Genomic DNA, 71,379 nt, shown 5'->3' on the forward strand with positions numbered 1-71,379 from the left:
AAATTCATCAGAATTCACTTTGGCAACTCTGGAAAACTTGCTAGTGCTGATATTGAGACATGTAAGTGACAGTTAAAGAGAATTTCCAATCTGAAACATAGGCAACTGTTTGATTACCACTAAAAACTTAATTTCTTGACCAGACCTGCTGGAGAAGTCTAGAGTGACATTCCAGCTTTCAGATGAGAGAGGCTACCACATCTTCTACCAGATGATGACCAACCACAAGCCTGAGCTGATTGGTAGGTCATTCAGAACTTTAAAATGGTAGATAATGTTGTAAAATACTCAACAATGCACTTTGTATGTTACAGAAATGACGCTCCTCACCACCAACCCCTATGACTTCCCCATGTGCAGTCAGGGTCACATCACTGTGGCAAGCATTGATGATAAAGAGGAGCTGGTTGCCACTGATGTGAGTCATTATTATTTGATAATGGGAATGAAATTCTACATATATATGGCAGGTGCTATGGCTTATACCTATTTGTTATTTCCAGACTGCTATTGACATTCTGGGCTTTACTCATGAGGAGAAGATGAGCATCTACAAGTTCACAGGAGCAGTGCTGCATCATGGTAACATGAAGTTCAAGCAGAAGCAGCGTGAGGAACAGGCTGAGCCTGATGGCAATGAGGGTGAGACTTTGTGATTCTATTTGCATGTTGAAAAATGGTCATGGGACTAGATATAATACATTTGAGATTTCAACCACAAAATTCCAGATGCTGACAAAGTTGCATACCTTTTGGGCTTGAACTCCGCTGATATGCTGAAGGCTTTGTGCTACCCAAGAGTGAAGGTTGGAAATGAGTATGTGACCAAAGGTCAGACCGTACCACAGGTATGTAGTAACATATGCAAACAACAACATTTTAAACATGACAATTATAAATCTGTCTAATAATTACAAAAGCATAGCTTCAAATTAAATGTACACTGTATTATATCTACAGGTCTACAACTCTGTTAGCGCTCTGGCCAAATCTATCTATGAGAGGATGTTCTTGTGGATGGTTGTTCGTATCAACCAGCAGCTGGACACAAAACAAGCCAGATCATCCTACATTGGTGTGCTGGATATCGCTGGTTTTGAGATCTTTGATGTAAGAATTATTATCTTTTCTCCATTCTGATTCACATCAAAGTCCATTTACGGAAGTCGTGCCACTCGACGGCCATGTTTGCGATGGCTCTGAGCAGCAATTTGAGTCATAGCAATATATTCATTTTTAAATCTATCTATTTAAATGGGGGAAGGCAGATATTTCTAAAATCACTGGCAAAAATCCTGATTAACAGCATATTTCAGATCAATGATTAAAAAGGACATGAACTGTATCATTACTTTGGTTTGAAAAGAATATCTTGTGGCAAAAAATAAGCTTTTTCTATGTCGCCTTGTCTACTTTCTCTTAGCGCAGGCTGACAAGGGCCTCATAAGAGCCCCGCCACAGAATTTTTTTTTTGTAATATTAAAATCTGTGTTCATATCCAGTTTTCAGAAAATGTTTCTTTATCTCTCTCTCCAGTATAACAGTATGGAGCAGCTGTGCATCAACTTCACTAACGAGAAACTGCAACAGTTTTTCAACCACACCATGTTTGTGCTGGAACAAGAGGAGTACAAGAAGGAGGGCATTGTTTGGGCATTCATTGACTTTGGCATGGACTTGGCTGCTTGCATCGAGCTCATTGAGAAGGTTTTGACTGGTTTATAAAACTCTTCATGTAAATAATTTTCGATTTTCAATCTCTGTGACACAAGTATAACTCCCCTTTTTTAAAAACAGCCCATGGGTATCTTCTCCATCCTTGAAGAAGAGTGCATGTTCCCCAAGGCCTCAGACGTTACATTCAAGAACAAGCTGTTTGATCAGCATCTTGGCAAGTGTAATGCTTTCCAGAAACCAAAGCCTGTCAAAGGCAAGCCCGAGGCTCACTTCTCCCTGGTTCACTATGCTGGAACTGTGGACTACAACGTTACTGGCTGGCTGGACAAGAACAAGGATCCACTGAATGAGTCTGTTATACAGCTGTACCAGAAGTCTTCTTTCAAACTGCTGAGTACTTTCTACCCACCTGTTATTGAAGGTAATTAAAAAACCCACTTTGTTAATGTAATGATTTACCAGTTACTCTAACTCTAAATTAGTATTGCATATTATTATATTATATTATATGTGTTCATCTTTATCCTTCTTAAACAGAGAAGGGAGGAAAGGGAGGCAAGAAGAAGGGTGGTTCCATGCAGACTGTGTCTTCTCAGTTCAGAGTATGTCATTGTCCAAAATTATAAAACTAAATAATGATTGAATTAATGGTGAATGATAACACTGAAACTGTGAGCGATGTTACAGGAGAATCTGGGCAAGCTAATGACCAACTTGAGGAGCACTCACCCCCACTTTGTACGTTGTCTAATTCCCAATGAGTCCAAGACTCCAGGTAAAATAATAAAGCGCTGACATTAATTCTGATATAGAAAGGATATTAAAGTTATGTTAATGAGACATAACATTTGGTTCATCTACCAAACTAATGCCATCCACTGTTTTTCATAGGTCTCATGGAGAACTTCCTGGTTATCCACCAGCTGAGGTGTAACGGTGTCCTGGAAGGTATCAGAATCTGCAGAAAGGGCTTCCCCAGCAGAATCCCCTATGCTGACTTCAAACAGAGGTAAATGGGACCATGAAAATGTTGATTCTTGTTTGAGGCTAATCTTCATAAAATCAAAGATCTAAAGCAGTTTGATTCATCCACAGATACAAGGTACTGAATGCCAGTGTTATCCCTGAGGGAACTTTCATGGACAACAAGAAAGCTTCTGAGAAACTCCTGGGATCCATCGATGTTGATCATGAAGAGTACAGATTTGGACACACAAAGGTTCACATTCTGCTTTACAATTATATTTTTTTCAGAAATAATGTTTAGTATAAACTCCAAGTGGCGGTTTTCAGGACAGGGAATCTTTCTAGTCCTAGACTAAAATACATGTCAGAGCTGTCCAAACTTGCACTGACATCTTTTGTCACACAAAGGAGAGAGAAACACAGGTCAAATATTATACGGACTATAAATTCCTAAATAATATTAATAAATACAAAAACTTTACATTCTAAAGCTGATGTCATCAGCTCCCCTGGTCAGAAAAACAGTGCAAACCAGTATACAAGCGATGTCTAGGAACCCAAAACTCCAATGGACAAAAGAAAATCTTCAGGGGAAGCAGTTCCCATCTGGCAAAAAGTGCAGCATCTCTACAAGCTCGTCAATGTTTCACAACTAGGCTAAATAAAAAGAAATTAAACAAAGTAAAAAGGTAGATAAAGGTTTAATATGATCATTAATATACTTAAAGCAGTTGAGATTTTGTAATGAAGACTTGTCGGGTTACCGCTTTTTGTCTCAGCTCTACCATCTGGTCTGGGCATAGACTGCGTCCTGCTCGCTGTGGTAACCTCGGAAAAATGAGAAAAGACAGCTGAGAGTAGAGCACTGTTCTCCCTTTGTTGCAACAAGTACATGTAGTACTAATGCAGCCTAAACTCTTAGAGGATTTGTAGTATAGAAGCATATGAGGTAGATTGGATATATTCTTAAAATGGACACCACATTATTTGTTGCTACAAATTGAAAAGGTCGGATAAGTAAGATTTAAACCATTTTAAAGCTATTCCATTAAAGCAGACGTAAAGTCTTTGTAAGAGAGTAATGTGGTCATTGGTTTCGAATGCAGCACAAAAATCTTCAAGGCACCAATAACGAGATACAGTCACGGTCAGACGCCAAAAGCAGATCATTTGTAGCTCTGATCCACGCAGTCTCTGTAATGTGATGTCATTTAAATCCAGAGTTCTTAAATGATGTCATTCCTTTGGAGGAAGGAACAAAATTGAGATGAAGCTACTTTTTTAAGTACTCTAGAAATGAAAGGTAGATTCGATATAGGCCTGTAGTTACCTACAGTATTTCCTAGGGGCTGTGTTTTTTTTTACAATAGGCCTTATAAGAGCCACCTTAAATGCTTTAGGCACGCATCCTAGTGTCAGAGATCAGTTAAAAAAGGAGGAGGATCTATAATTTCTGGGAACATATCCGATCTAGTGTATTATGCCCTATTCACCATGTAGGACATACTAAATGTAAAAACAAGTGACTGATTTGAGGCGCTGCTTCTGCAGATCTCCTAGTGAAGGGGGCAGGACTCTTCAGATTCTAAAGCAGATTTGATTGGACAAGAACTTTGAAGAGAGGCTGAACTGTAGTGTGATGTCATGGAATTTCTAGATTTTTTTGTGCGTAAGATAAGGCTGTCAGTTTTAAACAATTATTTCTTCTAAATTGGAATTTTGTCACCGCGTAGGAGCATATCAGTTTATTGACGACCTTAAGGCTAATATACTTTTAATTAAAGCGAAAAAAAACCTTTAATTTTGATTTTACTTGGGCTTTGAAGCATATTAAAAACCTCACATATTATAAACAACATTAAAAACTTGATTTTCACCACAGGGGGTGGTCAGTGTCATTGTGTTGTTAGGCATGTTTGTAAAAACTACTGAATGTCCTAATTAAGCAAAAGCCTAGTCCTGGATTAAGATGATCCCTGTCTGGGAAACTGCCCCAAAATTCTGTCTATTATTTTGCCTAAATGCAGGTGTTCTTCAAAGCTGGTCTTCTGGGTACTCTTGAGGAGATGCGTGATGAGAAACTGGCTAATCTGGTCACAATGACTCAGGCTCTCTTCCGTGGTTTCCTCATGAGGAGAGAGTTTGTGAAGATGATGCAGAGGAGGTGAGCATAATGAAAGAAATAACTCTAATACTCATAGTAGTCCTGATATGAATTACATTTAATGACTATTCACAGGGAGTCCATTTACACCATTCAATACAACATCCGCTCATTCATGAATGTCAAACACTGGCCATGGATGAAGGTTTACTACAAGATTAAACCTCTGCTGAAGAGTGCTGAGACTGAGAAGGAGCTGTCAGGTATGAAAGAGGAATTTACAAAATGCAAAGAAGACCTTGTCAAGGCTGAAGCTAAAAAGAAGGAGCTTGAAGAAAAGATGGTTGCTCTGCTGCAAGAGAAAAATGATCTGCAGTTGCAAGTGGCCTCTGTAAGTATACTTTATTGAATGCCAATTAATTAGAAATTGAGGTTTTCTTGCTTTTAAAAAGGAGCTTTTTTTTCTTCAGGAATCTGATAATCTCTCAGATGCTGAGGAGAGGTGTGAGGGTTTGATCAAGAGCAAAATCCAGTTTGAAGCTAAACTGAAAGAGACGACTGAGAGACTGGAAGATGAAGAAGAAATCAATGCTGAACTTACAGCCAAGAAGAGGAAACTGGAAGATGAGTGTTCTGAACTGAAGAAAGACATTGATGACCTGGAGCTCACCTTGGCTAAAGTTGAGAAGGAGAAACATGCCACTGAGAATAAGGTTTTTGTTTTTTATTTGCCATTACACATTTGTTATAAAATTTGAATCGGAAAAAAACAAGATCCTATGTTATCACATATCAGGTCAAGAACCTGACTGAGGAAATGGCATCTCAGGATGAGAGCGTTGCCAAGCTGACAAAGGAGAAGAAAGCTCTTCAAGAGGCACATCAGCAGACTCTGGACGATCTCCAGGCAGAGGAGGACAAAGTCAATACCCTGACCAAATCCAAGACAAAGCTTGAGCAACAAGTTGATGATGTGAGTATTTTCTCTATTACTCAAAAATATTTTTTGCCTACATTTATTTTAAAACATGCTCTATGTTGTCTCATAGCTTGAAGGTTCCCTGGAGCAAGAGAAGAAGCTCCGTATGGACCTTGAGAGAGCCAAGAGAAAGCTTGAAGGAGATCTTAAACTATCCCAGGAGACCACCATGGACCTGGAGAATGAGAAGCAGCAATCTGATGAGAAGCTGAAAAAGTTATTAAAAACATGCTTCAATTAATACTGTACTGTTGTCTTGTGACGTTTCATACATGGTTTTGTTAAATGCCTACAGGAAAGATTTTGAAACAAGCCAGCTGCTCAGTAAGATTGAAGATGAACAATCTCTTGGAGCTCAACTTCAAAAGAAGATCAAGGAGCTTCAGGTATTTTTAGAATGTTTGTGGCATTCTTCAAAAAGGTTAATTTAAGAATATTAAAGCAGATTTCAATATTTGCTCTTGTAGGCACGCATTGAGGAGCTGGAGGAAGAGATTGAGGCTGAGCGTGCTGCTCGTGCAAAGGTTGAGAAGCAGCGAGCTGATCTTTCCAGGGAACTTGAGGAGATCAGCGAGAGACTTGAGGAAGCTGGAGGAGCAACTTCTGCTCAGATCGAGATGAACAAGAAGCGTGAAGCTGAATTTCAGAAGCTGCGTCGTGATCTGGAAGAGTCCACCCTTCAGCATGAAGCTACCGCTTCTGCCCTCCGCAAGAAACAGGCAGACAGTGTGGCCGAGCTGGGAGAGCAAATCGACAACCTCCAGCGTGTCAAGCAGAAGCTTGAGAAAGAAAAGAGTGAATACAAAATGGAAATTGATGATCTCTCCAGCAACATGGAGGCTGTTGCCAAAGCAAAGGTTGAGAATTGTTTCTTTAGAGAAATATGTAAAACATGGTTTAGATGGTCAAACATCCATGGTGTTTTGTTTTCAGGGAAATCTTGAGAAGATGTGCCGCACACTGGAGGACCAACTCAGTGAAATCAAGACCAAGTATGATGAGAATGTTCGCCAAATAAATGACATGAGTGCTCAAAGAGCAAGACTTCAAACTGAAAATGGTAACAAAAAAATTGAGTGTTAAGCAATACATGAATATATTCAAAGGAAAATTATTTTTAAAGAGTAATTGCAACAAACATACTTCATAGAGTTTAATAACTGACTGAAACAGATAAAGCACAATGTGACATAGTGAATCTAAATCTCACAAGGTGAGTTTGGCCGTCAGCTGGAGGAGAAGGAAGCTCTTGTTTCTCAGCTCACCAGAGGCAAACAAGCTTTCACTCAGCAAATTGAGGAGCTTAAGAGACATACTGAAGAGGAGGTTAAGGTGATACAACAGAATCATTGCTCCCTCACATTTGTCATTAACTACAAAACAAAGATAGTAGCATCTGACTTGTTCTTCTAGGCTAAGAATGCTTTGGCACATGCAGTGCAGTCAGCCCGTCATGACTGTGACCTGCTCCGTGAGCAGTTTGAGGAAGAGCAGGAGGCAAAGGCTGAGCTCCAGAGGGGAATGTCTAAGGCAAACAGTGAGGTTGCTCAGTGGAGAAGCAAATATGAAACCGATGCCGTTCAGCGCACAGAGGAACTTGAAGAGGCCAAGTATGAATTTCTGAAAAAAATATTTTATAATGTTTTTTTTAATTACATGTTACGTCGCTACCAATGGTCTTGTGGTTAGTGTGCCAAAATGAAGTGCGAGTGCACTTGCGGTCGACCCAAGTTCTATTCCTAATTCTAGTGTCGTTTCCCATTCCCACCCCCCGTCTCTATACAAATATGTTCCTGTCTGTTCTCCACTGTCCTATTTTTGAAAAAAAAAAACATTTGTAAAAAAATTACATATTTCAGTATGTATTGACCAATGTTTACAATATGCACAACAGGAAGAAGCTGGCTCAGCGTCTGCAAGAGGCAGAAGAACAAATTGAGGCTGTAAACTCCAAATGTGCCTCTCTGGAGAAGACTAAGCAGAGACTTCAGGGTGAAGTGGAGGACCTTATGATAGATGTGGAGAGAGCAAATTCATTGGCTGCTAACCTTGACAAGAAACAGAGGAACTTCGACAAGGTAATTTGGTCATAAGGTTTTTAGAAATAGAACTACCTTTTCAGCACTCTACAAACTAATAATATTTACTCTGACCCAAAGGTTCTGGCAGATTGGAAGCAGAAGTACGAAGAGGGTCAGGCAGAGCTGGAAGGTGCCCAGAAAGAGACTCGCTCGCTCAGCACTGAACTGTTCAAGTTAAAGAATTCCTATGAGGAGTCTTTGGATCATCTGGAGACACTCAAGAGAGAAAACAAGAATCTGCAGCGTAAGAATGAAATTGTTCAATGCAATATTAACCTGAATGTGTCTTAATGTGTGTCTGGATTGCTAAATTTCAGTGAGTATTGTACTTTTCAGTATGGGCTGATCATATTTATGTCTATTCTGTAGAGGAGATCTCAGATCTGACTGAGCAGTTGGGTGAGACTGGTAAGAGCATTCATGAGCTGGAAAAGTCCAAGAAAACCGTAGAGACTGAGAAGGCTGAGATTCAAACCGCCCTGGAGGAGGCTGAAGTGAGTATCTGGAGATGAAGGAAGAAAGTAGACTTTAGATTAATATGCTATCTCAGGGTCCGGCAACCGTTTTTATTACATTGCGTACCGTTACATTTTTCTTGATACTCACTGTGCCATATAAACATTATTGTTTAAAATTACGTTCAAATAATATCTCAATATAATTGTCCATTATACGTTATCTGTTTGCACATACTGTAACATTATAATCATTTGAGAAGAACAATTTTATTTTTACGGAAAAAGCATAATGCATTGATTAAATTAATTTGATAACAATTGTATTAATTTAACTAAAATAAATAAATGTTGTACAAGTAGGCTACTTTGGTCTGGCTAGTAATGTAGTTAACTAATGTTAAAGACTGGGTTAGTATTTTTTCAAAGCTTTAGAAAACGAAGTAGGGCCGAGTACCATAAGAAACTTATGTTGAGGAGAGAAAAGAGCAAGCGGAAATTAGAAAGACCGTAGAAAGAGCCATGTGATATTTATTATGTAAAAGTAAAGGGTCTGTGGATTTTAAGTATAAAAGAATATATCTAGAACCAGTGTGCTGGTTGTATTTACTCATGTTGTCTTGTTTTCCTCATTTAACAGGGCACCCTGGAGCATGAGGAGTCAAAGATTCTCCGTGTCCAGCTTGAGCTGAATCAGGTGAAGGGTGAGATTGACAGGAAGCTTGCAGAGAAGGATGAGGAGATGGAGCAGATCAAGAGAAACAGCCAGAGAATCATCGAATCCATGCAGAGCACTCTGGACTCTGAAGTCAGGAGCAGAAATGATGCTCTAAGAATCAAGAAGAAGATGGAGGGAGACCTTAATGAGATGGAGATTCAGCTGAGCCATGCCAATCGCCAGGCTGCTGAGGCCCAGAAACAGCTGAGGAATGTTCAGGGACAACTCAAGGTATGTGACTTCCCTTTCACTTTAGCGTAAATGAAGAGCATACAGTATGCCTTGAATAATATTACTGAGGTATCTTTAGTAAAAGTTTAGACACAGGCTTGTAGAAAATCTAATGATATGTTCAGGATGCCCAACTTCATCTTGATGATGCCGTGAGAGGACATGAAGACATGAAGGAGCAGGCGGCCATGGTGGAGCGCAGAAATACTTTGATGCAAGCTGAGATTGAAGAGCTGAGAGTTGCTCTGGAGCAGACAGAGAGAGGTCGCAAAGTGGCTGAACAAGAGCTGGTGGATATCAGTGAGCGTGTTGGACTGCTTCACTCTCAGGTAACAACATTATCTTGTTATATTGTCTTCTATTTTATTTATTTTATTTGAACACTGCTTTCTATTCTAATGTTTTTCATCCAATGTGTAGAACACAAGTCTCCTGAACACCAAGAAGAAGCTTGAGTCTGACCTTGTTCAGGTCCAGGGTGAAGTCGATGACACTGTACAGGAAGCAAGAAATGCAGAAGAGAAGGCCAAGAAGGCCATCACTGATGTGAGTAATGAAGAGCTACAGATTTAAAATATAGTTATGGTCCTAATTATTTGAAATGTAATGGTTTTGCAATCAATTTGAAACAAGAGGATGTTCTTTTGAATTACAGGCTGCCATGATGGCTGAAGAGCTTAAGAAGGAGCAGGACACCAGCTCTCATCTGGAGAGGATGAAAAAGAATCTTGAGGTCACAGTAAAGGACCTGCAGCACCGTCTGGATGAGGCTGAGAATTTGGCCATGAAGGGAGGAAAGAAACAACTCCAGAAACTGGAAAGCAGAGTGAGTATTTTCAGAACCACATAAGACATAATTTTATTTACTGTCAAAATAATGTCTCTGCAAATTGTTGTTGAGGTTGTTGCCACTTTTGACATTGACAGTTAGTCAAATATTATACTGTTCCAAAATGACTAAGAGGCACTAACCAAGTTGTACATTTCTGTATTACCCTATATGTTCTTCTGTAGGTTCGTGAGCTTGAGACTGAAGTTGAGGCTGAACAGAGACGTGGAGCTGATGCTGTTAAAGGTGTCCGCAAATATGAGAGGAGAGTAAAGGAGCTCACCTACCAGGTATCTTTTTAACCATGTTTATAGACCCAAGTGTAAAAGTTAAACATGATTTATATTAAAACATTTAAAATGGTTTGTAGACAGATGAGGATAAGAAGAATGTCTCAAGACTTCAGGATCTAGTTGACAAGCTTCAAATGAAAGTTAAAGGATATAAGAGGCAGGCTGAAGAGGCGGTATGTAAAACATCTGCATGTTTTAATTCACATATACAGTTGCATACTTATTTACGAAGCGTAGTTTCTAACATGTCTAACATTTCTTTTTAAGGAGGAACAAGCCAACTCTACCCTGTCCAAGTTAAGGAAGGTGCAGCATGAGCTGGAGGAGGCTGAGGAGCGTGCTGACATTTCTGAGTCTCAGGTCAACAAACTCAGAGCCAAGAGCCGAGATGTTGGAAAGGTCAGTTGAATAACATTCTTCACGGTCTGTGAATGTTTTGTTGCATTTACAAAGTTCAAATAAGTTAGCTTTTTCATTTAAATAAAAACACGAATACATTCCGAAAAGCATGGAGACTGCATTCAGCTTATTATTAAAAATGGTTTACTGGCAGTTTGTCTAATTTAAATATTTTATCCTTAGGCAAAAGAAGAGTGACACCTACAACCTGAACCTAAAGGGAAAATCTACTTAAATCATATAATATGATATTTTGTGGAAAGTCCTTTTACAATAAAAATCATGATGAAGAATGTATATCCTTGGTTTATTTCATTTTCAAAAGAAATTATGTTAAGACCACCATACAACTACTGGGACACATAACAATATCACTTTAGCACTCAGCTTAGTTGGCATTGTGTTAATGAGTTTTAAATGACATATTTACATTTATTTTGTGGTTTAAAGAAGTATATCAAAACTTAAACCTTTATGGTTCAGAGTTTCAAGGTCTTCGGATGGCAGAATTTGTGTAATAAACTTAAATCGCATGTTCTAGGAGGCTGAATTAAACTCTGTGATCAACTTATCTATTTACATTTCATTGTCACACAATTTAAATTAGTTAATTCACTGGTGTGCTTGCCTTTTATGAAGAGCAAGCTAATGTTCACCTATGTGCAAACTAAAGAGAACAAGTTAAAGGAAAGTAAAAAGCGTGCTGATATTAGTGAGTCTCAGATAAACAAGCTCAAATAATTTATTATTATAATTTTTACAGAATAACCAACACCAGTTATTATGTAAATGTTTATGTTTTATGTTCAACTGCTAAACTATAACATATCTACAACATCTTGTGATTGTTTTTAAGATATTTGGACACTGTTACTAGTTTTATTAGGTACAGAAGACAGTTCAGGCATCTGTTACAGTATACCACATAATAATAATATTTTGTACACTGTAACATTTAAAGTCCCCCATGCAGAGTCTGGAAAATGCTGATAATTGTTGGAGGAACTGTTACAAGTGTACAGTGAATATGAGCATATTTTTTGAAAGAAAAGCAACACAGCCGCAGCAGTAAAAGAAAGAGAGTCGGCGTGGGAGACAATTGCTTCACGTGTCAATGCGTAAGTGAAATTTTCATTCACTTTTATATTCATTTTGTTGAAACTGTCAAAATGTGAAATATATCTCTCTCTCTCTCTCTCTCTCTCTCTCTATATACTGTTTATATATACACACCTAAGTTTTTTTTCATGTAAGTGCAATCTTTCTGCAATAAAAAGAACATGGCAGCAGCTGAAAGTGAACATGATTCATGCATGTGAGTTTAAAGAAATAAAATGCTTTTTCTTGTAGGATGCCTGACTGGGAAATGTTTGATATATTAATTAAACTGGCCTTGAAACTTATGAGGATATGAGAAACCGAACACTATGGCCGTAGAAGACAGAAAACTGGCCATGCTCTCACCTGCTCCCAAGAAAATCATGGCTGGTTTTTCTAAATCCTGTCTGTAGACATCTGGATTGTATAGTCCTAGAAACCACAACCAATGAAAGTCATCATCGGTTGCAATGGCCACAGAGAAAATCCTCTGTGCTTTTCTTAATTAGGGTAATGACATTACTTTGACCATTTCATTTCTAATCAGCCAACAGAAATTGCAGAGGAATGTTAAACCGGAGGAGGACATGCACCACCACCTCTGAACGATGCAGAGGAGATGGCCCTGAGCCTCAACACTGGCGACCAATGTCTGAGGGAGGGAGTTCATCAGAACCTGTCACTCCCCAGGATACAAGTGCTGATATAATATTTAAGAGTCCTACATATCTTGATTTCTACAGGCTCTTTCTGATAGTTACAATTATCTCACTTTTGCTTTTTTCTTTGTCCCAGCGTATTCTGATGGTAATATTTGCCTTGTCACAACAGAACCCCAGGCAGTTGTAAGTGGCCTAACCAATGCCTAAGAATTTAAGGGCATTCTTAAAAAGTGTATACTACACCAAATGCTCATCTTCACCGGATGAAGGGGATGAAGAAACCTTGTCTGCTGACACAGAGAGGCATACAGTGATAATGTTCATATGATGCATCTCCAAATCACACACTCTGTAGTAGGCCTCTAGAGTGCTACTTGGTACGTATGAACAAACTGACATGCTTCTCCTTTTTTGAACAGAGCATGACAGAACAGAAGGAGGAACCATCAAATTCTGACACACAAATTAACTCAGGTCAGTAATGTTCAGTAAATGCCATGGTTTAGGTCTGCAGATTTCAGCGTCTAACCTCAGTCTTGTGTTTTTAAGTTGCAAGTTAAGGAGCTATGTGAGCTGTAGGTTGGGCACAGGTAATCCCTATCACCCTGCAGAAGGCCATCGGTCTCTCCTGCAAGGTCACAATGGTTCAGTGCTTTTCCACAGACAGACAGACATGACCATGTGTTCAGTTTATATATTTACTTATCTTGGCCCATTCTGTTGCACAGGGATGACTCGCGATACATTATGAACCGAGCCGGGCCACTTAGACACTACATTTGTAATTATGTGTACAGCATCACATATAATCTTCACAGTGACAAACAAAGATGTGTATGCTTAAGGCCAAGTTCTACTGGGTAGAATCAAATGTTACGTCATCATTCTACCTAGGGTCCTAGCCAATTATCACTTAACCCTAGGAGTATATAAGTACGGTACTCACCCCTTTCTCATTCGCAGACATCGAAGTAAGCGTCTGTTCTTGGACACAGTCTTTGACATTAGGAAACATTAGTCAGTATAACCTGCACATTAATGCTGTGGATGGACTTCAGATTGACATAATCGACCGCATTTTGGGAAGGACCGATGATGGGAATATGAGTGCCATCAATGCACCCAATCACATTGGGAAACATTTATTTAATAAGCCTAGTTTACAAAGATGTACACCATTTTCCTGGAATCCTGTGAAACTCCTCTTTGTTGGCTCTCACAGGTTCGTGGCCAGAGAAACTTAACAAAAATGTGCAAAAAGTTGCTAACGTGTTCTGCATCACTGGTGTTGTAAAAAAAAGCTACCATTAGCAAAGAAACATAAGGCCATACAAAGAATCTTCTCAGATGTAAGAGCACGGCCACGACGACTGAGGTTTGTGATGTAAAGATGAAGCAGAGTGTGGATAATGGACTGTAAAGAAAATAAGCATCGCTTAAATAAAAAATCCTCCGTTACATGATTAAACATCCAAACTCTACCGACGTAAATTTAACTCTCTAGGAATTGATGCAACATCCTCATATACGGGTTCCTGAATAAACGGACATGCCATTTTAATGTCTTTGTGACGAAATTGTGCGCGATTAGGGAAAACAAATAAATAAACAAATGGCGTAGGCAATTTCAAAACCGCTTGTGCTTCGAAAAGGGGCAGAGATTGTAACAAACTCCGGGTTTGTGGAATAAAACCAGCTTGCGGCCAGGTTAGGTAGAAAGAGTAGGTTATATGGTTACTCACTCTGAGTATGAGACACCTCAATTTCTGAAGAGGAAAAGCCTGATTATTCCGTTTTCCAGGGTCAACCTACTCTGAGTTTGGACTTACCCTGCTTTCTGAAACAGGCCCCAGGTCAAAAGTTTACATCCGCCTGATTATAATACTACGATGTTAACTGCACAATCAATGATTTTTAATTTTGTCATTGTTGTTTAAGGGTTTCTTGTTTGTTCTGAGTCATTAAACTGTCCACTGACCTTCTAAAAAATTACCCAGGCCCTCAAGAATCTTTGCTTTTTCAGCATTTTTGTATATATGACCCATTTCCAGCAGTAACAGTATGATGTTGAGATTCATCTGTTTACATTGAGGACAATCAATGAGACTCATACACAGCTATTTAAATAAACAGAAAGATCCAGTGATGCTCATAAAAGCAATACGATTAATTTAAAGTCAGGTGGGTGTAAACCACTGTAAATGTTTTTTGGTGTAAATTGTTATTGTTTTGCTTACATATTTGTTTCATTTAGATATATCTTTCAGAAGCTACAAAACACTAATATTCTTCTCAGGAAATAAAATATAAAAATGTTAGACCAGAAAAATCTGATATTATTCTTCGTGAACTTTATGTTCACATTTCTGTCATAAAATAACTTTTTCAGAGCAGGACTATATTTAAAATAAACCTTAATTTTCAAAATTCCAATATTTTCAACATTTTCTAGATTCTGCAATAGGTGATGTGAACTTTTGACCTCAACTAGATGCCTTAAATATATTATAATGAACCGGTTATCTCCTGTACACCTGTACGATTCATTATCCATTTAGACTATGAGGTCATCCAGCCAGAGTCTATTAGATGTTCCTTGTGCCAAAATTAAAGTGAGAGTAGATTGAGCCTTTTCATGTAAGATATGCGGTAACAATGCATTTACATTACATTTAGTCATTTGGCAGACGCTTTTATCCAAAGCGACTTACAGTGCACTTATTACAGGGACAATCCCCCTGGAGCAGCATGGAGTAAAGTGTCTTGCTCAAGGACACACTGGTGGTGGCTGCTGGGATCGAACCAGCAACCTTTGATTTATCAGTTCAGTGGTTTAACCCACTAGACCAACATCTCCAGGTATGCATGCATTTAAATCAAAGCTCAAGATGCACCTTTTCTCTCTGGCATTTAATTGCAATTGACTGTGCTATTTGGTCTTCTCTGAGCTGTTCTTTAATTTAATTCATGCTGTCAAGAGTGTTCTATGAATATTTGGATAGTTCTGTACTGTATACAAGTCTCTTAACTGTCCTCGCTGTGCAAAAGTGAAGATCAATCTCAACATTACACAGTCACTGCAGGACAGGGGTCAAATATGCAAAAGATGATGCAAAAGTGAAGACCTGATAGACGTTTCCTGATGGTCAGTGGATAGTTTAATGTCTCGGGACCAGTGTTGGGTGTAACTAGTTACTAAATAATTAGTTACTGTATTTTAATTACTTTTCCCTTGAAAAAGTAAAGTAAGGGATTACTCATATGTTTTCTGTAATTTAATTACAGTTACTTCTGATGTACTTAAACTAAATACTTTGTGAAATATATGAGTGTGCAATAGTGTAATTGACATCAAAATTCAAAGTCTTACTTTAAAATCTGTGCTCACATTTGTAATACTTTGGTCAGTTAATAATATTATTTATTTGAATTAATTAAATAAGCTGTTTCATGTCTATCCTTGAATCACTTAACTAATCAAGGTCGGTGTAGGATATAGAAAGTAATTAGTAATGAGTAACTACATACTTTTTGGACAGAGTAATTTGGACAGTAATCTTATTACACTATTGAATATATAATGAGTAACTAGTAATTAATTACTTTATCAGAGTAACTTACCCAACACTGCTCGGGACAAACAAGATACTCATAAACAACTACCACAAAACCTTAACAGTCGTAAATTCGAGTAACATTACACCCCATTACGAATCAAGAACGTTTTTGAACTTTTGAAAATTAAAGTAATTTATTGGCCGCCATTGCCAAGTAATACACTGTATTTAAAAATACAGTAAGTTACTTGTCAATGGCTGCCAGTTAGTTACTGTGTTTTTTTACAGATAATGTAGATGATTTGGAAACAGCCCCTTAAAAATTAATTATTAACGTGGTTTTAGTTTACTTAATTTCTTAGGAATATTGCTTAAAAGTGAACCTAGAGCCAAAACGGAAATGAATCAAAGATCACTTAGTCTGGTTTGGTATCTTTACCGTTTCTGACTGTAAGAATTCAAGCACTTTATGCTTTGACTTATTCAACTGGATCACACTGTTTGACAAATACTTTGTGTCTATTTTAACGTAAAACACAATTTGAAAACATAATAATAATTCACAGCTGAACGGGTTGTTCCACATGAAGATTTCTGAAAAACAAAAAATAAATAGTAAATTATAAAATATAAAATATACATTTAAAAAATATTTAGATTAAATAAATATTGACCTCAATCTAGTTATTTTGCCAGTCAAACTCTGTGAAGTCCCTGATGAAGGAAATGACACTTGGGTTCATGTATGACCTCTTTTGGTGTACTGACTTTCTAGTTTTCTGGCTTCTCTGAACCTTGGCACTAGACTTGCTGGACTCTGGATTAATCCTGACAAGGAACCTGTCTGAAATGCAGCAGGACATTCTGCATGCCCACACTGAAATCTGATATTTGCAAGATTTCTGTGAATTTTAATATGCAGATAAATCAATGCAGAAATCGAAGCTGCATTGAACTCAGACTCTTTACACGTATAAACCACGATGACACCCTAACGTTAAAACTACCTGCACTGTCAACGACTTACTACTTTTTTGTTACTGTTATGAAGTGACAAAGTTTAGTCCAAAGAAAGCGTAAGAAATGTACCGCTACTACGCAATATGTGCAGCTACACTCCAATCACAGGCTGCTTGCAGGTCGGAATACTTGGTCGCGTCAAAAGGTGCTGCGGCGCCAAAGAGTATAGATACCAAGAGGCAAAACTCTGGTGTTTTTGGCAAACAGTGCCGCCACCATTTTGGGGTAAAATGATTTTTAACTTAAATGGTTTCTGGCGAGCTAATGTTTTTGTCATCATGTATTATCATCATACAGGTTGGATTTCAGCTTCAATGTTTTACAAAGCAGCTCATATTGCTATCGAGAAAGAAAAAAAAGAGTCACTTTCGCCCCGAAACGGCGGAAATCACAGGGCGCTGGTGTTGCAATGGAACGTTGTATTGAGTTTTGGCTCTTGCTATCTATAGTCTTTGGCCGTCCGCGACAGCGGCGCTGCACCCGGACGGCGTGTGACATCAAAGTACCCCGAGAGCGATTGTAATAGTTACGGAATAAGATCCAATCAGATTCCCCTGTCACGGTATTTTGATGTAGTTTCTGTGATCGGATTTGCGCAGCGCTGCATGACGTTTAAGTCATTACTGGGGAGTTACAAACAGGTGAGTTTGATCATGGTTAAGGCTGCAGGAAGTTGACGTCGCGGGCCAAAGAGTTTAGAACCACCGGTAGCCTACATCATAAGCCTGTGTCAATGCCATGCATTTTTGCTGCTTGTAAACGAAACCTCATCACAAATCAATCAATTATTTATTTTAGAAACGTCTATTTTCACAAAAATATTTAATTATCAATTCACAGAAGATTATAAAACAGTTCAATGTTTAAAGTCTTTTTGTGCTAGACTCAAAAGAGAAAAAAAAGCTTTTAAAAGCTTGTGCAAGACATTTGTATTCTTTAAATAATGATCATACTTTGTTTTGGATTATGTCCCATTTCAGAGGTGCCCTGAATATCAAACAAAAGTTTCTCAATTCCAAGATTAACTGTAATACCTGTGAACTGGGAAAATATTTATTTTAATTATTTAAACCCTTTATAATAAAGAACTATGAACATTCATGCTTGATTGTTGTGATTTACCAGAGGCCAGTGTTGGTTACCTTAACAAAGTCGTTTTTTCTAGCACTTTCCTCTAATGTGATATTCACAATATTTGATCAGTATTCTAATTTCTCACTGAATATACTTTAATGCTCTGTGACCCCCAATACGTTATTTCCAGTGCATGAACACAGGGAATTACTGTAAATTTCACATAGTGCTTGTTTGTTGTGACTTTCTACAGGACAATACTGATTACTGTGATTTTGTACAGCACATTCTCTTTAATGTGATTTTCACAGTATTTTGACCAGTATTGTAATTCCTCATTGAAACTACAGTAATTCACTGTGACCCCTAAGTTATTTCATGTGCATGAACACAGTGAATTACTGTAGATTTCACATGTTTTTTTACAGTGCAATGATCATTTAACTTCATTTAAGATCATAAAGTTTCCAATGTTCCCCTCCTATTTTTAGATCGTTCCCACTCCTCTGGCGCCACCTTTTGCAGGAACAACTTTCCAGCTCGTCCTTGGATAGGTAAGTTGTCATCCTAGACAACGTAGCGGTACCTGTTGGCTGATTTAAAATGTGCATATGGAATTCAGATACTGCATATATAGAATAATGTTTTTGACACAATTTGATGAAAACAACAACGACACGGTTCTGGATTTCGGGCGAAAATTTCGTGCTGTTCACTGGTGATAACAAAAGCTGATGCTGTGTGTGGGATTTTAATGTAACCTTTTAATGGTCTAACAAGGGTTCATAAAGATAATGCCCCCTTGTCATACATAGCTAACGTTTGATGATCTAACTAAATACTTCAAATCAAATTGTGAGAATCTGGATTTCGTCCTGTCCTCCACAAATACTGCATCTGTGTTTATTCCAATATTCATCATATGTATTCTTATTATTCACTTCTATTCATAATATTTGCTCCTTACTTTCATGTTGTTTAACCTCGTTGAAAGTTGTATCGGATCTTATGCTGTCTTATTGATATAAGCATCTGTTGTTCTCCATATCAAGGTTCCTAATGATGCCTATGGAAAATTGTGTTATTATTGTAATATTGAATATGAAATCATATCTGATTGTTCAGGAGGAAAGACTAAACAGAAAGTCTGGTGATTTTCCACTGTTTTGGTGGTTTTATATGACGCTTTCTGATGCAAACTTATAAGTATTAGTCCTAAAATAATAAACTTTGGACTCTGATTGAACAAGCACTTGTGTCTGTGTCAAACTTTGTCTCCTGGATCCAGAAACTCTGTGTGTTCCGTCGACTAGACTCTTCAACCGTAGAATATTGTTAGACAAGGGGACATAAGAAGTTTACATTCTTTCACAAATGCACTGAATGTTATAAGAGGTTTTTTCAATAACATCGTTGGCCTGTCTTTTATGTTGGGACTTTAGCGGGTATCCATATTTTCGAGAAATATGATAGCCTTCTTTAGGTAAAAAGGTTGGTTGGTTTAGTTGCTCTAACAATTATTTTTTACAAAATATTATCGATAGAGAAAAGAATAACTTTTGTCTGTTGATCCTATTCACAACGTTTGGTTATTCTCTAACTAGGATTTTTTGCTAAAATAAATAGAAATGGAAATAAATTAATAAGTCGTTAATAAATACCCCTAGCGGAAGAATACATTGCATATCATAGCACATGAACATTTTTAATTACGTGGTAAGTATTTTTTGGTCTTTTTTATGGTCACTTTTATGGACAATATCATATTTCCATGGTGGATTGTCCATGAAAGTTACCATAAAAGTGACTTAAATGAACACCACCACAGGATACTGAACCCCATATGGCGTGTGCCCACATATAACGCTAGTTGCGCGGGACGAAAATAGAAATGGTATGAAAGAAATTCACTGCAATGTAGTCTACATTGATCAGCTAATCCAAAATGTATGCTAACTGATATGTAGGCTATATGTATTAATGAAAATAATGAAAATGGGAATCATTTTATGTCTAAAGTAGTGGTGGGCATAGAATAATTTTTTTAATCTAGATTAATCTAGATTAATTCCAAAATTAATCTAGATTAATCTAGATTAAAATGGCTCATTTGAATTCTTCCGAAGGCATTCAGAATATGTGTGCTACCCAAATAATGACTAAAAGTAAGTCTTTGAGAACGTGTTTCTCAAGCCAGGTGGCGCATTAGAGCAGGGGCTCATCTCCTGTTTCCAAAATGCATCACAAACTGCTTGAGAAAGCTGTTCTACTATGATAATTGGTGATGAAAATTAAATTATGTTCAATAAGATGAACTTGTGTTTACTTCCGCATTAGCTAAGGGATGATTTGCGTTAAGGTGGTACTTGAGACTGGAAGAGCTCCTACAGTACATTTACATTTACATTTAGCAGACGCTTTTATCCAAAGCAACTTACAAAGAGTGAGGAAGCAACAAGCGATATGTCATACAGGAGCCATAATACATTAGATCTCAATACAAAGTTACTGGTTTCAACTAAAGCTAGACCACTACCTGTTGAGAGAAAGAGTTTATTTAAACCAATTCCGCATTGCACAAGGTGCAAACAACCTAGTCTTGTCGATGTTTCTATTGGGAAGCTTCTTAAAAATTAATATTCCCTGAAGCAAACCCGGTGGCTTCAAAGCTGCATCCATGTTAGCACGTCACGTTTGATGCGGTAATTTCACAGTAACGTTATGTTGTGTTCAGAACAAACGCGAATGGCGTGTCAAGCGCGAGTGATTTATATGTTAATGCAAAGAGCCAATAGACCTACTTGCTGCGCGAATCGCGCGAATGAAGCCCTGGTTATTAGATGATGAGGCTGCGCTAAGGACGCGAATGAAGCCCTGGTTATGAGATGATGAGGCGGCGCTAAGGACGCGAATGAAGCCCTGGTTATGAGATGATGAGGCGGCTTCTGCTTCTGCTTCCGCGAATGACGCGAAACACGCGAGTTGAAAAATCTCGTTCTCGCCCCGTACAGTGCAGTTAAGGTGGTATACATCCGTGCTAAAATATCAAGGTGAAAGTCATCATAGCTTGCGTAGTATAGTCCCAGCTGCCAACCCAACTTTGAGAATAGATTAACGGCGACATTTTTTTTATCGCGCGATAAGAGTCTCACTGCGTTAACGCCGTTGACGGCCCACCACTATTCTAAAGGTTTCGGTTTACATCTCTTACATATTTTATGAAGCAAATTACTAAAAAATCCCTCACCATAATAAAAACCACCAACATTTCTCCATAGTAGGCTACTGTACGTTAAACAATTGTGATATTTTGTGATGCAGTTAATAAATAAAAACTTTTCCAAAAAACAATCCATTGTTCTTTTTCTTATTTATTAATCAAGCCAATACATATTTGTAGACATTTTAATAATCCAAAAACATCCGCACCGACATCCCTGATAGATTGTTTGAATGAATATTCATTTAAATGACGTATTGCTTTCTCCTGGAACTGTTTTTTATAGACGGTTACATACTTTCTTTACTGTGAATGGACAGCTTCTATATACAGAAATTAAACCCTCAATGCCAAGCCATATTTAGCATCTGCTTGGTGTGCAAGTTCATCTCAATATAAGAGAGGAGGGGATGATAAGGCCTGAGACTGGAGGGAGTTGAACCAACTGCTGGTAAGCGTCTGTTGACTTTGCAATGACAGCAATTGATATTGACCTCAAATTGACATATTATGACACAATAAAATCAAAATCATTGTTTAATCATAGAAATTTAAATGTAATGTTTTACAGGGCATTGGGAAATAAGTCTGGTCACAAGGAGAAGGAAGGTAGGTGGTTTTCACAATAGGATACTGTCTTGGAATATATGTTTTTATCTGTGTTGCCTGTCTATGCAGCCACTCAAGGCCTTGTTTTTGTATACCTAAGACATGTACTCATATATTGGTAATCAAAGGATTTAGAATCACTAAATAGAAGATAACTATTGTACACAGTCTCAAGGGAATTAGTGAAGGGAATCACCCAGCACGAATTTAAACAAATTGAATTTAAATAAGTGGTATCTTTCATAGTATAAATATCAATGCAATCTGATGGGAATTTATAGCAATTTTACCAGGTGGCTTATTCATGTGAATTAGTATTTCCTATGTTCTCATTCATATGTTTTGTTGTGAATTGACTTTGTCTCAGTGACATTATGTTTGTTCGTGGGGCTAGAGAAACTATTTTTCAGATTAGCTATTTTTCAGGGTTTGCCCTCTCGTAAAGCTCAACTTTTTAGCAAAATTAGCCATTATTGTTATATATATGTATATAAATATATATGTGCATGTGTGATGCATTTAAATGTTAATATTGTGTTTATTAATACATTTTTTGTATTATATTTATTATCGATTTATTTCCATCAAATGTTTTCCAGCAACCTGCCACCATGAGTACTGACGCAGAGATGGCCGTTTATGGCAAACAATCAAGAGCAAAGATGGTGCCAAAGTCACTGTTATTGTGAATGATACTAAGCAGGTAAAATATCCATATTTCTCAAAGATCATCATCAAAAAATTCTAATTCAATGTCATCTGAATCGCTTTAAAGGCTGAGTAGGCAATCCTCTCCAGAAACGTTTTTGTCATGCTGGTTGAAAGTCTCATAACATCCTGATAGCAATCAATAAGTAAAGCAACACATTGGTATTTTAATAATTATATACCTTCTGTGAAAGGTGTAGGGGCAAAAATATTGGAATAATTACAGCCCTCGGTCCAAGGGCAATGATACATCATATGTACATTTTCAGTCAGCGTTTTATGCATCCAACTGTGCACCATATGCACGCAAACATCATACGTCATCAGCGCGCTCATGTGCGATGTGCAGGCAGCGGGACAATGGGGGACAGAGAGCAGGTACCTGAAGATGTTCGCTACTGTAGATGTAATTCACTTTGTACTCTAATGTTTTCTCACCAGTGAATGCGAAATGATCTCACTGGAACTGATGCAACAGCTTCTGGTCTGTGCGCATGCTCATGTGTTTTGGAGGAGGTGTGACTTTGGATGGTGATTCAGGATGGGGATTGCATGATTTCACTGCTAGCAGGCAAACATTAGCATTTTCCAAATGATCTACTCTGCCTTTAATAGGAGAAAACTGTTAAGGAGGAGGATGTTTGCCCAATGAATCCTCCCAAGTATGACAAGATTGAGGACATGGCCATGATGACCCATCTCAATGAACCCTCTGTGCTGTATAACCTCAAAGAGCGTTACGCAGCATGGATGATCTATGTAAGTAAAGCAGAAAGTAAAACATCATTCAAGTTCATTATGACTGTGATGCTGCAATCGGATGGTTTCTCTGTTCGTTTCAGACCTACTCAGGACTCTTCTGTGCTACTGTGAACCCCTACAAGTGGCTCCCAGTGTATGATGCAGAAGTGGTGTCTGCCTACAGAGGCAAAAAGCGTATGGAGGCCCCACCCCACATCTTCTCTGTCTCTGACAATGCCTATCAGTTCATGCTCACTGGTAAGAGCTTCATTTTGAATGGCAAGATGATTTGGGTTTCTGAAAATAGGGTTTTTCGGATTTAATGAAACTTATCTAAACAAAATTACCATTAAATTTACAGACAGAGCGAATCAGTCTGTCCTGATCACGTATGTATTTACTTTTATTAGATGTTTAAATAGTTACTGTTATACATTCCTTTCATGAAATTTTTACATGTCTTATCATATTCTGTCTGATGATCATCTCTTATAAACCAGTGGAGAATCTGGTGCTGGAAAGACTGTAAACACTAAACGTGTCATTCAGTACTTTGCCACAGTTGCAGTGCATACTGACAAGAAGAAAGAAGGTGTCAGCCAAATGAAGGTGTGATACAAAAAGCAATGTTCTTAATACATAAAAATAGAACTTTCTATTAATATTATTATTATTAATTTAAGTTAATACATTAACTGCTTAACTTCACAGGGATCTCTTGAGGACCAGATCATTGCTGCTAACCCTTTGCTTGAGGCTTATGGTAATGCCAAGACAGTGAGAAATGACAACTCCTCTCGTTTCGTAAGTTTTCAATTCCATGCAGTACAATTAGTTGTATTTTATATTTTTATATAAATATTTATCGTGAAAGGCTTATTGCCACAATAACAAGTACAACTTAATTTTATCTAAACAGGGTAAATTCATCAGAATTCACTTTGGCACATCTGGAAAACTCGCTAGTGCTGATATTGAAACATGTAAGAGACCGTAAAAAATATTTCCTAACCGACATTTGTTTGAATACTATTAAGTACTTAATTTCTTGACCAGACCTGCTGGAGAAGTCTAGAGTGACATTCCAGCTTTCAGATGAGAGAGGCTACCACATCTTCTACCAGATGATGACCAACCACAAGTCTGAGCTGATTGGTAGGTGCACACGTGTCATTCAAACCTTTAAAGAGTACATAACTAGGGATTTTTAAGGTCCAACTTTGGTTTATATAGTTTCCAACAACAGGTTTATGTACATAGAAGGTGTAAAAACCCTATTTCGTAATAATAGCCAGTTTTTCTTACCTTACTTCTTGACTGACTTTCCACTGGCCTAGTCTGATGAGATTTGTCAGATGGTCTAGTCTACTGTGATTGGTCTACTGCGAATGAGGTTAACGAGCTGAAGTGTTTGGGGGAGAAGAGTGAAGTTGTCGCAGGCAGTCCTAGCAAAACAAAGGCGGAGACTCTATGTGACATAAATCTGCAGTGTTTCTTGAATCGGACTAGGGACGACTTATTTGCATGATTCAGAGTCGAATCTCTTTTTTCAAGCCAATACCTTTGCCATTCGTTCACCTTCGGATATACAACTTGGCAGACTGATTACTTTAAAACATTACATTTTAGTCATCTCATGTTACGTACTCTTTAAAATGCCACTTAATATTGTGAAATAATCATAAATAACCTTTGTATGTTACAGAAATGACGCTCATCACGACAAACCCCTATGACTTCCCCATGTGCAGTCAGGGTCAGCTCACAGTGGCAAGCATTGATGATAAAGAGGAGCTGGTTGCCACTGATGTGAATCATTATTATTTGAGTTAAGGCAATGGTATTGTAGATATAATAAATATGCCTGATTATTTGGCTCATCCTTCTCTGTAACTTCTAGACTGCTATTGACATTCTGGGCTTCAGTGGTGAGGAGAAGATGGCCATCTACAAGTTCACTGGAGCTGTGCTGCATCATGGTAACATGAAGTTCAAGCAGAAACAGCGTGAAGAGCAGGCTGAGCCTGATGGCACAGAGGGTGAGACTTTATGGTACTATCGGCATGTCAAAAAATGTTTATTGTTTATGGCATTAAATTGAACAAATTTTCATTTTCAACCACACAATTGAAGAGGCTGACAAGGTTGCCTATCTTTTGGGCTTGAACTCTGCTGAAATGCTGAAGGCTTTGTGCTACCCAAGAGTGAAGGTCGGAAGTGAGTATGTGACCAAAGGTCAGACTGTGCCACAGGTATGTACTAACATGCAAACAGGTACATTTTAAACATGAAAATTATGAATTTGCCTTATAATTATAGAATCTGATTAAATGTAACTGTTTTCTACATCCAGGTGTACAACTCGGTTAGTGCTCTGGCCAAATCCATCTATGAGAGGATGTTCTTGTGGATGGTTGTTCGTATCAACCAGATGTTGGACACAAAACAAGCCAGACAGTTCTTCATTGGTGTTCTGGATATCGCTGGCTTTGAGATCTTTGATGTAAGAATGATTCTCTTTTCTCCATTCAAAGTTGACTGATTCATATCCAGTTATCTGCAAATATTTGTTTTTCTCTCTCTCTAGTACAACAGCATGGAGCAGCTGTGCATCAACTTCACCAATGAGAAACTCCAACAGTTTTTCAACCACCACATGTTTGTGCTGGAACAAGAGGAGTACAAAAAGGAGGGCATTGTTTGGGCGTTTATTGACTTTGGCATGGACTTGGCTGCTTGCATTGAGCTTATTGAGAAGGTTTTGACTGGTTTATAGAACTCTTCATGCAAATCTTTTAATTTTGAATCTGTGTGATATAAGTAAAACTCCACTTTTTTTATCAGCCCATGGGTATCTTCTCCATCCTTGAAGAAGAGTGCATGTTCCCCAAGGCCTCAGACACAACGTTCAAGAACAAGCTGTATGATCAGCACCTTGGCAAGTGTAATGCTTTCCAGAAACCAAAGCCTGTCAAAGGCAAGCCTGAGGCTCACTTCTCCCTGGTTCACTATGCTGGAACTGTGGACTACAACATTACTGGCTGGCTGGACAAGAACAAGGATCCACTGAATGAGTCTGTTATTCAGCTGTACCAGAAGTCTTCTGTCAAATTGCTGAGTACTTTCTACCCACCTGTTGTTGAAGGTAATTAAAAAACCCACTTTGTTAATGTAATGATTTTTCCAATTATCCTAACTCTAAATTAGTGTTGCACAGATTTCTTGTCATTATAGTATATGTATTCGTCTTTATCCTTTTTAAACAGAGAAGGGAGGCAAGGGAGGCAAGAAGAAGGGTGGTTCCATGCAGACAGTGTCTTCTCAGTTCAGAGTATGTCATTTTCCAAAATTATAAAAACAACATAATTACAGAATTAATGATGAATGATAACACTGAAACTGTGAGCGATGTTACAGGAAAATCTCGGCAAACTGATGACCAACTTGAGGAGTACTCACCCTCACTTCGTACGTTGTCTGATTCCCAATGAGTCCAAGACTCCAGGTAACATCATAAAGAACTAACATTTATTCTGATAGTAAAAGGACATACAGTTATGTTAATGAGAGGAGTTGTTCATCAACCAAAGTCATACCATCCACTGTTTTTATAGGTCTCATGGAGAACCACCTGGTTATCCACCAGCTGAGGTGTAACGGTGTACTGGAGGGTATCAGAATCTGCAATAAGGGCTTCCCCAGCCGAATCCTCTATGCTGACTTCAAACAGAGGTAAATTGGACCATTTCTTGTTTGAGGCCAATCTTCATTAAATCAAAGATGTAAAGCAGTTTGATTCATCCACAGATACAAGGTACTGAATGCCAGTGTTATCCCTGAGGGACAATTCATGGACAACAAGAAAGCTTCTGAGAAACTCCTGGGATCCATCGATGTTGATCATGAAGAGTACAGATTTGGACACACAAATGTTCACATTATACTTAAAAAATGATCAAAGTTACAGAAACAATGATATTTAGTTTGGTGCTAGTTCAAATTAAATTAATCTCTGGATTATTGTTCATACATGCAGGTGTTCTTCAAAGCTGGTCTTCTGGGTATTTTTGAGGAAATGCGTGATGAAAAACTGGCTGCTCTGGTCACAATGACTCAGGCTCTTTGCCGTGGTTTCCTCATGAGGAGAGAGTTTGTGAAGATGATGGAGAGGAGGTGAGTGCTGTCATAAATAAAAATGAAACAAAAATATCTTTTTTAATGACATTTACTCCCACATTTAATCATTTTAATGACAATTCTTTCAAAGGGAGTCTTTTTACACCATTCAATACAACATCCGCTCATTCATGAATGTTAAACACTGGCCATGGATGAAGGTTTACTACAAGATTAAGCCTCTGCTAAAGAGTGCTGAGACTGAGAAGGAGCTGTCAAGTATGAAAGAGGATTTTGCAAAATGCAAAGAAGATCTTGCCAAAGCTGAAGCCAAAAAGAAGGAGCTTGAAGAGAAGATGGTTGCTCTGCTTCAAGAGAAAAATGATCTGCAGCTGCAAGTAGCCTCTATGAGTGTTTTTCACTGAATTCATTGAATGTCAAATGTTTTGAGATTTAGTTTGTTTGTTTTCAAATAGAAATCTATTTATTTCTTCAGGAATCTGATAATCTCTTAGATGCTGAGGAGAGGTGTGAGGGTCTGATCAAGAGCAAAATCCAGTTTGAAGCTAAATTTACAGCCAAGAAGCAGAAACTTGAGGATGAGTGTTCTGAACTGAAGAAAGACATTGATGACCTGGAGCTCACTTTGGCTAAAGTTGAGAAGGAGAAACATGCCACTGAGAATAAGGTTTGTGATTGCAAAAAGTACCTTTGTATTTATTACTGCAGAAAATATTTTGTCACGGATTATGAACGCGACAAAATAATCTAAAAATCACAATTTACACAAGTCAAGAACCTGACTGATGAAATGGCATCTCAGGATGAGAGCATTGCCAAACTCACAAAGGAGAAAATAGCTCTCCAAGAGGCACATCAGCAGACTCTGGATGATCTCCAGTCAGAGGAAGACAAAGTTAACACCCTGACCAAATCCAAGACAAAGCTTGAGCAACAAGTTGATGATGTGAGTAACTGTTCTCAATTTATTATTTATTATTATATATGTTTGCATACATTTATTTTAAAACATTGTCTATGTTGATGTCTCATAGCTTGAGGGCTCCCTGGAGCAAGAGAAGAAGCTTCGAATGGACCTTGAGAGAGCCAAGAGAAAACTTGAAGGAGACCTAAAACTGGCCCTGGAGTCCATCATGGCCCTGGAGAATGACAAGCAGCAATCTGATGAGAAGCTAAAAAAGTAAAAAAAAAAGCATGCTTCAATTAAAACTATACTACTGTCTTGTTACGTTTCATACATGGTTTTGTTCAATTATAACAGGAAAGACTTTGAAACAAGCCAGCTACTCAGCAAGATTGAAGATGAACAATCTCTTGGAGCTCAACTTCAGAAGAAGATCAAGGAGCTTCAGGTATTAATTTAGTCTGTTTAAAAAGGTAAATTGTTCAAAAAGGTAAATTCAATATTCTTAAAGTGTGTCTGATTACCTGCTTCTGTAGGCTCGCATTGAGGAACTGGAGGAAGAGATTGAGGCTGAGCGTGCTGCTCGTGCCAAGGTTGAGAAGCAGAGAGCTGATCTCTCCAGGGAACTTGAAGAGATCAGTGATAGGCTCGAGGAAGCCGGAGGAGCAACCGCTGCTCAAATCGAGATGAACAAGAAGCGTGAAGCTGAATTTCAAAAGCTGCGTCGTGATCTGGAAGAGTCCACCCTTCAGCATGAAGCTACCGCTGCTGCCCTCCGCAAGAAACAGGCAGACGGTGTGGCCGAGCTGGGAGAGCAAATCGACAACCTCCAGCATGTCAAGCAGGAGCTTGAGAAAGAGAAGAGTGAATACAAAATGGAGATTGAAGATCTCTCCAGCAACATGGAGACTGTTGCCAAAGCAAAGGTTGAGAATTGTTTTTGTAGAAGAATAAATGAAACATGACATCGATTCTTAAAGATCTAATGGTTTTGTTGTTTTCAGGGCAATCTTGAGAAGATGTGCCGCACACTGGAGGACCAACTCAGTGAAATCAAGTCCAAGAATGATGAGAACCTCCGCCAGCTGAATGACTTTAGTGCTCAAACAGCAAGACTTCAAACTGAAAATGGTAACATACTGTTTATTTTGTTATTGATTTCAAATTTAAACCTATTTAATGTTTTTTTATTAAAATAATAATATTATTATTCAGTTCTACTGAACGCAAATTTGTAATTGCCAGATTTAGTTTTGATAAATGCAACTTAATTGTGTTTTGAATTACTGCTACAGTAGTGAAATAAACAGGCACAATGAATAAAATATTGGCACAACGTGACAAACACTCTAAATCTCACAAGGTGAGTTTGGCCGTCAGCTGGAGGAGAAGGAAGCTCTTGTTCTCTGCTTAGCAGATGCAAACAAGCTTTCACTCAACAAATTAAGAAGCTTAAAAGGAAGATTGAAGAGGAAGTTAAGGTAATATAACAGAATCATTGCTCCTTCACATTTGTAACTAACTACAAAACAAAGATAGTAGCATCTGACTTGTTCTTCTAGGCTAAGAATGCTTTGGCACATGCAGTGCAGTCAGCCCGTCATGACTGTGACCTGCTCCGTGAGCACTTTGAGGAAGAGCAGGAGGCAATGGCTGAGCTCCAGAGGGGAATGTCTAAAGCAAACAGTGAGGTTGCTCAGTGGAGAAGCAAATATGAAACTGATGCCATCCAGCGCACATAGGAACTTGAAGAGGCCAAGTATGAATTTCTGAAAAAATATGTTTTAATGTTTTTTTACACTACATGTTATGTCGGCGCCAATTGCCTTGTGGTTAGAGTACCAAAAGGAAGTGCGGGTGCACTTGCGGCCGGCCCAAGCTCTATTCCTAAATCTAGTGAAGTTTGCCGTTCTCACCCCCCATTTGGTCTATCCAAATATGTTCCTGTCTGTTCTCCACAGTCCTATTCTCGAAAAAATTACATTTGTAAAAAAATTACACAACAGTTTGTTTTGAATGATGGTTACAATATGCACAACAGGAAGAAGTTGGCTCAGCATCTGCAAGAGGCAGAAGAACAAGTTGAGGCTGTAACCTCCAAATGTGCCTCTCTGGAGAAGACCAAGCAGAGACTACAGGGTGAAGTGAAGGACCTCATGATTGATGTGGAGAGAGCAAATTGGTTGGCTGGTAACCTTGACAAGAACCATTGGAACTTTGACAAGGTAAATTAATTTTGACATTAGATTTTTTTTTTGAGAAAGGAGCTACATGTTCAGGATTCTACAACTAATAATATTTACTCTGACCCAAAGGTTCTGGCAAAATGGAGACCGAAGTATGAGGAGGGTCAGGCAGAGCTAGAAGGTGCCCAGAAAGAGGCTCGCTCACTCAGCACTGAACTTTTCAAGATGAAGAACTCCTATGAGGAGTCTTTGGATCATCTGGAGACACTCAAGAGAGTAATCAAGAATCTCCAGCGTAGGATTTAAATGTTGAATAGATTTTTAATCTTTAATGTGTTGACATTTCATACTGATAATGTTTTTTGTTTCTCACCTCTAGAGCAGATCTCAGATCTGACTGAGCACTTGGGTGAGACCGGCAAGAGCATTCATGAGATGGAAAAGGCCTAGAAAGCAGTAGAGACCGAGAAGTCTGAGATTTAGACCGCCCTGGAGGAGGCTGTAGTGAGTATGACAAGATTAACATTTTACTTGCCTTTTATAACAGGTTGACTTTTTTTTTTACTTTTTACAGGGCACCCTGGAGCATGAGGAATCCTAGATTCTCCGTTTCCAGCTTCAGCTGAATCAGGTGAAGGGTGAGATTGACAGGAAGTTTGCAGAGAAGGATGAGGAGATTGAGCAGATCAAGAGAAACAGCCAGAGAGTCATTGAGTCCATGCAGAGCACACTGGACTCTGAAGTCAGGTACAGAAATGATGCTCTGAGAGTCAAGAAGAAGATGTAGGGAAACCTAAAAGAGATGGAGATTCAGCTGAGCCATGCCAATCGCCAGGCTCCTGGGGCCCAGAAACAGATGAGGAATGTTCAGCGACAACTGAAAGTATGTGAATTCCCTATGACTTTAATAATATCCTTCAATGTCTAAGTTCTTTGTATATTCTAATGTATCTTAGGTTAAAGTTTAGACACAAATTTATAGAAAAACTAATGATATGTTCAGGATGCCCAACTCCATCTTGATGATGCCGTGAGAGGACATGAAGACATGAAGGAGCAGGTGGCCATGGTGGAGCACAGAAACACTTTGATGCAGGCTGAGATTGAGGAGCTGAGAGTTGCTCTGGAGCAGACAGAGAGAGGCCGCAAAGTGGCTGAACAAGAGCTGGTGGATGCCAGTGAGCGTGTTGGACTGCTGCACTTGTTATGGTTCTGGTATCCATCTTTGTCTCCCTCTACTGGTTTCACTCTTCTCAGCTGTTTCTAGTTTGCTATTAGCATTTGTTAATTTTCTCACACCTGTTCTCCTTTCCTCTGATTGTGTTTGCTACTTCTAGCTTCCCATTTCCCTGCTTCGTTGCCGGATTATTTCCAAGAGTCATCTACGCAGAGGCTTTCTCGTCGGTCTATGTTCCTGTCTAGTCTGAGTCCTGTCTGGATCCGGTCTGTACTATTTATGACTCTGTGTTTGCTGATTATCGGGTTGCTTTGTACTCTGTCCAGTTTACCTGCTGATGTCTGCTAGCCTGAAGCTATCTACCTGCCAGCCGTGTGTTGTACCTCCCCTGAGAGACTGAGGCTTCACGCTGCCAGACCTGTTCCCTTTGCTGAAGTTTGGTTTTTCCCATGAGGATATTTTTATAAGGCTTATTGTATTGACTGCTGTTGCTGGAATTTATCTCTGAAGAGGATTTCTGTTTTTTGGACTGTTGCTTTATCTTTATTAAAGACTTCTTTCTTGCATTTCGCTTTTGGGTCCTTTCTCACAATCCATAACAGCACTCTCCGGTAACAACAAATTTTGTCTTATTGAATTTTGAACAGTGCTCCCCATTTCAATGTGTTTATCCATTCTGTAGAACAAAAGTCTCCTGAGCACCAATAAGAAACTTGAGGCTGACTTTGTTCCGGTCCAGAATGAAGTTGATCACACTGTACAGGAAGCAAGAAATCCCGAAGAGAAGGCCAAGAAAGCAATCTCAGATGTGAGAAAAAAAATAACTGCTGACCCCAAAGGGTTTTAGTCACGTGTATAGTTAATGTATTTCTTTATTCATCCTAAAGGCTGCAATGATGGTTGAAAAGCTCAAGGAGCAGCAGGACACCAGCTCTCATCTGGAGAGGATGAAGAAGAATGTGGAGGTCACAGTGAAGGATCTGCGGCACTGTCTAGATGAGGCGGAGAATTTGGCCATAAAGAGAGGAAAGAAACAACTCTAGAAACTGGAGTCCAGAGTAAGATTTATTTTAGTCTTATATTCACGGTCATGATAAGGATATTTTGTTAATGTCATTCTATTTTATTTATGTATATTATATCATGGGTTGGCATATGTCCTTATTCAGGTTCATGAGCTTGAGGCTGAAGTTGTGGCTAAACAGAGACGTGGAGCTGATTCAGTTAAAGGTGTCCGCAAATATGAAAGGAGAGTGAAGGAACTCACCTACCATGTATGACCGTACATATACACCATCCTCAACCAATTTGTCATTAATGATAAAGGTTGAATCTAGTAACTGTTTGTTTTGATATTTATAGACTGAGGAGGATAAGAAGAACATTACCAGACTTCAGGATATGGATGACAAGCTTCAGCTGAAGGTCAAAGCTTACAAGAGACAGGCTGAGGAGTCTGTAAGTATTTGGTTTGAGAATAATAAAGACCTTAGGACCATCTAAGATCTTTTAATCTCAGAATAATCCGATTTTTGACTCTGTAGGAGGAACAAGCCAACGTTCACTTATCCAAGTTAAGAAAGATGCAGCATGAGCTTGAGGAGGCTGAGGAGCGTGCTTACATTTCTGAGTCAGAGGTCAACAAACTCCGAGCCAAGAGCCGAGATGTTGGAAAGGTTAGTAGATGAGTATCTACATAAAGTATTATTATCAAATAGCATACATGCAAGTATTTTAGTTTTAATGAAGAGCATAGTTTTTTGATGATTAAAATTACTCTTACTCTTTCAAATTTAACACTTTCTTCTTTCCTAGGCCAAAGAGTGAATTTCTAAAACTTTAAAGGAGCATCTACTTCAATCATGTCATATGATTGTCTTGTACCTTTCTTGCTTTTGTGAAATAAACCTGTACATATTAGAATTTCATTCATCTGTGTTATTTTAGTTTTTGGGTCACCATATTTGAGGTTACATTTTGCTAACAACTATAAAATAACCTATACTTATGAAATACTGTTAGCCAAATTTAGGTTTGCCTGATTGGATGTTTTAACCTTTAATTGTATTTTTACCTTTATTGGATAACACGGTTGAGAATTGCTTAGTTGACAAAAGAAAACAAATTGGGCCTTTTTAACATAAAGGCATAGAACTACTGAAGAACTATTACCTGTTGATTGTCCTTTATGACAGACCAATGATTTCTAGGGCCGTATTCCAAAAAAGTCCAGGAACTTGTAAATGCATTGGTTTAAGTGGACAACCCGCATGGTAAATTAATCGTGGTTTTGTAGTAAAACTGGTAAAATTTATTGCATGGTTTTACTATAAAGTAACCATGTATTATTTGTTCTCGCAGTAAAAATTCTCATAAGGGAAGATTGAAAAGAAACGGCCATGTAAAGTGAAGAGATCTACTCCATCTGGTGGCCAAACTAGATGTTACTTTTGATATAGACCACCCCATCCCACCGTGTTTAGAGACTTTTCCATTTCTATATATCAATGTGTCTTTAGTTTGTTGTCTCTAGTTATGGTAATTAATCAATATTATGTTCCTTAAATATTAACATTACGTTTGCTGGAAATAAAAGCAGTGGAAAGTAAGATATTATTATTTTATAGAGAACAGTTAGTTAAACAAATGAACAAGATACTGACAAAAGAGGTTCAAAGGTTTAAAATATATACATTGAGGAAAATAAGTATTTGAACACCCTGCTATTTTGCATGTTCTCCCACTTAGAAATCATGGAGGGGTATGAAATTGTCATTGTACGTGCATGTACACTGTGAGAGAGATAATCTAAAAATAAATCCAGAAATCACAATCTATGATTTTTTTAAACTATTTATTTGTATGATACAGCTGCAAATAAGTATTTGAACACCCGTCTATCAGCTAGAATTCTGACCCGCAAAGACCTGTTAGCCTGCCTTTAAAATGTCCACCTCCACTCCATTTATTATCCTAAATTAGATGCATCTGTTTGAGGTCGTTAGCTGCATAAAGACACCTGTCCAACCCATACAATCTGTAAGCATCCAACTACGTACATGGCCAAGACCAAAGAGCTGTCCAAAGACACTAGAGACAAAATTGTACAATTCCACAATGCTGGAAAGGGCTACGGGAAATTGCCAAGCAGCTTGGTGAAAAAAGGTCCACTGTTGGAGCAATCATTAGAAATTGGAAGAAACTAAACATGACTGTCAATCTCCCTCGGACTGGGGCTCCATGCAAGATCTCACCTCGTGGGGTCTCAATGATCCTAAGAAAGGTGAGGGAGAAATCAGCCAAGAACTACACGGCAGGAGCTGGTCAATGACCTGAAAAGAGCTGGGACCACCGTTTCCAAGGTTACTGTTGGTAATACACTAAGACGTCATGGTTTTAAATCATGCATGGCACGGAAGGTTCCCCTGCTTAAACCAGCACATGTCCAGGCCCGTCTTAAGTTTGCCAATGACCATTTGGATGATCCAGAGGAGTCATGAGAGAAAGTCATGTGGTCAGATGAGACCAAAATATAACTTTTTGGTCATAATTCCACTAAACGTGTTTGAAGGAAGAAGAATGATGAGAACCAAGAACACCATCCCTACTATGAAGCATGGGGGTGGTAGCATCATGCTTTGGGGGGTTTTTTCTACATGGGACCGGGCGACTGCACTGTATTAAGGAGAGGATGACTGGGGCCATGTATTGCAAGATTTTGGGGAACAACCTCCTTCCCTCAGTTGGAGCATTGAAGATGGGTCGAGGCTGAGTCTTCCTACATGACAATGACCCGAAGCACACAGCCAGGATAACCAAGGAGTGGCTCTGTAAGAAGCATATCTAGGTTCAGGCGTGGCCTAGCCAGTCTCCAGACCTAAACCCAATAGAGAATCTTTGGAGGGAGCTCAAACTCCGTGTTTCTCAGCGACAGGCTAGAAACCAGACTGATCTATAGAAGATCTGTGTGGAGGAGTTGGGCCAAAATCCCTCCTGCAGTGTGTGTAAACCTGGTGAAAAACTACAGGAAATGTTTGACCTCTGTAATGCAAACAAAGGCTACTGAACCAAATATTAATATTGATTTTCACAGGTGTTCAAATGCTTCTTTGCAGCTGTATCATACAAATAAATAGTTAAAAAAATCATACATTGTGATTTCTGGATTTTTTTTTAGATTAAGTCTCTCACAGTGGACATGCACCTACGATGACAATTTCAGATCCCTCCATGATTTCTAAGTGGGAGAACATGAAAATAGCAGGGTGTTCAAATACTTATTTTCCTCACTGTATAATGATCAAATCATAAAACGGATACTCACAAACATTTATTCAATGAGGGTCTACTTAGATATTTTAATGATCAAATATATAATATATCTGGTATTTCAGATAAACGGGAGACAGAAGACCAAAGAGATGTGGCAAATAAACTGAAGCACTTTTACTTCATCGAGTGTTATAGTCCACTCATCCAAATTATAAAATGCATCAGTTTGCAAAATGGTATAAATAGACACTATAATACTCAGTCACTGGCAGTATACCATCAGGACATATTTCACAAGGCAGCAGTTTTATAAGGAAGTTTATGTGAAGTGTTTACTTGTGATAAAAATAGTTAAGCATTAATGTCATGTATGTTTCTCATGTTTTTGGAAATGTATTTTAATTAGCAACTCAAACTATTTTTCACAAGCAAAAATTGACATGCATCTTTATTAAATGCAACATGCACATGCGCACGCACACACTCACTCACTCACTCACACTATACCTGTATGTATAATGAAAAAAGACATATGATCATAACCATATATGATATTTCTATTAAATTTGATCTGCATGTGTGATCTTTGCGGAATCTTTAAATTAATCAGATTGATTTCAAACATATAACTGTTATTTCAATGGCTGTCATATCTATTTTCGTTAGGTCACTCATGCTGTTCCATACATAGCCATTGCTTAGTGTGCAAGATAGCTTCAATAAAAGTTTGGATGAGAGCACAAGGAGCTCGGAGACTGGAGAAGATACAACTTGTGGTAAGATGCTGAAGTACCTTGCAGTGTATAACGTAGTTTGTCTAGACACTATACATTGTGCAGAATTACAATTTGAAGTTATTAGCCTGGAACAATGCATTTTTAATACATAAAGTAACTTAATCGATTTAAGTTATCTTGTTTGACCGACACATATGAGATGTTAATGCAATCAATATGTAACTAAATTACTTGACAGGGCTGTGGACATTTCATATGATACCAAGGGACAAGAAAGGTAGGTGACCCATACGTTGTATTACTGCTTTAGAGATGTATGTGAATATTACAGGAGCAACTTGGGAGTATATTATATTTGTGTGCTGCCAATAGTTAGTGTGCTAAGTCTTTAATTATTGAGTTAAGAGTTATTTATGTCACATTGTTATATTAATCAACTATACAGTAATTTACATGAATGTGTGTGGTAATGAAAAATATACTCAAAATAAGGGTAATTTGTTATGGCGTAACAAGTTTTTTTTGGTCTGATGGTTCCATGAAGAACCTTTTTGTGTCACGAAAAGCACTTTGTTGTGGAAAATAGTTGTTTTAAAATATAAAAGCTAAGTATTAAATGTTCTTGTATAAACCTTAGAGTGAGTGGCTCTTTTGGAACCAAAAACATTTCTGAATCTATGGCATCACTATTTTGTTTCCCAGTTTTAATAAACCGCCACCATGAGTACTGACGCGGAGATGGCCATTTATGGCAAAGCTGCCATTTACCTCCGTAAGCCTGAGAGGGAGAGAATTGAGGCTCAGAGCGCACCCTTTGATGCTAAGGCTGCCTGCTATGTGACTGATGTCAAAGAGCTGTACCTCAAAGGAACAATCAAGAGCAAAGATGGTGACAAAGTCACTGTTATTGTGCTTGATACTAAGGAGGTAAAATATCCACATTTCTCAAAAATCATCATTAAAAAAACGTACAAATCTGATGTTTGCTGAATCACTTTAACAGGAGAGAGTTGCTAAGGAGGCAAACATTAGCATTTTCCAAATTATCTACTCTGCCTTTAATAGGAGAAAACTGTTAAGGAGGCTGATGTTACCCCCATGAATCCACCCAAGTATGACAAGATTGAGGACATGGCCATGATGACCCATCTCAATGAAGCCTCTGTACTGTATAACCTCAAAGAGCGTTACGCAGCATGGATGATCTATGTAAGTGAAGCAGAAAATAAAACATCAATCAAGTTCATTATGACTGTGATGCTGCAATCGGATGGTTTCTCTGTTCATTTCAGACCTACTCAGGACTCTTCTGTGCTACTGTGAACCCCTACAAGTGGCTCCCAGTGTATGATTCAGAAGTGGTGGCTGCCTACAGAGGCAAAAAGCGTATGGAGGCCCCACCCCACATCTTCTCTGTCTCTGACAATGCCTATCAGTTCATGCTCATTGGTAAGTGCTGAATTTTGAAGGGCAAAGGGATATTGATTTGCTAAATTATGGTTTCTGGTATTAATGAATCAATTATCTAAACAAAATTACCATTCAATTTACAGACAGAGAGAACCAGTCTGTCCTGATCACGTACGTTTTTACTTTTATGAGATGTTAAAAACTGTTATATATTACTCTCATGAGATTTTTATTTGTCTTATCATATTCTGTCTGATAATCATCTCTTGTTATCCAGTGGAGAATCTGGTGCTGGAAAGACTGTAAACACCAAACGTGTCATTCAGTACTTTGCCACAGTTGCAGTGCATACTGACAAGAAGAAAGAAGGTGTCAGCCAAATGAAGGTGTGATACAAAAAGCAATGTTCTTAATACATAAAAATAAAACTCTCTTTTAATATTATTATTATTAATTTAAGTTGATACATTACCCTCCTAACTTCACAGGGATCTCTTGAGGACCAGATCATTGCTGCTAACCCTTTGCTTGAGGCTTATGGTAATGCCAAGACCGTTAGAAATGACAACTCCTCTCGTTTTGTAAGTTTTCAGTTTCAAGGAGTACAATAAGTTATTTTTATATATAAATATTTATTGTGAAAGCCTTGTTGCAACAAAAGCAATTTAAATGTATTTTATTTGAACAGGGTAAATTCATCAGAATTCACTTTGGCAACTCTGGAAAACTGGCTAGTGCTGATATTGAGACATGTAAGTGACAGTGAATGAGAATTTCCAATCTGAACTATAGGCAACTGTTTGATTACCACTAAATACTTAATTTCTTGACCAGACCTGCTGGAGAAATCTAGAGTGACATTCCAGCTTTCAGATGAGAGAGGCTACCACATCTTCTACCAGATGATGACCAACCACAAGCCTGAGCTGATTGGTAGGTCATTCAGAACTTTAAAATGGTAGATAATGTTGTAAAATACTCAACAATGCACTTTGTATGTAACAGAAATGACGCTCATCACCACCAACCCCTATGACTTCCCCATGTGCAGTCAGGGTCACATCACAGTGGCAAGCATTGATGATAAAGAAGAGCTGGTTGCCACTGATGTGAGTCATTATTTTTTGACAATTGCAATGATATCCTACATATATATGGCAGGTGCTATGGCTTATACCTATTTGTTATTTCCAGACTGCTATTGACATTCTGGGCTTTACTCATGAGGAGAAGATGGCCATCTACAAGTTCACAGGAGCAGTGCTGCATCATGGTAACATGAAGTTCAAGCAGAAGCAGCGTGAGGAACAGGCTGAGCCTGATGGCAATGAGGGTGAGACTTTGTGATTCTATTTGCATGTTGAAAAATGGTCATGGGACTAGATATAATACATTTGAGATTTCAACCACAAAATTCCAGATGCTGACAAAGTTGCATACCTTTTGGGCTTGAACTCTGCTGATATGCTGAAGGCTTTGTGCTACCCAAGAGTAAAGGTTGGAAATGAGTATGTGACCAAAGGTCAGACCGTGCCACAGGTATGTAGTAACATATGCAAACAACATCATTTTAAACATGACAATTATAAATCTGCCTAATAATTACAAAAGCATAGCTTCAAATTAAATGTACACTGTATTATATCTACAGGTCTACAACTCTGTTAGCGCTCTGGCCAAATCTATCTATGAGAGGATGTTTTTGTGGATGGTTGTTCGTATCAACCAGCAGTTGGACACAAAACAAGCCAGATCATCCTACATTGGTGTGCTGGATATCGCTGGCTTTGAGATTTTTGATGTAAGAATTATTCTCTTTTCTCCATTCTGATTCACATCAAAGTCCATTTACGGAAGTCTTGCCACTCGACGGCCATGTTTGCGATGGCTCTGAGCAGCAATTTGAGTCGTAGCAATATATTCATTTTTAAATCTATCTATTTAAATGGGGGAAGGCAGATATTTCTAAAATCACTGGCAAAAATCTAGATTAAACAGCATATTTCGGATCAATGATTAAAAAGGACATGAAATGTATCATAACTTTGTTTGAAAAGCCTATCTTGTGGCAAAAAATATGCTTTTTCTATGTCGCCTTCTCTACTTCCCCTATGCGCAGGCTGACAAGGGCCTAATAAGATCCCCGCCCCAGAAAATTGTTTTTGTAATATTAAAATCTGTGTTCATATCCAGTTTTCAGAAAATGTTTCTTTATCTCTCTCTCCAGTACAACAGTATGGAGCAGCTGTGCATCAACTTCACTAACGAGAAACTGCAACAGTTTTTCAACCACACCATGTTTGTGCTGGAACAAGAGGAGTACAAGAAGGAGGGCATTGTTTGGGCATTCATTGACTTTGGCATGGACTTGGCTGCTTGCATCGAGCTCATTGAGAAGGTTTTGACTGGTTTATAAAACTCTTCATGTAAATATTTCCGATTTTCAATCTCTGTGACACAATTATAAATCTCCTTTTTTAAAAACAGCCCATGGGTATATTCTCCATCCTTGAAGAAGAGTGCATGTTCCCCAAGGCCTCAGACGTTACATTCAAGAACAAGCTGTTTGATCAGCATCTTGGCAAGTGTAATGCTTTCCAGAAACCAAAGCCTGTCAAAGGCAAGCCCGAGGCTCACTTCTCCCTGGTTCACTATGCTGGAACTGTGGACTACAACGTTACTGGCTGGCTGGACAAGAACAAGGATCCACTGAATGAGTCTGTTATACAGCTGTACCAGAAGTCTTCTGTCAAACTGCTGAGTACTTTCTACCCACCTGTTATTGAAGGTAATTAAAAAACCCACTTTGTTAATGTAATGATTTACCAGTTACTCTAACTCTAAATTTGTATTGCACATATTTCTTCTCATTATATTATATGTGTTCATCTTTATCCTTCTTAAACAGAGAAGGGAGGAAAGGGAGGCAAGAAGAAGGGTGGTTCCATGCAGACTGTGTCTTCTCAGTTCAGAGTATGTCATTGTCCAAAATTACAAAACCAAATAATGATTGAATAAATGATGAATGATAACACTGAAACTGTGAGCGATGTTACAGGAGAATCTGGGCAAGCTAATGACCAATTTGAGGAGCACTCACCCCCACTTTGTACGTTGTCTAATTCCCAATGAGTCAAAGACTCCAGGTAAAATAATAAAGCACTCACATTAATTCTGATATTAAAAATATATTAAAGTTATGTTAATGAGAGGTGTTGTTCATCTACCAAACTAATGACATCCACTGTTTTATAGGTCTCATGGAGAACTTCCTGGTTATCCACCAGCTGAGGTGTAACGGTGTCCTGGAAGGTATCAGAATCTGCAGAAAGGGCTTCCCCAGCAGAATCCCCTATGCTGACTTCAAACAGAGGTAAATGGGACCATGAAAATGTTGATTCTTGTTTGAGGCTAATCTTCATAAAATCAAAGATGTAAAGCAGTTTGATTCATCCACAGATACAAGGTACTGAATGCCAGTGTTATCCCTGAGGGAACTTTCATGGACAACAAGAAAGCTTCTGAGAAACTCCTGGGATCCATCGATGTTGATCATGAAGAGTACAGATTTGGACACACAAAGGTTCACATTCTGCTTTACAATTATCTGTCTTTCAGAAATAATGTTTAGTATAAACTCCAAGTGGCGGTTTTATGGACAGGGAATCTTTCTAGTCCTAGACTAAAATACATGTTAGAGCTGTCCAAACTGAAAACAACTTGCACTGACATCTTTTGTCACACAAAGGAGAGAGAAACACAGGTTAAATATTATACGGACTATAAATTCCTAAATAATATTAATAAATACAAAAACTTTACATTCTAAAGCTGATGTCATAAGCTCCCCTGGTCAGAAAAACACTGCAAACCAGTATACAAGCGATGTCTAGGAACCCAAAACTCCAATGGACAGAAGAAAATCTTCACGGGAAGCAGTTTCCATCTGGCAAAAAGTGCAGCATCTCTACAAGCTCGTCAATGTTTCACAACTAGGCTAAATAAAAAGAAATTAAACAAAGTAAAAAGGTAGATAAAGGTTTAATATGATCATTAATATACTTAAAGCAGTTGAGATTTTGTAATGAAGACTTGTCGGGTTACCGCTTTTTTGTCTCAGCTCTACCATCTTGGTCTGGGCATAGACCAACATGGTCTGGGCATAGACTGCATCCTGCTCGCTGTGGTAACCTCGGAAAAATGAGAAAAGGCAGCTGAGAGTAGAGTACTGTTCTACCTTTGTTGCAACAAGTACATGTAGTACTAATGCAGCCTAAACTCTTAAAGGATTTGTATTAAAGAAGCATATGAGGTAGTTTGGATATATTCTTAAAATGGACACCACATTGCTTATTGCTACAAATTTAAAAGGTCGGATAAGTAAGATTTAAACCATTTTAAAGCTATTCCATTAAAGCAGACGTAAAGTCTTTGTAAGAGAGTAATGTGGTCAATGGTTTCGAATGCAGCACTAAAATCTTCAAGGCACCAATAACGAGATACAGTCACGGTCAGATGCCAAAAGCAGATCATTGGTAGCTCTGATCAACGCAGTCTCTGTACTGTGATGTCATTTAAATCCAGAGTTCTTCAATAATGTCATTCCTTTGGAGGAAGAAACAAAATTGAGATGAAACTACTTTTTTAAGTACTCTAGAAATGAAAGGTAGATCGATATAGGCCTGTAGTTACCTATTTCCTTAGGGCTGTGTTTTTTTTTACAATAGGCCTTATAAGAGCCACCTTAAATGCTTAAGGCACGCATCCTAGTGTCAGAGATCAGTTAAAAAAGGAGGAGGATCTATAATTTCTGGGAACATATCCGATCTAGTGCATTATGCCCTATTCACCATGTAGGACATACTAAATGTAAAAACAAGTGACTGATTTGAGGCGCTGCTTCTGCAGATCTCCTAGTGAAGGGGGCAGGACTCTTCAGATTCTAAAGCAGATTTGATTGGACAAGAACTTTGAAGAGAGGCTGAAGTTTAGTGTGATGTCATGGAATTTCTAGATTTTTTTAGCGTAAATTAAGGCTGTCAGTTTTAAACAATGATTTCTTATAAATTGGAATTTTGTCAGCGTGTAGTAGCATATCAGTTTATTGACGACCTTAAGGCTAATATACTTTTAATTGAAATGAAAAAAAACTTTCATTTTGATTTTACTTGGGCTTTGAAGCATATTAAAAACCTCACATATTATAAACAACATTAAAAACTTGATTTTCACCACAGGGGGTGGTCGGTGTCATTGTGTTGTTAGGCATGTTTGTAAAAACTACTAAATGTCCTAATTAAGCAAAAACCTAGTCCTGGATTAAGATGATCCCTGTCCGGGAAACTGCCCCAAAATTCTCTCTATTATTTTGCCTACATGCAGGTGTTCTTCAAAGCTGGTCTTCTGGGTACTCTTGAGGAGATGCGTGATGAGAAACTGGCTAATCTGGTCACAATGACTCAGGCTCTCTTCCGTGGTTTCCTCATGAGGAGAGAGTTTGTGAAGATGATGCAGAGGAGGTGAGCATAATGAAAAAAATAACTCTAATACTCATAGTAGTACTGATATGAATTACATTTAATGACTATTCATAGGGAGTCCATTTACACCATCCAATACAACATCCGCTCATTCATGAATGTCAAACACTGGCCATGGATGAAGGTTTACTACAAGATAAAACCTCTGCTGAAGAGTGCTGAGACTGAGAAGGAGCTGTCAGGTATGAAAGAGGAATTTACAAAATGCAAGGAAGATCTTGTCAAGGCTGAAGCTAAAAAGAAGGAGCTTGAAGAAAAGATGGTTGCTCTGCTGCAAGAGAAAAATGATCTGCAGCTGCAAGTGGCCTCTGTAAGTATACTTTATTGAACGCCAATTAATTAGAAATTGAGGTTTTCTTGCTTTTAAAAAGGAACTTTTTTTTTCTCAGGAATCTGATAATCTCTCAGATGCTGAGGAGAGGTGTGAGGGTTTGATCAAGAGCAAAATCCAGTTTGAAGCTAAACTGAAAGAGACGACTGAGAGACTGGAAGATGAAGAAGAAATCAATGCTGAACTTACAGCCAAGAAGAGGAAACTGGAAGATGAGTGTTCTGAACTGAAGAAAGACATTGATGACCTGGAGCTCACCTTGGCTAAAGTTGAGAAGGAGAAACATGCCACTGAGAATAAGGTTTTTGTTTTTTATTTGCTATTACACATTTGTTATAACATTTGAATCGGAAAAAAACAAGATCCTATGTTATCACATATCAGGTCAAGAACCTGACTGAGGAAATGGCATCTCAGGATGAGAGCGTTGCCAAGCTGACAAAGGAGAAGAAAGCTCTTCAAGAGGCACATCAGCAGACTCTGGACGATCTCCAGGCAGAGGAGGACAAAGTCAATACCCTGACCAAATCCAAGACAAAGCTTGAGCAACAAGTTGATGATGTGAGTATTTTTGCTATTATTAAAAAATATTTTTTGCCTACATTTATTTTAAAACATGGTCTATGTTGTCTCATAGCTTGAAGGTTCCCTGGAGCAAGAGAAGAAGCTCCGTATGGACCTTGAGAGAGCCAAGAGAAAGCTTGAAGGAGACCTTAAACTATCCCAGGAGACCACCATGGACCTGGAGAATGAGAAGCAGCAATCTGATGAGAAGCTGAAAAAGTTATTAAAAACATGCTTCAATTAATACTGTACTGTTGTCTTGTGACGTTTCATACATGGTTTTGTTAAATGCCTACAGGAAAGACTTTGAAACAAGCCAGCTGCTCAGTAAGATTGAAGATGAACAATCTCTTGGAGCTCAACTTCAAAAGAAGATCAAGGAGCTTCAGGTATTTTTAGAATGTTTGTGGCATTCTTCAAAAAGGTTAATTTAAGAATATTAAAGCAGATTTCAAAATTTGCTCTTGTAGGCACGCATTGAGGAGCTGGAGGAAGAGATTGAGGCTGAGCGTGCTGCTCGTGCAAAGGTTGAGAAGCAGAGAGCTGATCTTTCCAGGGAACTTGAGGAGATCAGCGAGAGACTTGAGGAAGCTGGAGGAGCAACTTCTGCTCAGATCGAGATGAACAAGAAGCGTGAAGCTGAATTTCAGAAGCTGCGTCGTGATCTGGAAGAGTCCACCCTTCAGCATGAAGCTACCGCTGCTGCCCTCCGCAAAAAACAGGCAGACAGTGTGGCCGAGCTGGGAGAGCAAATCGACAACCTCCAGCGTGTCAAGCAGAAGCTTGAGAAAGAAAAGAGTGAATACAAAATGGAGATTGATGATCTCTCCAGCAACATGGAGGCTGTTGCCAAAGCAAAGGTTGAGAATTGTTTTTCTAGAAGAATTCATGAAACATGACACGATTCTCAAAAGATCTAATGGTTTTGTTGTTTTCAGGGCAATCTTGAGAAGATGTGCCGCACACTGGAGGACCAACTCAGTGAAATCAAGACCAAGTACGATGAGAATGTTCGCCAAATAAATGACATGAGTGCTCAAAGAGCAAGACTTCAAACTGAAAATGGTAACAAAAAAATTGAGTGTTAAGCAATACATGAATATGTTCAAAGGAAAATTATTTTTAAAGAGTAATTGCAACAAACATACTTCACAGAGTTTAATAACTGACTGAAACAGATAAAGCACAATGTGACATAGTAAATCTAAATCTCACAAGGTGAGTTTGGCCGTCAGCTGGAGGAGAAGGAAGCTCTTGTTTCTCAGCTCACCAGAGGCAAACAAGCTTTCACTCAGCAAATTGAGGAGCTTAAGAGACATACTGAAGAGGAGGTTAAGGTGATACAACAGAATCATTGCTCCCTCACATTTGTCATTAACTACAAAACAAAGATAGTAGCATCTGATTTGTTCTTCTAGGCTAAGAATGCTTTGGCACATGCAGTGCAGTCAGCCCGTCATGACTGTGACCTGCTCCGTGAGCAGTTTGAGGAAGAGCAGGAGGCAAAGGCTGAGCTCCAGAGGGGAATGTCTAAAGCAAACAGTGAGGTTGCTCAGTGGAGAAGCAAATATGAAACCGATGCCGTTCAGCGCACAGAGGAACTTGAAGAGGCCAAGTATGAATTTCTGAAAAAAATATGTTATAATGTTTTTTCTTTATTACATGTTACATCGGCACCAATGGTCTTGTGGTTAGTGTGCCAAAATGAAGTGCGAGTGCCCTTGCGGTCACCCAAGTTCAATTCCTAATTCTAGTGTCGTTTCCCGTTCCCACCCCCCTTCTCTATACAAATACGTTCCTGTCTGTTCTCCACTGTCCTATTTTTGAAAAAAAAAACCTTTGTAAAAAAAATTACATATTACAGTGTGTTTTGACCGATGGTTACAATATGCACAACAGGAAGAAGCTGGCTCAGCGTCTGCAAGAGGCAGAAGAACAAATTGAGGCTGTAAACTCCAAATGTGCCTCTCTGGAGAAGACTAAGCAGAGACTTCAGGGTGAAGTGGAGGACCTTATGATAGATGTGGAGAGAGCAAATTCATTGGCTGCTAACCTTGACAAGAAACAGAGGAACTTTGACAAGGTAATTTGGTCATAAGGTTTTTAGAAATAGAACTATTTTTTCAGCACTCTACAAACTAATAATATTTACTCTGACCCAAAGGTTCTGGCAGATTGGAAGCAGAAGTACGAAGAGGGTCAGGCAGAGCTGGAAGGTGCCCAGAAAGAGACTCGCTCGCTCAGCACTGAACTGTTCAAGTTAAAGAATTCCTATGAAGAGTCTTTGGATCATCTGGAGACACTCAAGAGAGAAAACAAGAATCTGCAGCGTAAGAATGAAATTGTTCAATGCAATATTAACCTGAATGTGTCTTAATGTGTGTCTGGATTGCTAAATTTCAGTGAGTATTGTACTTTTCAGTATGGGCTGATCATATTTATGTCTATTCTGTAGAGGAGATCTCAGATCTGACTGAGCAGTTGGGTGAGACTGGTAAGAGCATTCATGAGCTGGAAAAGTCCAAGAAAACCGTAGAGACTGAGAAGGCTGAGATTCAAACCGCCCTGGAGGAGGCTGAAGTGAGTATCTGGAGATGAAGGAAGAAAGTAGACTTTAGATTAATATGCTATCTCAGGGTTCGGCAACCGTTTTTATTACATTGCGTACCGTTATATTTTTCTTGGTACTCACTGTGCCATATAAACATTATTGTTTAAAATTACGTTCAAATAATATCTCAATATAATTGTCCATTATACTTTATCTGTTTACAAATACTGTAACATTATAATCATTTGAGAAGAACAATTTTATTTTTACGGAAAAAGCATAATGCATTGATTAAATTAATTTGATAACAACTGTATTAATTTAACTAAAATAAATAAATGTTGTACAAGTAGGCTATTTTGGTCTGACTAGTAATGTAGTTAACTAATGTTAAAGGCTGGGTAAGTATTTTTTCAAAGCTTTAGAAAACGAAGTAGGGCCGAGTACCATAAGAAACTTATGTTGAGGAGAGAAAAGAGCAAGCGGAAATTAGAAAGACCGTAGAAAGAGCCATGTGATATTTATTATGTAAAAGTAAAGGGTCTGTGGATTTTAAGTATAAAAGAATATATCTAGAACCAGTGTGCTGGTTGTATTAACTCATGTTGTCTTGTTTTCCTTATTTAACAGGGCACCCTGGAGCATGAGGAGTCAAAGATTCTCCGTGTCCAGCTTGAGCTGAATCAGGTGAAGGGTGAGATTGACAGGAAGCTTGCAGAGAAGGATGAGGAGATGGAGCAGATCAAGAGAAACAGCCAGAGAATCATCGAATCCATGCAAAGCACACTGGACTCTGAAGTCAGGAGCAGAAATGATGCTCTGAGAATCAAGAAGAAGATGGAGGGAGATCTTAATGAGATGGAGATTCAGCTGAGCCATGCCAATCGACAGGCTGCTGAGGCCCAGAAACAGCTGAGGAATGTTCAGGGACAACTCAAGGTATGTGACTTCCCTTTCACTTTAGCATAAATGAAGAGCATACAGTATGCCTTGAATAATATTATTGAAGTATCTTTAGTAAAAGTTTAGACACAGGCTTGTAGAAAATCTAATGATATGTTCAGGATGCCCAACTTCATCTTGATGATGCCGTGAGAGGACATGAAGACATGAAGGAGCAGGCGGCCATGGTGGAGCGCAGAAATACTTTGATGCAAGCTGAGATTGAAGAGCTGAGAGTTGCTCTGGAGCAGACAGAGAGAGGTCGCAAAGTGGCTGAACAAGAGCTGGTGGATATCAGTGAGCGTGTTGGACTGCTGCACTCTCAGGTAACAACATTATCTTGTTATATTGTCTTGTCTTCTATTTTATTTTATTTATTTATTTGAACAGTGTTTTCTATTCTAATGTTTTTCATCCAATGTGTAGAACACAAGTCTCCTGAACACCAAGAAGAAGCTTGAGTCTGACCTTGTTCAGGTCCAGGGTGAAGTCGATGACACTGTACAGGAAGCAAGAAATGCAGAAGAGAAGGCCAAGAAGGCCATCACTGATGTGAGTAATGAAGAGCTACAGATTTAAAATATAGTTATGGTCCTAATTATTCGAAATGTAATGGTTTTGCAATCAATTTGATACAAGGGGATGTTCTTTTGAATTACAGGCTGCAATGATGGCTGAAGAGCTTAAGAAGGAGCAGGACACCAGCTCTCATCTGGAGAGGATGAAAAAGAATCTTGAGGTCACAGTAAAGGACCTGCAGCACCGTCTGGATGAGGCTGAAAATTTGGCCATGAAGGGAGGAAAGAAACAACTCCAGAAACTGGAAAGCAGAGTGAGTATTTTCAGAACCACATAAAACATAATTTTATTTACTGTCAAAATAATGTCTCTGCAAATTGTTGTTGAGGTTGTTGCCATTTTTGACATTGACAGTTAGTCAAATATTATACTGTTTCAAAATGACTAAGAGCACTAACCAAGTTGTACATTTCTGTATTACCCTATATGTTCTTCTGTAGGTTCGTGAGCTTGAGACTGAAGTTGAGGCTGAACAGAGACGTGGAGCTGATGCTGTTAAAGGTGTCCGCAAATATGAGAGGAGAGTAAAGGAGCTCACCTACCAGGTATCTTTTTAACCATGTTTATAGACACAAGTGTAAAAGTTAAACATGATTTATATTAAAACATTTAAAATGGGTTGTAGACAGATGAGGATAAGAAGAATGTCTCAAGACTTCAGGATCTAGTTGACAAGCTTCAGATGAAAGTTAAAGGATATAAGAGGCAGGCTGAAGAGGCGGTATGTAAAACATCAAACTGCAAACTTATTTACGAAGCGTAGTTTCTAACATGTCTAACATTTCTTTTTAAGGAGGAACAAGCCAACTCTACCCTGTCCAAGTTAAGGAAGGTGCAGCATGAGCTGGAGGAGTCTGAGGAGCGTGCTGACATTTCTGAGTCTCAGGTCAACAAACTCAGAGCCAAGAGCCGAGATGTTGGAAAGGTCAGTTGAATAACATTCTACACGGTCTGTAAATGTTTTGTTGCATTTACAAAGTTCAAATAAGTTAGCTTTTTCATTTAAATAAAAACACGAATATATTCCGAAAAGCATGGAGACTGCATTCAGCTTATGATTAAAAATTGTTTACTGGCAGTTCGTCTAATTTGCATCTTTTATCCTTAGGCAAAAGAAGAGTGACACCTACAACCTGAACCTAAAGGGAAAATCTACTTAAATCATATAATATGATATTTTGTGGAAAGTCCTTTTACAAATAAAATCAAGATAAAGAATGTATGTCCTTGGTTTATTTCATTTTCAAAAGAAATTATGTTAAGACCACCATACAACTACTGGGACACATAACAATATCACTTTAGATCTCAGCTTAGTTGGCATTGTGTAAATGAGTTTTAAATGTTATTTACAGTTATTTTGTGGTTTAAAGAAGTATATCAAAACATAAAGCGACGTGGGGCCACCCTCCCGTGGACCCACCACGTACAGGAGGGACCGTAAGGGGCCGGTGCAAAGTGGATCGGGTGGCAGTCGAAGGCGGGGGCCTCGACAACCCGATCCCTGGACGTGGAATCTAGCTCTAGGGACATGGAATGTCACCTCTCTGACGGGGAAAGAGCCGGAGATTGTGCGTGAGGTTAAGAGATTCCGACTAGAGATAGTCGGGATCACCTCTACGCACAGCTTGGGCTCTGGAACCACACTCCTCTAGGGAGGATGGACTCTTCACTACTCTGGAGTTGCCCAGGGTGAGAGGCGGCGGGCTGGTGTGGGTTTGCTTATAGCCCCCCAGCTCAGCCGCCATGTGTTGGAGTTTACCCCGGTGAAGGAGAGGGTCGCTTCACTGCGCCTTCGGGTCGGGGAAAGGTCTCTCACTTTCCTTTGCGCCTATGGGCCAAATGGCAGTGTAGAGTACCCAGCCTTCTTGGAGACTCTGGGAGGGGTGCTGGAAAGCGCTCCGACTGGGGACTCCGTCGTTCTGCTGGGGGACTTCAACGCCCATGTGGGCAACGACAGTGACACCTGGAGGGGCATGATTGGGAGGAACGGCCCCCCTCATCTGAACCCGAGTGGTGTTCTGTTATTGGACTTCTGTGCTAGTTACAGTTAGCCATAACGAACACCATGTTCAAGCATAAGGGTGTCCATCAGTGCACATGGCACCAGGACACCCTTGGCCGGAGGTCGATGATCGACTTTGTGGTTGTTTCATCTGACCTACAGCCGTATGTCTTGGACACTCGGGTGAAGAGAGGGGCGGAGCTGTCAACTGATCACCACCTGGTGGTGAGTTGGATCCGATGGCGGGGGAGGAAGCTGGACAGACTCGGCAGACCCAAACGTACTGTGAGGGTCTGTTGGGAACGTTTGGCCGAATCGCCTGTCAGAGAGATCTTCAACTTCCACCTCCGGCAGAGCTTCGACAAGATCGAGAGGGAGTCTGGAGATATTGAGTCCGAGTGGACCATCTTCTCCACCTCCATTGTCAACGCAGCCACTCGGAGCTGTGGCCGTAAGGTCTCCGGTGCCTGTCGAGGCGGCAATCCCCGAACCCGGTGGTGGACACCAGAAGTAAGGGATGCCGTCAAGCTGAAGAAGGAGTCCTATCGGGCCTGGCTAGCTTGTGGGACTCCCGAGGCAGCTGACAGGTACCGACAGGCCAAGCGGACTGCAGCCCGGGTGGTTGGGGAGACAAAAACTCTGGCCTGGGAGGAGTTTGGTGAGGCAATGGAGAAAGACTATCGGTCGGCCTCGAAGAGATTCTGGCAAACCGTCCGGCGCCTCAGGAGGGGGAAGCAGTGCCCTACCAACGCTGTTTACAGTGGAGGGGGGCAGCTGTTGACCTCGACCGGGGATATCACCGGGCGGTGGAAGGAGTACTTCGAGGATCTCCTCAATCCCGCCGTCACGTCTTCCATTGAGGAAGCAGAGGCCGGGGACTCGGAGGCGGACTCGCCCATCACCCGGGCTGAAGTCACAGAGGTAATCAAGAAACTCCTCGGTGGCAGGGCACCGGGGGTGGATGAGATCCGCCCTGAGTCTCTGGATGTTGTGGGGCTTTCTTGGCTGACACATCTCTGCAGCATCGCGTGACGGTCGGGGACAGTGCCCTTGGACTGGCAGACCGGGGTGGTGGCCCCTCTTTTTAAGAAGGGGGACCGGAGGGTTTGCTCCAACTATCAGGGATCACACTACTCAGCCTCCCCGGGAAAGTCTATGCCAGGTTACTGGAGAGGAGAATCCGGCCGATGGTAGAACCAGTGGTGGTTTCCGTCCCGGTCGTTGAACACTGGACCAGCTCTATACCCTCTCCAGGGTGCTGGAGGGTTCATGGGAGTTTGCCCAACCAATCCACATGTGTTTTGTCGATTTGGAGAAGGCATTCGACTGTGTCCCTCGCGGCATCTTGTGGAGGGTGCTCCGGGAGTATGGGATTCGGGACGCTTTGCTAAGGGCTATCTGGTCCCTGTACGACCGGAGCAGCAGCTTGGTTCGCATTGCCGGCAGTAAGTCAGACTTGTTCCCGGTGCATGTTGGACTCCGGCAGGGCTGCCCTTTGTTGCCGATTCTGTCCATAATTTTTATGCACAGAATTTCTAGCCGCAGCCAAGGGCCGGAGGGCGTCGTGTTTGGGGACCACACGATTTCATCTCTGCTCTTTACGGATGATGTCATCGTGCTGGCCCCATCAGACCAGGACCTTCAGCATGCACTGGGACGGTTTGCAGCCGAGTGTGAAGCGGCTGGGATGAGAATCAGCACCTCCAAATCTGAGGCCATGGTTCTCAGTCAGAAAAGGGTGGCTTGCTCACTTCAGGTAGGTGGAGAGTTCCTGCATCAAGTGGAGGAGTTCAAGTATCTGGGGGTCTTGTTCAGGAGTGATGGAAGGATGGAACGGGAGATTGACAGACGGATCAGTGCAGCTTCTGCAGTAATGCAGTCGCTGTACCGGTCTGTCGTGGTGAAGAAGGAGCTGAGCCGCAAGGCGAAACTCTCGATTTACCGGTCAATCTACGTTCCTACTCTCACCTATGGTCATGAGCTGTGGGTCATGACCGAAAGGACAAGATCCCGGATACAGGCAGCCGAAATGAGGTTTCTCCGCAGGGTGGCCGGGCGATCACTTAGAGATAGGGTGAGAAGCTCGGTCATTCGGGAGGAGCTCAGAGTAGATCCGCTGCTCCTCCACATCGAGAGGGGCCAGCTGAGGTGGCTCGGAAATCCTTTCTGGATGCCCCCTGGATGCCTTCCCGGGAAGGTGTTCCGGGCACGTCCCACCGGGAGAATAACCCGGGGAAGACCTAGGACACGCTGGAGGGACTATGTCTCCCGGCTGGCCTGGGAACGCCTCGGTGTCCCCCCGGAAGAGCTGGAGGAAGTGTCTAGGGAGAGGGAAGTCTGGGCATCCCTGCTTAGACTGCTGCCCCCGCGACCCGGCCCCGGATAAGCGGAAGAAAATGGATGGATGGATGGATCAAAACATAAACCTTTATGGTTGTAGCCAAGCTAAACAGTTCAGAGTTTCAAGGTCTTTGAATGGCAGAATTTGTGTAATAAACTTAAATCGCATGTTCTAGGAGGCTGAATTAAACTGTGATCAATTTATCTATTTACATTTCATTGTCACACAATTTAAATTAGTTGAGTCACTGGTGTGCTTGCCTTTTATGAAGAGCAAGCTAATGTTCACCTATGTGCAAGCTAAAGAGAACAAGTTAAAGGAAAGTAAAAAGCGTGCTGATAATAGTGAGTCTCATATAAACAAGCTCAAATAATGAATTATTATAATTTTTACAGAATAACCAACACCAGTTATTACGTAAATGTTTATGTTTTATGTTTAACTGCTAAACTATTACATATCTACAACATCTTGTGATTATTTTTAAGATATTTGGACACTGTTACTAGTTTTATTAGGTACAGAAGACAGTTCAGGCATCTGTTACAGTATACCACATAATAATAATATTTTGTACACTGTAACATTTGAAGTCCCCCACGCAGAGTCTGGAAAATGCTGAAAACTTTTGGAGGTACTGTTACAAGTGTACAGTGAATATGAGCATATTTTTTGAAAGAAAAGCAACACAGCCGCAGCAGTAAAAGTAAGACAGTCGGCGAAGGAGACAATTGCTTCACGTGTCAATGCGTAAGTGAAATTTTCATTCACTTTTATATTCATTTTGTTGAAACTGTCAAAATGTGAATTATATCTAGCTCTCTCTCTCTCTCTCTCTCTCTCTCTCTATATATATATATATATATATATATATATATATATACTGTTTATATATACACACCTACGTTTTTTTTCATGTAAGAGCAATCTTTCTGCAATAAAAAAAATGGCAGCAGCTGAAAGTGAACATCATTCATGCATGTGAGTTAAAGAAATAAAATGCTTTTTCTTGTAGGATGCCTGACTGGGAAATGTTTGATATATTAATTAAACTGGCCTTGAAAGTTATGAGGATATGAGAAACCGAGCACTATGGCCATAGAAGACAGAAAACTGGCCATGCTCTCACCTGCTCCCAAGAAAATCATGGCTGGTTTTTCTAAATCCTGTCTGTAGACATCTGGATTGTATAGTCCTAGAAACCACAACCAATGAAAGTCATCATCGGTTGCAATGGCCACTAGAGAAAATCTTCTCTGCATGTCTTAATTAGGGCAATGACATTACTTTGACCATTTCATTTCTAATCAGCCAACAGAAATTGCAGAGGAACGTTAAACCGGAGGAGGACATGCACCACCACCTCTGAACGATGCAGAGGAGATGGCCTTGAGCCTCAACACTGGCGACCAATGGCTGAGGGAGGGAGTTCATCAGAACCTGTCACTCCCCAGGATACAAGTGCTGATGTAATATTTAAGAGGCCTACATATCTTGATTTCTACAGGCTCTTTCTGATAGTTACAATTATTTCACTTTTGCTTTTTTCTTTGTCCAAGCGTATTCTGATGGTAATATTTGCCTTGTCACAACAGAACCCCAGGCAGTTGTAAGTGGCCTAACCAATGCCTAAGAATTTAAGGGCATTCTTAAAAAGTGAATACTACACCAAATGCTCATCTTCACCGGATGAAGGGGATGAAGAAACCTTGTCTGCTGACACAGAGAGGCCTACAGAGGTAATGTTCATATGATCCATCTCCAAATCACACACTCTGTAGTAGGCCTCTAGAGTGCTAGTTGGTACGTATGCACAAACTGACATGCTTCTCTTTTTTTGAACAGATTATATTATGAACCGAGCGGGGCCACTTAGACACTACATTTGTAATTATGTGTACAGCATCACATATAATCTTCACAGTGACAAACAAAGATATGTATGCTTAAGGCCAAGTTCTACTGGGAAGAATCAAATGTTACGTCATAATTCTACCTAGGGTCCTATCCAATTATCACTTAACCCTAGGAGTATATAAGTACGGTACTCACCCCTTTCTCATTCGCAGACATCGAAGTAAGCGTCTACCCTCCATCCTGCCCACCACCACCAGGTCGGTCCCTGTCCTGTGTCAGGGGGAAGGCTCCGCCCCTGCCTTCATCTCAGGCAGGATCTGCAAGAATCCATAACTCCTGGATTCTAATACGGATGGGGCCTACGCCAAAGTCTTCTATTTGATATCATGTTTACTAATAAATGTTATTCATAGTATTCAATATTCTCTGCCTCTTGAATCTTTTCAAGAAATTAGAGTTACTGTTATTGGACACAGTCTTTGACATTAGGAAACATTAGTCAGTATAACTTGGACATTAATGCTGTGTATGGACTTCAGATTGACATAATCGACCGCATTTTGGGAAGGACCGATGATGGGAATATGAGTGCCATCAATGCACCCATTCACATTGGGAAACATTTATTTAATTAGCCTAGTTTACAAAGATGTACACCATTTTCCTGGTACCCTGTGAAACTCCACTTTGATGGCTCTCACAGGTTCGTGGCCAGAGAAACTTAACAAAAATGTGCATAAAGTGCTTGAGAGTGAGACACACTTTTCTTACCGCTCTGCATACATTTATCTTGCTAACGTGCATCACTGGTGTTGTAAACCTAAGAAACATAAGGCCATACAAAGATTCTTCTCAGATGTAAGAGCACGGCCACGACGACTGAGGTTTGTGATGTAAAGATGAAGCAGAGTGTGGATAATGGATTGTAAAGAAAATTAGCATCGCTCAAATAAAAAATCCTCCGGTACATGATTAAACATCCAAACTCTACCGATGTAAATTTAACTCTCTACGAATTGATGCAACTTCCTCATATACGGGTTCCTGAATAAACGGACATGCCATTTTAATGTCTGTGTGACGAAATTGTGCGCGATTAGGGAAAACAAATAAATAAACAAATGGCGTAGGCAATTTCAAAACCGCTTGTGCTTCGAAAAGGGGCAGAGATTGTAACAAACTCCGGGTTTGTGGAATAAAACCAGCTTGCGGCCAGGTTAGGTAGAAAGAGTAGGTTATATGGTTACTCACTCTGAGTATAAGACACCTCAATTTCTGAAGAGGAAAAACCTGATTATTCCGTTTTCCAGGGTCAACCTACTCTGAGTTTGCACTTACCCTGCTTTCTGAAACAGGCCCCAGGTCGTAAAGTTTACATCCGCCTGATTATAATACTACGATGTTAACTGCACAATCAATGATTTTTAATTTTGTCATTGTTGTTTAAGGGTTTCTTGTTTGTTCTGAGTCATTAAACTGTCCACTGACCTTCTAAAAAATTACCCAGACCCTCAAGAATCTTTGCCTTTTCAGCATTTTTGTATGTATGACACATTTCCAGCAGTAACAGTATGATGTTGAGATTCATCTGTTTACATTGAGGACAATCAAGAGACTCATACACAACTATTTAAATAAACAGAAAGATCCAGTGATGCTCATAAAAGCAATACGATTAATTTAAAGTCAGGTGGGTGTAAAGCACTGAAAATGTTTTTTGGTGTAAATTGTTATTGTTTTGCTTACATATTTTTTTCATTTAGATATGTCTTTCAGAAGCTACAAAACACTAATATTCTTCTCAGGAAAAAAAATATAAAAATGTTACATCAGAAAAATCGGTTATTATTCTTCGTGAACTTTATGTTCACATTTCTTCCATAAAATAACTTTTTCAGGGCAGGACTATATTTAAAATAAACCTTAATTTTCAAAATTCCAATATTTTCAACATTTTCTAGATTCTGCAAGAGGTGATCTTTTGACCTCAACTAGATGCCTAAAATATATTATAATGAACGGGGTATCTCCTGTACACCTGTCCGATTTATTATCCATTTATAAGCCTCCAAGGTCTATGAGGTCATCCAGCCAGAGTCTATAAGATGTTCCTTGTGCCAAAATTAAAGTGAGAGGAGACCTTTTTATGTTAGATATGCTGTACCAATGCATGCATTTAAATCAAAGCTCAAGATGCACCTTTTCTCTCTGCCATTTAATTGCAATAGACTGTGCTATTTGGTCTTCTCTGTGCTGTTCTTTAATTTAATTCATGCTGTTTATAATTTACTGCTTTATTTTATATTGCTCTTTTAATCGATAGCATCGCACCTTTGTCAACAGCACTTGTTTTTAACGGAGCTATATGAATAAAAAGTTAAAAGATATAATCAATGTTACAGTACACATGAAAAACAAAATTAAACAAAGAACTGTTTTTAGTCTGCGCTTCAGCACTCTAGAGAGGAAGACAGATCCACATAATACAAAAGACTGAAAAGCTGAACCAACATATAAAACTGGGCAGGAGCACTACAAAGGGGAAAGTATTAAATTGATATATGATTTAATAATACTATATTTATCCAGAAAGAGAATAAGAGAATTCTTAATGGTATAGATATATAGTTTACCACATCCTGAGTATATCAGATTAGATAGTATTGTGTATAATTATGATCAATGTCCTGTATAATATGGGGATTGTTATTCGCCCCGGTTATGAAGAAGTATTCATAGGAATGTTTGTAGCATAGTTGTGTTAGTACATCAGAAATCATTAACTTAGATGAGTATTAGAATCAAGATTGTTTGAATATATATGAACTTATGCAGTAATTGCTTTCATAAAACATTTTAATCAGTTTCAGCAATACGAAATCCAGTGATGTGTTAAGAGGCCTGACCTAGTTGGGTCAAACTTACAATACATTATAGCAAAATCCAGTGATGTGATAGAGGCCTGACCCAATTGAGTCAAACTTATGATGCACAACTTATTTCTTATTTTAAAAATTAAAAATGAAGTCAAGGTTGAAATTCCACCATTAAACCACATACCTTTATGCCCAGAAACAATGGTGTCAGACAAGGACAATTGGATAATAAAAATAAGAGATAGCGGGAATTTACCTGATTGGTTTCGAAAGGAAACACCTCTGAGTAGTTTCACTATAACTAGAGGTTGGAAAACACCCGATTTTCCGATGCTTTTGGGAAACATCTCACTTTGTTTGACTTGAACAAATAAAGTAAATTCTTTGACACCTGGACCTTCTTTGTCTGAGCAATTTTTTGAACGGCAAGAACAGCATTTTTTCCTCATCAATAGTTAATAGCTGCAGGAGTATTAGTGCTTTAAAGTCTATTTATATGCATCGTTCCATGCCATGAGTGCATTACAGGGCTGTTTGTTGATTGAAGGCTCTTTGGGTTTGCACAGCTAGCTATTTTAGTTGGCACATATGTCACTTTAGAGAAAGATCCAAGATATGTCCTGAAGATTGTCAAAGATATATAGCAAACATGTTTCCCAGAAGACAAAATAATACAAATTTACACCATTCATCCTGTTTAAAGGATTACGCCTGACCATACTGTACCGTGTTCCAGGGGCGATTCTAGGTTTTCAATATTAGGGGGACTCAGCCTCCAATTAGGATATATATATATATAGAGAGAGAGCCACACTCTAATCACCACATATTGTATACATTACTAAAATAAATAATTTAGAAAGAATATGCAGAAAAGCATAAATACAAATTATTTTTATTCAAATGAATATCACATCAATCGGTCAATCTACAACATTTATATTTCAAAGTGACAACAACAGCCACAAATCCATAAAATAAAAGTCACAATCAACTGCTGAATCATTATTTAGTAAGAATAACTTAGTATGTTTCCCTGCCATTCATTCTGATTAGCACTAGCGCTGTCACTCTCTGCATGACTGCGTGTTCATCTATTAGCCTACTTCCAACTACCTCGGGTCACGGGGAGCCTGCGCCTATCTCAGGAGTCATCGGGCATCAAGGCAGTATACACCCTGGATGGAGTGCCAACCCATAGCAGGGCACACACACACACTCACTCACTCACTCACAGCCAACGGACAATTTTTCCAGAGATGCCAATCAACCTACCATGTATGTCTTTGGACCAGGGGAGGAAACCGGAGTACCCGGAGGAAACCCCCGAGGCACGGGGAGAACATGCAAACGCCACACACACAAATCGGAAGCGGGAATCGAACCCCCAACCCCCAACCCTGGAGGTGTGAGGCGTGAGGCGAACCACTAAGCCACCATTTCAATAACTTCGTTGGCCTTTCTTTTATGTTGGGACTTTAGCGGGTATCCATATTTTCGAGAGATACCCTTCTTTAGGTAAAAAAATGGTTGCTCTAACAATTCTTTTTTACAAAATATTATCGATAGAGAAAAGAATAACTTTTGTCTGTTGATCCTATTCACAACGTTTGGTTATTCTCAAACTAGTATTTTTTGCTAAAATAAATGGAAATGGAAATAAATAAATAAAAAGTCGTTAATAAATACCCCTAGCGGAAGAATACATTGCATATCATAGCACATGAACATTTTTAATTACGTGGTAAGTATTTTTGGGTCTTTTTTATGGTCACTTTTATGGACCATATCATATTTCCACGGTGGATTGTCCATGAAAGTCACCATAAAAGTGACTTAAATGAACACCACCACAGGATACTGCACCCCATATGGTGTGTGCCCAGATATAACGCATTAGTTGCGCGGGACGAAAATAGAAATGGTATGAAAGAAATTCACTGCAATGTAGTCTACACTGATCAGCTAATCCAAAATGTATGCTAACTGATATGTAGGCTATATGTATTAATGTAAATAAGGAAAATGGGAATTATTTTATGTCTAAGGTTTCGGTTTACATCTCTTGTTATGCATATTTTATGAAGCAAATTACTAAAACATCCCTAGCCCTAACGAAAACCACCAACATTTCTCCATAGTAGGCTAATGTATGTTAAACAATTGTGATATTTTATGATGCAGTTAATAAATAAAAACTTTTCCAAAAAACAATCCATTGTTCTTTTTCTTATTTATTAATCAAGCCAATACATATTTGTAGACATTTTAATAATCCAAAAACATCCGCACGGACATTCCTGATAGATTGTTTGAATGAATATTCATTTAAATGACGTATTGCTTTCTCCTGGAACTGTTTTTTTATAGACGGTTACATACTTTCTTTACTGTGAATGGACAGCTTCTATATACAGAAATTAAACCCTCAATGCCTAGCCATATTTAGCATCTGCTTGGTGTGCAAGTTCATCTCAATATAAGAGAGGAGGGGATGATAAGGCCTGAGACTGGAGGGCGTTGAACCAACTGCTGGTAAGCGTCTTTTGATTTTGCAATGACAGCAATTGATATTGACCTCAAATTGACATATTATGACAAAATAAAATCAAAATCATTGTTTAATCATCGAAATTTAAATGTAATGTTTTACAGGGCATTGGGAAATAAGTCTGGTCACAAGTAGAAGGAAGGTAGGTGGTTTTCACAATAGGATACTGTCTTGGAATGTATGTTTTATCTGTGTTGCCTGTCTATGCAGCCACTCAAGGCCTCGTTTTTGTATGGCTAAGACGTGTACTCATATATTGGTAATCAAAGGATTTAGAATCACTAAATAGAAGATAACTATTGTACACAGTCTCAAGGGAATTAGTGAAGTTGTCACTTTTTTACGTGTCACCCAGCACGAATTTAAACAAATCGAATTTAAATAAGTGGTATCTTTAAAACGTATAAATATCAATGCAATCTGATGGGAATTTATAGCAATTTTACCAGGTGTCTTATTCATGTGAATTAGTATTTCCTATGTTCTCATTCACATGTTTTGTTGTGAATTGACTTTGTCTCAGTGACATTAGGTTTGCACGTGGGGCTAGAGTAACTATTTTTCAGATTAGCTATTTTTCAGGGTTTGCCCTCTCGTAAAGCTCACCTTTTTAGCAAAATTAGCCATTATTGTTATATATATGTATATAAATATATATGTGCAGGTGTGATGCATTTAAATGTTAATATTGTGTTAATTAATACATTTTTTGTATTATATTTATTATGGATTTATTTCCATCAAATGTTTTCCAGTAACCTGCCACCATGAGTACTGACGCAGAGATGGCCGTTTATGGCAAAGCTGCCATTTACCTCCGTAAGCCTGAGAAGGAGAGAATTGAGGCTCAAAGCAAACCCTTTGATGCTAAGGCTGCCTGCTATGTGACTGATGCCAAAGAGCTGTACGTCAAAGGAACAATCAAGAGCAAAGATGGTGCCAAAGTCACTGTTATTGTGAATGATACTAAGGAGGTAAAATATCCACATTTCTCAATGATCATCATCAAAAAAGTACAAATCAAATGTCTGCTGAATTGCTTTAAAGGCTGAGTAGGCAATCCTCTCCAGAAACGTTTTTGTCATGCTGGTTGAAAATCTCATAACATCTTGATAGCAATCAATAAGTAAAGCAACACATTGGAATTTTAATAATTATATACCTTCTGTGAAAGGCGTAGGGGCAAAAATATTGGGCTAATTACAGCCCTCGGTCCAAGGGTAATGATACATCATATGTACATTTTCAGTCAGCGTTTTATGCATCCCACTGTGCACCATATGCACGCAAACATCATACATCATCAGCGCGCTCATGTGCGATGTGCAGGCAGCGGGACAATGGAGGACAGAGAGCAGGTACCTGAAGATGTTCGCTATTGTAGATGTAATTCACTTTGTACTCTAATGTTTTCTCAACGGTGAATGTGAAATGATCTCGCTGGAACTGATGCAACAGCTTCTGGTCTGTGCGGGCGCTCATGTGTTTTGGAGGAGGTGTGGCTTTGGATGGTGATTCAGGATGGGGATTGCATGATTTCACTGCTAGCAGGCAAACATTAGCATTTTCCAAATTATCTACTCTGCCTTTAATAGGAGAAAACTGTTAAGGAGGACGATGTTTGCCCAATGAATCCTCCCAAGTATGACAAGATTGAGGACATGGCCATGATGACCCATCTCAATGAACCCTCTGTGCTGTATAACCTCAAAGAGCGTTACGCAGCATGGATGATCTATGTAAGTAAAGCAGAAAGTAAAACATCATTCAAGTTCATTGTATCTGTGATGCTGCAATCGGATGGTTTCTCTGTTCGTTTCAGACCTACTCAGGACTCTTCTGTGCTACTGTGAACCCCTACAAGTGGCTCCCAGTGTATGATGCAGAAGTGGTGTCTGCCTACAGAGGCAAAAAGCGTATGGAGGCCCCACCCCACATCTTCTCTGTCTCTGACAATGCCTATCAGTTCATGCTTACTGGTAAGAGATTCATTTTGAATGGCAAGATGATTTGGGTTTCTGAAAATAGGTTTTTCCGGATTTAATGAAACAATTATCTAAACAAAATTACCATAAAATTTACAGACAGAGAGAATCAGTCTGTCCTGATCACGTATGTATTTACTTTTATTAGATTTTTAAAATAGTTACTGTTATACATTCCTTTCATGAAATTTTTACATGTCTTATCATATTCTGTCTGATGATCATCTCTTATAAATCAGTGGAGAATCTGGTGCTGGAAAGACTGTAAACACCAAACGTGTCATTCAGTACTTTGCCACAGTTGCAGTGCATACTGACAAGAAGAAAGAAGCTACCAGCCAAATGAAGGTGCGATACAAAAAGCAATGTTCTTAATACATAAAAATAGAACTTTCTATTAATATTATTTTTATTAATTTAAGTTAATACATTAAAACTTCTTAACTCACAGGGATCTCTTGAGGACCAGATCATTGCTGCTAACCCTTTGCTTGAGGCTTATGGTAATGCCAAGACTGTGAGAAATGACAACTCCTCTCGTTTCGTAAGTTTTCAATTCCATGCAGTACAATTAGTTGTATTTTATATTTTTATATAAATGTTTATTGTCAAAGGCTTATTGCCACAATAACAAGTACAACTTAATTTTATCTAAACAGGGTAAATTCATCAGAATTCACTTTGGCACATCTGGAAAACTCGCTAGTGCTGATATTGAGACATGTAAGAGACCGTAAAAAATATTTCCTAACCGACATTTGTTTGAATACTATTAAGTACTTAATTTCTTGACCAGACCTGCTGGAGAAGTCTAGAGTGACATTCCAGCTTTCAGATGAGAGAGGCTACCACATCTTCTACCAGATGATGACCAACCACAAGCCTGAGCTGATTGGTAGGTGCAGACGTGTCATTCAAATCTTTAAAGAGTACATAACTAGGGATTTTTAAGGTCCAACTTTGGTTTGTATAGTTTCTAACAACAGGTTTATGTACATGGAAGGTGTAAAAACCCTATTTCGTAATAATAGCCAGTTTTTCTTACCTTACTTCTTGACTGACTCTTGACTGACTTTCCACTGGCCTAGTCTGATGAGATTTGTCAGATGGTCTAGTCTGCTGTGATTGGTCAACTGCGAATGAGGTTCACGAGCTGAAGTGTTTGGGGGAGAAGAGTGAAGTTGTCGCAGGCAGTCCTAGTAAAACATAGGTGGGGACTCTATGTAGTGACATAAATCCGCAGTGTTTTGTTAATCGGACTAGGGACGACTTATTTGCATGATTCAGAGTCGAATCTCTTTTTTCAAGCCAATACCTTTGTCATTCATTCACCTTCGGATTTACAACTTGGCACACTGATTACTTTAAAACATCACATTTTAATCATCTCATGTTACGTACTCTTTAAAATGCCACTTAATATTGTGATATTAATAAATAATCATAAATAACCTTTGTATGTTACAGAAATGACGCTCATCACGACAAACCCCTATGACTTCCCCATGTGCAGTCAGGGTCAGATCACAGTGGCAAGCATTGATGATAAAGAGGAGCTGGTTGCCACTGATGTGAGTCATTATTATTTGAGTTAAGGCAATGGTATTGTAGATATAATAAATATGCCTGATTATTTGGCTCATCCTTCTCTGTAACTTCTAGACTGCTATTGACATTCTGGGCTTCAGTGGTGAGGAGAAGATGGCCATCTACAAGTTCACTGGAGCTGTGCTGCATCATGGTAACATGAAGTTCAAGCAGAAACAGCGTGAAGAGCAGGCTGAGCCTGATGGCACAGAGGGTGAGACTTTATGGTACTATCGGCATGTCAAAAAATGTTTATTGATTATGGCATTAAATTGAACAAATTTTCATTTTCAACCACACAATTGAAGAGGCTGACAAGGTTGCCTATCTTTTGGGCTTGAACTCTGCTGATATGCTGAAGGCTTTGTGCTACCAGAGAGTGAAGGTCGGAAATGAGTATGTGACCAAAGGTCAGACTGTGCCACAGGTATGTACTAACATGCAAACAGGTACATTTTAAAAATGAAAATTATGAATTTGCCTTATAATTATAGAATCTGATTAAATGTAACTGTTTTCTACATCCAGGTGTACAACTCGGTTAGTGCTCTGGCCAAATCTATCTATGAGAGGATGTTCTTGTGGATGGTTGTTCGTATCAACCAGATGTTGGACACAAAACAAGCCAGACAGTTCTTCATTGGTGTTCTGGATATCGCTGGCTTTGAGATCTTTGATGTAAGAATGATTCTCTTTTCTCCATTCAAAGTTGACTGATTCATATCCAGTTATCTGCAAATATTTGTTTTTCTCTCTCTATAGTACAACAGCATGGAGCAGCTGTGCATCAACTTCACCAATGAGAAACTCCAACAGTTTTTCAACCACCACATGTTTGTGCTGGAACAAGAGGAGTACAAAAAGGAGGGCATTGTTTGGGCGTTTATTGACTTTGGCATGGACTTGGCTGCTTGCATTGAGCTTATTGAGAAGGTTTTGACTGGTTTATAGAACTCTTCATGCAAATCTTTTAATTTTGAATCTGTGTGATATAAGTAAAACTCCACTTTTTTTATCAGCCCATGGGTATCTTCTCCATCCTTGAAGAAGAGTGCATGTTCCCCAAGGCCTCAGACACAACGTTCAAGAACAAGCTGTATGATCAGCACCTTGGCAAGTGTAATGCTTTCCAGAAACCAAAGCCTGTCAAAGGCAAGCCTGAGGCTCACTTCTCCCTGGTTCACTATGCTGGAACTGTGGACTACAACATTACTGGCTGGCTGGACAAGAACAAGGATCCACTGAATGAGTCTGTTATTCAGCTGTACCAGAAGTCTTCTGTCAAATTGCTGAGTACTTTCTACCCACCTGTTGTTGAAGGTAATTAAAAAACCCACTTTGTTAATGTAATGATTTTTCCAATTATCCTAACTCTAAATTAGTGTTCCACAGATTTCTTGTCATTATAGTATATGTATTCGTTTTTATCCTTTTTAAACAGAGAAGGGAGGCAAGGGAGGCAAGAAGAAGGGTGGTTCCATGCAGACTGTGTCTTCTCAGTTCAGAGTATGTCATTTTCCAAAATTATAAAAACAACATAATTACAGAATTAATGATGAATGATAACACTGAAACTGTGAGCGATGTTACAGGAAAATCTCGGCAAACTGATGACCAACTTGAGGAGTACTCACCCTCACTTCGTACGTTGTCTGATTCCCAATGAGTCCAAGACTCCAGGTAACATCATAAAGAACTAACATTTATTCTGATAGTAAAAGGACATACAGTTATGTTAATGAGAGGAGTTGTTCATCAACCAAATTCATGCCATCCACTGTTTTTATAGGTCTCATGGAGAACCACCTGGTTATCCACCAGCTGAGGTGTAACGGTGTACTGGAGGGTATCAGAATCTGCAGAAAGGGCTTCCCCAGCCGAATCCTCTATGCTGACTTCAAACAGAGGTAAATGGGACCATTTCTTGTTTGAGACCAATCTTCATTAAATCAAAGATGTAAAGCAGTTTGATTCATCCACAGATACAAGGTACTGAATGCAAGTGTAATCCCTGAGGGACAATTCATGGACAACAAGAAAGCTTCTGAGAAACTCCTGGGATCCATCGATGTTGATCATGAAGAGTACAGATTTGGACACACAAAGGTTCACATTATACTTAAAAATGATCAAAGTTACAGAAACAATGATATTTAGTTTGGTGCTAGTTCAAATTAAATTAATCTCTGGATTATTGTTCATTCATGCAGGTGTTCTTCAAAGCTGGTCTTCTGGGTTCTCTTGAGGAAATGCGTGATGAAAAACTGGCTACTCTGGTCACAATGACTCAGGCTCTTTGCCGTGGTTTCCTCATGAGGAGAGAGTTTGTGAAGATGATGGAGAGGAGGTGAGTGCTGTCATAAATAAAAATGATAAAAAAATATATTTTTTAATGACATTTAATCCCACATTTAATCATTTTAATGACAATTCTTTCAAAGGGAGTCTATTTACACCATTCAATACAACATCCGCTCATTCATGAATGTCAAACACTGGCCATGGATGAAGGTTTACTACAAGATTAAGCCTCTGCTAAAGAGTGCTGAGACTGAGAAGGAGCTGTCAAGTATGAAAGAGGATTTTGCAAAATGCAAAGAAGATCTTGCCAAATCTGAAGCCAAAAAGAAGGAGCTTGAAGAGAAGATGGTTGCTCTGCTTCAAGAGAAAAATGATCTACAGCTGCAAGTAGCCTCTGTGAGTGTTTTTCACTGAATTCATTGAATGTCAAATGTTTTGAGATTTTGTTTGTTTGTTTTCAAATAGCAATCTATTTATTTCATCAGGAATCTGATAATCTCACAGATGCTGAGGAGAGGTGTGAGGGTTTGATCAAGAGCAAAATCCAGCTTGAAGCTAAACTCAAAGAGACGACTGAGAGACTCGAAGATGAAGAAGAAATCAATGCTGAACTTACATCCAAGAAACGGAAACTTGAGGATGAGTGTTCTGAACTGAAGAAAGACATTGATGACCTGGAGCTCACCTTGGCTAAAGTTGAGAAGGAGAAACATGCCACTGAGAATAAGGTTTGTGGTTGCAAAAAGTACCTTTGTATTTGTTATTGCAGAAAATATTTTGTCACGGATTATGAACGCGATAAAATAATCTAAAATCACAATTTACACAGGTCAAGAACCTGACTGAAGAAATGGCATCTCAGGATGAGAGCATTGCTAAGCTCTCAAAGGAGAAAAAAGCTCTCCAAGAGGCACATCAGCAGACTCTGGATGATCTCCAGGCAGAGGAGGACAAAGTTAACACCCTGACCAAATCCAAGACAAAGCTTGAGCAACAAGTTGATGATGTGGGTAACTGTTCTCAATTTATTATTCAAAAAGATTGTTTGCATACATTTATTTTAAAACATTGTCTATGTTGATGTCTCATAGCTTGAGGGCTCCCTGGAGCAAGAGAAGAAGCTTCGTATGGACCTTGAGAGAGCGAAGAGAAAGCTTGAAGGAGACCTGAAACTGGCCCATGAGTCCATCATGGACCTGGAGAATGACAAGCAGCAATCTGATGAGAAGCTAAAAAAGTATAAAAATATGTTTCAAATAAAACTGTACTACTGTCTTGTGATGTCTTGGGATACATGGTTTTGTTCAATTTTAACAGGAAAGACTTTGAAACAAGCCAGCTGCTCAGCAAGATTGAAGATGAACAATCTCTTGGAGCTCAACTTCAGAAGAAGATCAAGGAGCTTCAGGTATTAATTTAGTCTGTTTAAAAAGGTAAATTGTTTAAAAAGGTAAATTCAATATTCTTAAAGTGTGTCTTATACCTGCTCTTGTAGGCACGCATTGAGGAACTGGAGGAAGAGATTGAGGCTGAGCGTGCTGCTCGTGCCAAGGTTGAGAAGCAGAGAGCTGATCTCTCTAGAGAACTTGAGGAGATCAGTGAGAGGCTTGAGGAAGCCGGAGGTGCAACTGCTGCTCAGATCGAGATGAACAAGAAGCGTGAAGCTGAATTTCAGAAGCTGCGTCGTGATCTGGAAGAGTCCACTCTTCAGCATGAAGCTACCGCTGCTGCCCTACGCAAGAAACAAGCAGACAGTGTGGCCGAGTTGGGAGAGCAAATCGACAACCTCCAGCGTGTCAAGCAGAAGCTTGAGAAAGAGAAGAGTGAATACAAAATGGAGATTGATGATCTATCCAGCAACATGGAGGCTGTTGCCAAATCAAAGGTTGAGAATTTAGTTTCTTTAGGGATAAATTAAACGTGATTTAGATTCTCAAAGTTTTAACGATTTTGTTGTTTTCAGGGCAATCTTGAGAAGATGTGCCGCACACTTGAGGACCAACTCAGTGAAATCAAGTCCAAGAACGATGAGAACCTCCGCCAGCTGAATGACTTCAGTGCTCAAAGAGCAAGACTTCAAACTGAAAATGGTAAGATACTGTTCATTTTGTTATCGATTTCTAAATTAAACCTATTAAATGTTTTTTATTAAAATAAGATTTATTTTGTTTTATTTTATTTAACAAATGCCTTCTACTGAACACAAATTTGTAATTGGCAGATTCAGTTTTGATAAATATAACTTTATTGCCTTTTGAATTTGTGCTACAGTAGTGAAATAAACAGGCACAATGACTAAAATATTGGCACAATGTGACAAAGACTCTTAATCTCACAAGGTGAGTTTGGCCGTCAGCTGGAGGAGAAGGAAGCTCTTGTTTCCCAGCTCACCAGAGGCAAACAAGCTTTCACTCAACAAATTGAGGAGCTTAAGAGGCAGATTGAAGAGGAGGTTAAGGTAATACACCATAATCATTGCATCTATACATTTGTCACTTCCTGCAGAACAAAGATAATAGCAGACTTGTTATTCTAGGCTAAGAATGCTCTGGCCCATGCAGTGCAGTCAGCCCGTCATGACTGTGACCTGCTCCGTGAGCAGTTTGAGGAAGAGCAGGAGGCAAAGGCTGAGCTCCAGAGGGGAATGTCTAAAGCAAACAGTGAGGTTGCTCAGTGGAGAAGCAAATATGAAACTGATGCCATCCAGCGCACAGAGGAGCTTGAAGAGGCCAAGTATGACAATAAAAAGAACCTATGCTATAATAAATAGTATATAATAAATGCTATATAAAATTGAACGTCTGACTGATGACTTAAAAATGCACAACAGGAAGAAGCTGGCTCAGCGTCTGCAAGAGGCAGAAGAACAAATTGAAGCAGTGAACTCCAAATGTGCCTCTCTGGAGAAGACCAAGCAGAGACTACAGGGTGAGGTGGAGGACCTCATGATTGATGTGGAGAGAGCAAATGGGTTGGCAGCCAACCTTGACAAAAAACAGAGGAATTTCGACAAGGTAAAGACAATTCGCAATAAGAAAGACAGTAAGTTTAAACTTTATTGTCCACCGCAGTGGAAATTTGTCTCTGTGTTAACTTGTAATTGTATTTCATGAGAAGCCAATTACAATTTCACATACTGTAATACAAAAGAGAGGACAGTCAATCAATGTAAAAAAAACATTTTTTGAGATAGAAACAAAGGGGTTTTCTTTATATTAACAAAAATGTAAACTCACCCAAAGGTTCTGGCAGAATGGAAGCAGAAGTATGAGGAGGGTCAGGCAGAGCTGGAAGGTGCCCAGAAAGAAGCTTGCTCACTCAGCACTGAACTGTTCAAGATGAAGAACTCCTATGAGGAGTCTTTGGATCATCTGGAGACACTCAAGAGAGAAAACAAGAATCTGCAGCGTAAGAATAAATGTGTCTAATTGATTTTGAATCTATATGTGTTGAAATGTACAAATGTTAACCTGGCACAGGATACTTTTTAATACACAATGAACATTTGTTTTTCTCACATGTAGAGGAGATCTCAGATCTGACCGAGCAGTTGGGTGAGACTGGTAAAAGCATTCATGAGCTGGAAAAGGCCAAGAAAACAGTAGAGACTGAGAAGTCTGAGATTCAGACCGCCCTGGAGGAGGCTGAAGTGAGTATCTGGAACATGAAACATTACGAAATTAGAATTAAGATTAATATCCTATTAATTAAATATAAAAATTATGATACGTTTTTATCATATTATTTTCATTATATTTGTATTGTTTTCATCAATTAACAGGGCACTCTGGAGCACGAGGAGTCCAAGATTCTCCGTGTCCAGCTTGAGCTAAACCAGGTGAAGGGTGAGATTGACAGGATCTTGCAGAGAAGGATGAGGAGATTGAGCAGATCAAGAGAAACAGCCAGAGAGTCATTGAGTCCATGCAGAGCACTCTGGACTCTGAGGTCAGGAGCAGAAATGATGCTCTGAGAATCAAGAAGAAGATGGAGGGAGACCTTAATGAGATGGAGATTCAGCTGAGCCATGCCAATCGCCAGGCTGCTGAGGCCCAGAAACAGCTGAGGAATGTTCAGGGACAACTCAAGGTATTTAAATTCCCTTTGACTTAGTCATTGAACTTAGTCATTGAAGGATATTATTAAAGTATCTTGGGTAAAAGTTTAGACACAAATTTATAGAAAAAACTAATGATATGTGCAGGATGCCCAACTCCACCTTGATGATGCCGTGAGAGGACAGGAAGACATGAAGGAGCAGGTGGCCATGGTGGAGCGCAGAAACACTTTGATGCAGGCTGAGATTGAGGAGCTGAGAGTTGCTCTTGAGCAGACAGAGAGAGGCCGCAAAGTGGCTGAACAAGAGCTGGTGGATGCCAGTGAGTGTGTTGGACTGCTGCATTCTCAGGTAACAACGCATTTTGTTGTATTTATTTATTTAATTTTGAACAGTGCTATACATTTAAATGTCTGTCATCCATTTTGTAGAACACAAGTCTCCTGAACACCAAGAAGAAGCTTGAGGCAGACTTTGTTCAGGTCCAGAGTGAAGTTGATGACACTGTGCAGGAAGCAAGAAATGCCGAAGAGAAGGCCAAGAAAGCCATCACTGATGTGAGTAATGGAGAGCTACAGACTATAAAATACTGTTGATATGGTTTTACTTATTAGAAATGTAATGATGTTTCTGCAATCGATTTGAGTGACAGAATGTCCTATTGAATTACAGGCTGCTATGATGGCAGAAGAGCTTAAGAAGTAGCAGGACACCAGCTCTCATCTGGAGAGGATGAAGAAGAATCTTGAGGTCACAGTGAAGGACCTGCAGCACCGTCTGGATGAAGCTGAGAATCTGGCCATGAAGGGAGGAAAGAAACAACTCCAGAAACTGGAAAGCAGAGTGAGTATTTCAGAACCACATAAAACATCATATTATTTACTGTGTAAAGAATTTCTCTGCAAATTGTTGTTGAGGTTGTTGCCATTTTGACATTGACACTTAGTCAAATATTATACTGTTCCAAAATGACTAAGAGGCACTAACCAAGTTGTACATTTCTCTATTACCCTTTATGTTCTTCTGTAGGTTCGTGAGCTTGAAAATGAAGTTGAGGCTGAACAGAGA

General features: G+C 39.2%; 3 protein-coding genes and 2 pseudogenes across 3 annotated transcripts in view; all 5 read left to right on the forward strand.

The window, feature by feature from the left end:
- Positions 1-11,029, forward strand: part of LOC130419811 (myosin heavy chain, fast skeletal muscle-like) — a 13,194-nt gene extending 2,165 nt beyond the window's left edge. Inside the window, exons 9-41 of the mRNA XM_056746789.1 lie at positions 1-61; positions 144-242; positions 315-418; positions 504-642; positions 730-848; positions 961-1,110; positions 1,537-1,707; positions 1,798-2,098; positions 2,215-2,279; positions 2,365-2,452; positions 2,569-2,686; positions 2,773-2,896; positions 4,671-4,807; positions 4,883-5,138; positions 5,218-5,460; positions 5,544-5,720; positions 5,797-5,942; positions 6,022-6,112; positions 6,194-6,583; positions 6,660-6,786; positions 6,940-7,058; positions 7,140-7,336; positions 7,621-7,804; positions 7,886-8,051; positions 8,177-8,301; positions 8,903-9,211; positions 9,337-9,540; positions 9,632-9,757; positions 9,867-10,037; positions 10,226-10,330; positions 10,411-10,506; positions 10,601-10,732; positions 10,916-11,029. The exon at positions 1-61 is cut by the window's left edge and continues 3 nt beyond it. Of these exons, the coding sequence (XP_056602767.1) occupies positions 1-61; positions 144-242; positions 315-418; positions 504-642; positions 730-848; positions 961-1,110; positions 1,537-1,707; positions 1,798-2,098; positions 2,215-2,279; positions 2,365-2,452; positions 2,569-2,686; positions 2,773-2,896; positions 4,671-4,807; positions 4,883-5,138; positions 5,218-5,460; positions 5,544-5,720; positions 5,797-5,942; positions 6,022-6,112; positions 6,194-6,583; positions 6,660-6,786; positions 6,940-7,058; positions 7,140-7,336; positions 7,621-7,804; positions 7,886-8,051; positions 8,177-8,301; positions 8,903-9,211; positions 9,337-9,540; positions 9,632-9,757; positions 9,867-10,037; positions 10,226-10,330; positions 10,411-10,506; positions 10,601-10,732; positions 10,916-10,930 (5,055 nt within the window). The 3' untranslated portion in view covers positions 10,931-11,029. The remainder of the gene's footprint in view (positions 62-143; positions 243-314; positions 419-503; positions 643-729; positions 849-960; positions 1,111-1,536; positions 1,708-1,797; positions 2,099-2,214; positions 2,280-2,364; positions 2,453-2,568; positions 2,687-2,772; positions 2,897-4,670; positions 4,808-4,882; positions 5,139-5,217; positions 5,461-5,543; positions 5,721-5,796; positions 5,943-6,021; positions 6,113-6,193; positions 6,584-6,659; positions 6,787-6,939; positions 7,059-7,139; positions 7,337-7,620; positions 7,805-7,885; positions 8,052-8,176; positions 8,302-8,902; positions 9,212-9,336; positions 9,541-9,631; positions 9,758-9,866; positions 10,038-10,225; positions 10,331-10,410; positions 10,507-10,600; positions 10,733-10,915) is intronic.
- Positions 11,030-23,299: 12,270 nt separating this feature from the next.
- Positions 23,300-32,625, forward strand: LOC130419821 (myosin heavy chain, fast skeletal muscle-like; annotated as a pseudogene).
- Positions 32,512-33,513, forward strand: LOC130419820 (myosin-7). The gene is given in 5 exon segments (XM_056746796.1): positions 32,512-32,633; positions 32,713-32,883; positions 32,995-33,099; positions 33,188-33,283; positions 33,370-33,513. Coding segments are annotated over 4 exon segments (510 nt in total). The 5' UTR covers positions 32,512-32,633; positions 32,713-32,718.
- Positions 33,514-36,778: 3,265 nt separating this feature from the next.
- Positions 36,779-49,969, forward strand: LOC130419810 (myosin heavy chain, fast skeletal muscle-like). Its single transcript, XM_056746788.1, has 41 exons — positions 36,779-36,873; positions 37,073-37,111; positions 37,537-37,761; positions 37,900-38,043; positions 38,127-38,283; positions 38,388-38,415; positions 38,522-38,630; positions 38,733-38,825; positions 38,933-38,996; positions 39,079-39,177; positions 39,250-39,353; positions 39,439-39,577; positions 39,665-39,783; positions 39,896-40,045; positions 40,472-40,642; positions 40,732-41,032; positions 41,153-41,217; positions 41,303-41,390; positions 41,500-41,617; positions 41,704-41,827; positions 43,627-43,763; positions 43,839-44,094; positions 44,174-44,416; positions 44,500-44,676; positions 44,753-44,898; positions 44,978-45,068; positions 45,150-45,539; positions 45,618-45,744; positions 45,898-46,016; positions 46,098-46,294; positions 46,579-46,762; positions 46,844-47,009; positions 47,135-47,259; positions 47,861-48,169; positions 48,295-48,498; positions 48,599-48,724; positions 48,834-49,004; positions 49,192-49,296; positions 49,377-49,472; positions 49,545-49,676; positions 49,860-49,969. Exons 3-41 carry the CDS (start codon positions 37,555-37,557, stop codon positions 49,872-49,874), a joined length of 5,796 nt encoding a protein of 1,931 aa, XP_056602766.1. The 5' UTR covers positions 36,779-36,873; positions 37,073-37,111; positions 37,537-37,554; the 3' UTR covers positions 49,875-49,969.
- An 11,179-nt stretch (positions 49,970-61,148) lies between these two features.
- Positions 61,149-71,379, forward strand: part of LOC130419815 (myosin heavy chain, fast skeletal muscle-like) — a 19,427-nt pseudogene continuing 9,196 nt past the window's right edge.

Source organism: Triplophysa dalaica, chromosome 4 (assembly GCF_015846415.1).
Source record: "Triplophysa dalaica isolate WHDGS20190420 chromosome 4, ASM1584641v1, whole genome shotgun sequence".
NCBI lineage: Eukaryota > Metazoa > Chordata > Actinopteri > Cypriniformes > Nemacheilidae > Triplophysa > Triplophysa dalaica.

What these genes read in the sequence shown, in the direction of transcription:
- LOC130419810 (XM_056746788.1), top strand. Translation starts at nt 37,555, where the DNA reads ATGAGTACTGACGCGGAGATGGCCATTTATGGCAAAGCTGCCATTTAC. An exon ending in CTATCAGTTCATGCTCATTG is followed by an intron (nt 38,284 to 38,387) that starts GTAAGTGCTGAA and finishes TTCAATTTACAG; the next exon opens with ACAGAGAGAACCAGTCTGTC. An exon ending in GTGAAGATGATGCAGAGGAG is followed by an intron (nt 43,764 to 43,838) that starts GTGAGCATAATG and finishes GACTATTCATAG; the next exon opens with GGAGTCCATTTACACCATCC.